This window comes from Aythya fuligula, chromosome 14 (genome assembly GCF_009819795.1).
Source record: "Aythya fuligula isolate bAytFul2 chromosome 14, bAytFul2.pri, whole genome shotgun sequence".
Lineage (NCBI taxonomy): Eukaryota > Metazoa > Chordata > Aves > Anseriformes > Anatidae > Aythya > Aythya fuligula.
This window is the reverse complement of record NC_045572.1, coordinates 10,110,802-10,182,890: the sequence shown is the minus strand read 5'-3', so window position 1 is coordinate 10,182,890 and position 72,089 is coordinate 10,110,802. Positions and strand designations below refer to the sequence as shown.

At 43.3% G+C, this 72,089-nt stretch overlaps 1 protein-coding gene across 1 annotated transcript; it reads right to left on the bottom strand.

Moving 5' to 3' along the window:
* Nucleotides 1–29,446: 29,446 nt before the first annotated feature.
* NSG2 (neuronal vesicle trafficking associated 2) lies at nucleotides 29,447–67,213 on the bottom strand. The gene is made up of 5 exons (XM_032196791.1): nucleotides 66,994–67,213; nucleotides 66,263–66,413; nucleotides 52,957–53,076; nucleotides 32,964–33,074; nucleotides 29,447–31,385 (listed from the first exon to the last, which is right to left on the bottom strand). The coding sequence occupies exons 2-5, from the start codon at nucleotides 66,389–66,391 to the stop codon at nucleotides 31,194–31,196; spliced, it is 552 nt and encodes a 183-aa protein (XP_032052682.1). The 5' UTR covers nucleotides 66,392–66,413; nucleotides 66,994–67,213; the 3' UTR covers nucleotides 29,447–31,193.
* Between the last annotated feature and the right edge of the window lie 4,876 nt (nucleotides 67,214–72,089).

Below are 72,089 nucleotides of genomic sequence, written 5' to 3'. Positions count from 1 at the left end.
GGGGCTACCTGTGCAGATGGCTTTTTGAACTCTGCAGAGGTGAGAGCTTGTTTATGTCCCTGTAACCAGAGTGAATTAGTGGAGTTTAATTTCAGAGCTACTCCTTTTGTGTCCACCTCTTACTAACCTTTAATTATGCCTTCATGCTCACTCTTGCAGGCTCTGTAATTGACCACAAATTTAGTTCTATGGCCCAAATCAAAGGCAAAGGCACATAACTGTATTAAGGTCAATTATCTTGTGCTACAGTTCTCCTGCAAAGTGAGCTGTTTCTGGTAAACCCTATTATTAAAAAGGCAGTTATTCAATGCTAAAGTTGCTTTAGTTGTGCTTTTTCTTCAAAGCAGCACTAACAGGTCATCAGCGTCACAGAGGGTTGCAGCATTGGAGACAAACAATAAGGGAACCAAATCTCTTTGCATGCCTGTGATCAGGGTCTGAAGTTCATTAAAAAGGAACTGCCGATGGTGGACTATGGTTTTATCTGCCTCATAGCCAGCTCTTCTGGAGGGCCTAACATCTGAATCTATCAAAGCTTTACCATATTAATTAAGCCATCTAATACCCTGTTGAATTAGTAGGCATTAAAAAAATTAATAATAAAAAAAAAAAAGGAGCCTTCAGAGTTCAGTTTGTCTAAAGCCAGTCTGAACATCAGTGGCAAAAGATCATACCACTCAGAGAGGGGAAAAGCCTATGAGAACATTGGGTCACTTCCCTCTTAATGCAGGACTATTCTTAAAGAATAATAGGCTGAATTGAATGCAGTAGAGGTTTTAAAATCTCATTTTAAAAGAAATTAAGACTGTTAGGGTGATTTTAGCATGGTGCTAACTGGGAAATCAATCTGTACCCTTGTTTTATATCTAGAAAACGCCAGAGAAATAAAACATCTATATAAATGTGGGGAACCGTGTCGGGTAGAGTAATTAGGGAACTTCTTGATCTGTGAAAGACAAATTCTACCTTCTGTATAACAGTACAGATTTCAACAGCTAGCAGGGGACTTCTGAGTTGCATGGTGTTTTCACAGCTGAATTTCACAAGGAATAGCCAAGCTGAAATAGATCCCTGTATTGAAAAAAAAAAGATCAAAACCCTCAGAGCTGATGTTTTCATCCCCAATAACAAAAGCCACAATCAGCGGGAAGTTTTGTACACACCTGACTTTGGGTGAACGCATGGTCAGGTACACACTGGAGTCAGGCATGAGCTGGTGTTCCCAGGTGAATTGGGATCAATTACCATTTCACACCTATTATAGATATTCTTCATCTCTGTAGTCTTTTCAAATAGGTAGCTGGTGCTGGAGTTACAGATGCTTCCGCTGTTTGTTAAAAGTCATTGCTGTGCGTGGCCAAGCAGCACTGATTATATATCAGCTAGAAACACCTGCAAGGTACAACTGCATTTCCCATCACACAACGTTTTGCTGGGCTATGAAATATCACTTTGATTTTTTTAATAAACATCACACATATGGAAAAACATACACATGGAAAATGTCGCTGTTTTCATTTACACGGTATAATGCAGTGACTTTTAAGAGAGAGATAAAGGAATTGTTCCACTGTGTCAAAACTGAACTTAGTAATGGAATCAGAAAATAATCGCAATTTAAGAGAGAAATGCTTCAAATTCCAGGAATAAAGGGCACCTTCTTATGAGCGGAAGGTCTATGAATAATCCATTATCTGGAATCTGCAGAGGATTCAATAGGAAAGCCATTGTTACATTTCTCTTATACTTGCTGGAATTCAATTTCATTTTGTATTCTTCTTTGACGTTAAAATATTGATGTTTACATCACGACTACACCTAGATGCCAAAACTGGTAATGGGAAGACAGTGGAATGCAGCTAACATGAAAATTAGGAGAAAAATCTCTTCTGGGAGATTTATGGCTCTCAGTTGTTTTGTGGTGTGAGGTGGCTTGTACTGCTTTGAAAAGGAGTCTTATATTTTTACAGCTCATGTTGGAAAGTATTTTCGGATTTCAGACCCTGACTAAAACAGCTTGGCACTTTCTTTTTAATTTCCTTACAGTCAGTGTTTTTGGCCAGGATAGTCCTTTAATCTACAGTGCTAGAAAGTGTTATCATTCTGCCAAACCTGAAATAATCCAATTTCTGTATGATGTGCATCAAACCTCCCAGCCTGCCAGCTGCGGCTGGGAGGCCGAGGCGCACCGCAGGCAGGATGTGGCCCCTTGTTACCAGCATTGTCCCCAGGCACATCACTCAGCAAAGAGGAAAAAGCCCCAGAGGACCTACTGCGCTTCATGGGCACACAGCACCTGGGTGGACACTTCATAACCCCAAACCTAGGCAGTGGTGAGAATACTGAATATCAGTTTGTCTCATCTTGATTTAAAGCCAGCTTTTCCTGACTCTTTTGATCACTTGTTCCAATGATGAAGTGCCTTTGCCATTTAAAAAAAATATATATGTATATAAATCATTTCATTTCTGATTTAATCTTTGTTGAATTCAACTTCCAGCAATTTAATGTCTTTGTCTGTTAGAATAAAGAACCCTCTTGTATCAAATATTCTCCCTGTGCAGGTACTCACAAACTGTGATTAAATTGTCTCTTAATCTTCTTTCCAATAAGTCTAATTGAACACCAGAGCATCAGTTGAATCTCCCCAAAAGGACCACCTCTTGGTAACTGATTTTCCAAAGCCACAGGAACCAATGAAGTGCTCCAGTTCCTTGCTCCCTCTATTTCTTCTACCTCTATTAATATATATACATATATATATAATAAGAAAAAAAAAAAAAAAAAAAAGTGTGGCAAAAAATCAGTGTTCTGTCTTCTTAGATAAAGCTCATTTCCAAAGCAGGTTGATGACATGACAAATCAAAGTATTAAAAGTCTTCCATGGTGACAAGGTGCTTTTGGCACTGAATTCAAAATGAATCTGAGCAATAAAAGAAATGGAATAAATTCTGAGATACATGGAGAGGGGATATCCTCCATTATATCTTAGAAGAGGTATTAAATGGTACATGGTTATCTATTATCACCTTCACAAATTACAATTGCTTTTCCCTCTTTATGGCCATTTTAAGGGCTGCTGTTTCCCCCAGGTAGCAGCAGGTGAGTTCCCTGCCAGGTGCTCCCTGTCCTCACCACCAACCGATGCTCCAAAACCAGGCAGGGGATCCCACTGAGGATGTTCCCATGCCTGCCCTGGCTGCTGACCCTGTCCCCACTATCCCCACCTCTACTGGGATCCCTTCACTTGGCTGCGTTGCAAGAGAAAAAAAAAATTAAAAGTTTATTTTTTTTTTAATTAAATTAACAACTATGCTCATGTGGCAAAATTAAGAGCCCTATTAGGTAGCATGCAGCAGGGAAGGCTAGGGTGTGCTGTCAGCCACCACAGCTGCTAGGAGCGAGGGGCAACAGAGCACCCAACAACATGGGACCTGCTTTCTCCTGCCTGCACCCACCTGCTGCCCTGTGACTTCATTACCTGAAGGCAGGTGAAGCACCTGGGCACCGACAGGTGAGGAACATGGCAGAAAGGAGCGACGCCCCACAGGACACCCCCTTCCCGGGGCAATGCTGATGTACATCACAGCCAGAGCCCTCACTCAGTGCTGTAGCTCCGAGCTTTGTAATGTGACAGGAGCTAACGGCTGGGGATTTGTGTTCCCTTTCCTTGTACAGAGTCAAGGACAAGGAGGTACTTTCTTCTTTTCCCCTGTGAGATCTTCACAAAACTCTTTCCTTTTCTGTTCTCACTGTAAGCAGTGCCAGACCATCAAAGACCAGATATTCCTGCCTCTGTGTAATCCCAGGTTAAGTGCACAATATGATCTAAGGGTACATACACAGCTATTCCTCACAATGCAGCAAGAGCTCTTATTCCCAAGACAGCTAACAAAGCTCAGCATACTATGGTTTCCAAAATAATCTAAACCTGTCAGACATTTTCTTGGCACCATAGAAACAGGGGAGTCTGACCAGCAGCCTGCTGACCTGTTCCGCTGATAATCAACCCCACATCATGCTGTTAATAAAGATCACAGGTATCAATGCCATGGGAAAGTTCCCAGCAGAGTTTGAGGGTCACAAGCTCACCATGCATGAATTTGGGTGGTGCAGATGTCCTCCTCTCCTGCAAGGAGGCTTTTACTTTTTCAAGTTTTAATTTTAAGAACTCTTACCCAAGCCCAGTGCCATACAAGAGATGATTTAACCAGAAAACCAGGGCTGTCCCTCCAATGTTGCCTTGTGCCATGATCAGCAGTGCTGTGAAACACCACCAGAGACAAACACGTGAGAAACACAGAAAATGAGCAATGGTGAGCTAAAGCCTGGATGCCAGTTTTGCCATTCCTTGCACTGCCTTTGTCTGTCATCTTGGCAAGGCATCAAAAGCAGCAATGTTAATGTATATACAGAATTGCACCCTCTCTTACGTGCCATTCGCATATATGTCTGATCCGAACATGTTCAGCTGAGAATCTGCTTCTCTGCGAGTCTGTGCGCATATATCCTCCTGCTTTAACCACGGGTAGGATCTGAAATAGGATCTGTGTGACAGTTCCGAACAGATGGAAAATGCGAATGTCAATGTCTCAATTATTAAGCTTCTGTGTTTTCCCAGTGATTGCTGCTATGCTCTAAGGAGCTAAGTACACGCAGTAAGCCTCTTGCCTAGACTTCCAGGTGTTGCTGGATTTTTAGCTCTGCAGAGCATTGCTGAGAGCAGCCGAGCCATTATAGTTAGTGGTGGCGTCTCTTTGACATCTTAACTCCTTCCTAAATCTCTGACATAAACACATCCCCAAACAAATGTCTCTTGCTTTTCCACTACCGTTTTTATGTACTGCCAGAGGGCATGCTATGGGTCATTGCCAAAACAAAACATTAATTGTGAGTAGATGTTTTCAGTGCAAAAGCCTAAATGGAAAAAGAACGTACACTTGGTTAGCAGTGGGAGTCTGTGGAACTGCAAGTCTCTGGATCTTGAGTCCATGCTGCCCTAGGTGGCTCCAGGGAGAAAATTCACAGCTGTGCACATACAGAGCAAGGAAGGTAATCTTATAATCTGGTTATATCTGGGGCTTAGGTGCTAAGGAAGTGCTTGCATTACTGCAGTTGCCATTGAAATTCTGGAGTCCTTGGTGCATATGTACAGCAAACGCAGACAACGTCAGTGAAAGTCCTCTTTAAAGTTAGGCTTGTGCTTAACTGGGGTTACACTGGAATAACATCCATAAACATTCAAAAAAACAAATGTGCATTGTTCTTAATAACTTAGGAATGTTAAGAATAAATTTCGGGACCATATGGTCACTGCACAGTGGTTTCTTTTTTTTTTTTTTCTTTCTTTTTTTTCTGGCTAATATGTTTCTGCTTTCCCATTCATCTTATTAACAAACCCAGTGGAATCAATCACTGTTTACAGCAGCTTAGTGTATAGTTCCTTGGACAAAGGACTAGAAACTTAGTACACTACCATATATCAGCTATTTCCCATATTCTGTCAGCCTAAAAAAGACCCTGCAAAGTGTTGCTGTTGATGGCCAGTAAAGTTGTTACCAGCTTCTTGGTGTGTTACAACCTCTAAACTGGCCATGCTGTGCCTCACTGGGCTGTTGGACCTGGCAAGAGGCTGTTATGGCCCCACCACTCAGCCTCAGCTAAAGGGATATTGATTATTTATACCCCAGCTGCCTACGAGAGAAGAGCAGCATTCCCAGGAACATGGCTGAAGCAGGGCCAGCTCATGGCTGTTTCACACAGAGATTCTCCTTCAGGAAATGAGTATTCGAATCTGTTGTTCTTAAGGGAAGTACTTAATCACATGCTTAGCTCTAAACAAGCTTACGTGGTTTGGTGGATTTTTGGACTGAGAGGTAAAGAATGTGGGAGGAAAGAAAACAAAGTAGACCAAAAGAATAGAAGAGAAAGCAAAGAGAAAACTGAAGTTAAATATGTACAAGAAATGCAGAGCTGCAAAACGCATTAGGAGAAATAGAGAAATTAAATTACGTATTAAATTGGGAGGCAGAAAAGGAGAATTCAGAAGTAGCTGAAGGAAAATCAGAGCAGCACAGACCAAAAACAAACCAACCCCCCAAAAGTTTGGAGATAAAAATCAAAGCCCTTATACCCCCGTCTTAAAAATGAGTTAATATTTCAGTGAGTCAGAATAAATTACTTTTATTCTACAGACTAATTTATGTTTTCCTGATATGTAACTGAAAATGTTTATTATTAATAATATTAATATTATTTAGAGTAGCTGGTTTGGGGAGGAGTACTAACAAACCAGATCTGACGGTGAGCCCCAGCCCCAGCCATCACACCCCTGCAGCATGGTGTGGGGAGGTGCTCAGCCACCCTGGGCATTTGCAGCAGCAGCGAGGTGCTGATTCTTGGTGCTTCTCAATACTGCATTCAGAGAGAGCCGAGCAGCCTCTCTGCTGCTCCTGTTTGTGCAGTCCTTGCTCGGCGAACTGAAGATGGGTGTTAAAAAATCCAGCCCAAGAGCAGGAAAGCATGTTCTGTAACATGCTGCTGTGCTCTGCGCTAGAGCTTATGCCATGCTGCAAAGCAATAGTGTACATCCTTTGTGCATACCCAGAGTGAACAGTAAATATAGTAACAGTGTTCTTATGCAATATGTTAAAATATATTTCCAGGGTGGTGTGTGTGTGTGCTGTGGAGTAGTGGAAGTCGCACAGGGCTGTATCAAAGTTGGAGCAGAGGCCGACACCTATCACCTGTGAGACCCCAAATTGCCTTCGCAGCAGCATCTCACCTCATCAAGATACACTTCTGGTGGCAAACTCAAGAGCAGGGAGAGAAGAGCTGTCTTTGCCCCTGCTGACTGCAGATAGTGCAGGAGGGAAGAAGGCAGTTATCCTAGGACAACAAAGTGCCTTATTACGGTCTTAAATGTATTCTGCTCTATCACACACCTTGCTGCTCAGCAATGCTTCACTGCAGGGAACTGCTGAGCTTTAGGACTCAAATCCTCACCCGCAGCAAGTGCACCTGCTATTGATGCTTATTTGTAAGTCATGATGCCAGAAAGAGTTACTGAAGTTAGGAGGAAAATAAGCTCTCAAATCCTTTGCCATTCCCTGCCCTGCTGGGTCTCCTAAATACATTTGGGCCTCCAAGGCTAGCTTCGTGCTGGGGTTTGTCTCCTCAGGCAAACAAGAAAACACAGAAGGCAGCAGCTTTGGCTGCAAGGGACTGAGCCCAGGCTGATTGGCAGATCCCCCATTACCCAGAGCAGAAGGCAGTTCTGCAGGAAACTGCAGGTAAAACCAAAACATGCCGCACAGCGTGAGCCACCTGCTGAGGAGGAGCTGAATGTGGCGAGGGGATGTGCAAACCCCCAGGAGCAGAAAGAGGATCCTGTTTTGGGAGCAAGCCTCCAGCTAGCAGCAGCAGGAGTGTGAGCAGAGACAGCTCCCTGCAGACAGTGGGTTATGGATGAGCCCCCAGGTGCCAGGCTGAAGGCTGGGGAATGTGGGTGGGGGAACAGTGGGGGAGCTGAATATCTCCAGTTATCAGGCAGGGAGCCTTGGCAGGCTGCAATGCCACGGGGAGTGAGCTGCCCACAACCTAGCAGGGACCTAGCGAGGAGCCCAAGAGCACGGTGCAGAGCCAGACACCTTAGTTTCTGTATGTCCCCTAATCTTCCAGTGCCATGCATGGTCTAAGCACTAAAACACAGCCAGGAAAGCAGCAAATCCAAGGAATGAGGAACTGTCTCCCAAAAGATCTTTCTGGAGCACTCTCCCATCTCCGAGCACCAGCCAAGGCAGACAAACTCCCAGGCACACTGTTTGCCCCAGGGAAGGAGCACAGAAGAACAAACCTGCCTCTAAACCTTGCCAGTCCATGGCCAAGAATTTAATTTTGTGCCATCTTTTTTTTCATCTAGCCCATACCTTGCTCCCTCAGGAGACTGCTGATTTCTTTCCTCATTGAAAATAATCCCAATCAACTTGCTTGGATGGTTCAACCCCTTGGCTGGCCCAGATGCCTTATTGCTTCTGCCAAAATACTGTTGTAGTCTAAAATTCACAGTTTTATGACAGAAGACTCCTGATGATACAGAAGATTTTGATCAGTGAACAAGAGCAATAAGGAAATAAGGAAAGGGCCTGCCAACGGGAATGTGTCTGGTGGCTTGCAAGCCAGAGGAGCACCTGTCATTTGTTGTCTCTTTTTTGTTTATCTCACTTTTTTTTTTCTCTCTATTTTTTTTTTTTTTTTTTTTTTTTTTTTACCCCAGAGAACCTGTGCTGTGAAGATTATGTTCTCCAGGTAAAATGGAAAGTCATGTCCAGGGGCATCTCCTTTCCAGTCTTGGGGCTTTGGAATCATCCTTCCACAGCTGCTAAGAAATAGAATCATGGAATCATAGAATGGCTCTGGTTGGAAAGGACCTTAAAGATCACCTGGTTCCAACCCCCCTGCCATGAACAGGGTCAAGTCCCACCAGATCAGGTTGTCCAGGGTCTCATCCAGCCTGATCTTGAACACTTCCAGGGATGGGGCATCCACAACCTCTCTAGGCAACCTGTTCCAGTGCCTCAGCATCCTTTACATTACCATTAACATTACCATTCTGACTCGGGCTTCAGGTTTTGCTGGAACATGGGAAAGCAAAGGGATACACCAAAAATTGATATCTGTGGGGCAAGGAACATGTGTGACCTTTGCATTTGTCACAGCAGCTTAGAGAAGAGGGTTCTCACTTTGCTTCGTAACTGCTGCAATACCCTTCAGAAGTGGTTAATGCATTCCACCAGCACATGAAAGAATAATTGGATCGCTACTTTCTTAAGCTGTATGTAACCAACCATATCAAGTTTATCACTAAATGTCACAGTTTATCATAATCTAATCACCAGAGAGCAAGAAAAATGAGCATACTTGTCTCCATCAATAAACAAGTGATTATTCAGACAATAACTGGGTTTATTTTCTTCATTTCTGTAAATGTTTGAAGTCTTATTAAGATGCTCTGGAGAAAGGATTATTTATGTTGGCATCTGGACAGTACAGTGGTAGGAGGTTTAGAAAAGCTATAGAGAGATGTTCAGTTAGGAGTGATCCTAAAAGACTTAATGATTTTCATTCTGCAGAAGGAAATTGGGACAACAGATTATTTGTCAGATTAAAAATGCACGGCCTGTTCCATCTTGTAGCAGGCAGGCTTGCTGCACAATAGCATCACTGGAAAGCCAATAACAAAGAAAGAGCCGACATTTCTGTTTTGGTTTTTATTTTTAAGGTAACATTGCTGTTCTCCTGCCAATTGGCCCTTCTTCCGTGTCCCATTTTTGGAAATTATGCAGCTTCAGATACTGACATGTTACCAAAGAAAACCAGTCCACTGACAGCAGTAAGAGCTGTTTAGATCAGCATCAGCAAAATAAAAAATAGAAACACAAAATCTGGCCCCAAGTCTCTAGCATGTTCCAACATGAGGGAATTTACAGCTTGTCCCCAGGGGGACGACAAAGTGCATCTCTGATGGCTGAGCAAATCTAACACCACATGACACCTGCGCACCCACGCCTGCCAGGAGACAGGTGTGTGCTGTAGTATTTCATACAAACAGATGTCCTCAGCGAAAGCACCGAGTTGCCTGAGCCTTGTATGAGAAAATAGAGATGTCAGGAAAGGAAAACAATTTCCTCTGTGATCCATTTGCCCTTGAGCCTATTCCTCATGCCTCCAGACGTGAGAGCGAACATCTGACCACCACTCTGGCAGAAGCAGTGGGGCTGTAAGGCTGAAGTGTATGAGGAAGAGCTGGAAAATATTTTTGTGATGAAAAAAAGCAGTACATCAGCTTGAGTGGATGATAAGAGAGAAGGGCTTTTTTTCTCCTCACTCAAGTGGGAATATCAGTGGCAGCAGTCTAGGGAAACTTCACCCAATTCGGCTACCAGAGCCCAATGGGTGCCTGCAGCAGTCCTGGTTAATGACCTCCCTGCAGACAGCTGCAAGTCTGAGAGAATCCCCCCTCGGTCTCCTTAATACATGAGGGACATCCCACAAGACAGGAATTTCTGCATCTCTCCTACCTCAGGAGCACATTCAGGCTGAAATCCCTGAGCAGGGACCCAGGAGACCTTCACAAATTCTTCTCACTCTTGCCCTGACCTTTAAAGCTGCCGCATAGCTTCAGATGTGAGTTGCCCAGGCTTAATGATGGGGAAGAGCCAAAACGCCTTTTCTCTGTCCCTGCTCTGTTTTATCACGTTGCACAAGATTGAAGTACCTAGCAGCAATAAATCTGGATCTTTTCAATGCTGCTGTAACATCAGCAGCAAGAAGTCAGCCTGATGGATTTCCTCCTAAGGTCTCCAGTGACTTTCTATAACTCTGGGGCCAGCCTGGCTCTACTGGAGGCACTGAGCAAGGGCTTGTGCTAGAAAATAAGCAGGAACAGTTCTCCTTGTAAAAGGATTAAATGAGAACTAAGGAAAATTGAAATCTGGGGCTTGATCAAGATTGGCACATCATGACTTGAGTCTATAGCTGCTAGAGTATTCATTTGAAAAAGTCCTTTAACCCCTTTAAAACATTCATGTTAAGGCTTCTTTTGACCTGACATTTCTGTAATACATCACTGCAAAATATTGTATTAACAGATGCTGGCAGTTCCTGGCATCCTGGTGACCCAAATGCTGCTTTTGTATGACTGTGGCCAGCAAATGGCAAGTGCTCTGGGTGACTTCACCCTGCTGTTGGGAAGGTGGAAATAGGGACAGCAAGAGGCACTGAAACAGGGGACAAGAGGCAGGGGACGAGCTGCTGGAGGTGCCATTTAGGGGAAGTGAGAGTTGAATTCCAGTCAGTGAAATTCAATTTGGGTGACAAATGGACATCAGAAATACAGTTAGATGAGTGCCCTTGCTGCCTGTAGCTGCCAGGCAGCTACAGGTGCACAGGACCCCTCAGCATCCCTCAAACACCTCCAGCAGAACCACACTTTCCAACCCATGGCTGTTCTTCTACAAGCCGAGCTCTCAGCCAGCTACTTTGCCACTTTTTTAACTGAATGATGGTGACTAGCCCAAGATGCCAAGGAGAGCTCCACTCTGCCCAGCCCTCTACGTGCTCGTAACAAGCAGCAGAGCCAGCATTGCAGGACATCTGGCCTGGACAGGCAGCCCACAGACTGAGAGGATTCCCTCCAAATTCCTAAGTCCTTCATGCAAAATTAGCTGAATATACATTTGAGCTGCCTAGTGAGCAATGCTTTTAAAAAAGGCAGACAGTGCTTTCTTACCTTTTTCATTTACTGTTTACAACCATTTTCCTCCACATTTACAAACTACTTCAAAAGCTTTCTTGGAAGTTATACACTCCAGGGTCTTGGATGTGACACAAACCAAGCAATCAAAAAGGGAGGGGGGAAAGGAGTGTAAAAAAAAATAGAAAAATCACTCATAGGTTAATAAGGTTTCAGATGGCAGAGCAAAACAATAGCTCAGAGCTGCTATGTGAGAAACTCTAAGCCTACTTATTTCTGTTCTCTCACTTCTTATTTTAAAGCATCACAGTTGAATTAGCCTTGGCAGAATTTATGGCCCTTTGGTCTGCTGGGTTCTCTGAGTCTTTAATGTCCCAAGTGGTCCTATGATCTGTTAATTACCTTATTGCATGCAGAGCTCTGTAGGGCTATTTCTCTACATGAATTTGTTGTCAGGATGAAATTAGTTCTGGGGACCCCTCTCTGTGTGATGTTGAGTGTCCTCAGCCCTGCACAGGGACTCTAAGTTCCTCTGCTCCTAGCAGGAGGCGTTCAGCCCTGTGCAGGATGAGACGGTGTGTGAAGAAAATGATCAAAGTGGCCCAGCAATAAATCCATGCTCTCATCGTTAACTGTCCTGAAAGTTGCAGGGGAATGGTTTACATTTTTCATTTTGTATTCCAAGCGCTGTGACGAATTTTGATGTTCCCTCTCTTTATAAGGACTGTTCTGGTGCTTGGCTCAGAAGGTACCAACTGAATTGAGGTGGTAAAAGATCATCCTGCTTCTTCCTAATCCAGAGGAATCATCATGAGCAAGAGGAGGTTTTGAATGAATGGTATTTCAGTAATGGATGGCACAATTCAAAGACAATGGGTGAAAAGGCATTGCAGCAAACATTTCAGTCAGGTCTGAGTTTTCCTCATTCATCCCTACCTTGCAGAAATACCAGTTGATTGGAGGCACTCACTTTCACATCCCCTGAACCCAATGCCACAGTTTGCTTTTCTTCAGCCCAAGCTATTTCCCATTACCTTCTGAAATAACAAGTTTCTGCTTCTGCAAGAAGCAAAGACCCCCAGGCTGAAATCAGCAGCCTTAGGCTGCAAGTACAGCATCCACCAATGCACAGCTGACAGCCAAACTGAAACAGATCTTGCAGGAAAATCACACTTACAGGCAGTCGAGTAAAGCCATGCATTAGGAAACACTGTTATTTCACGACCAGGACAGTGTCCTGTAGGGACAAGGTAGGGAAACATTCTACCAGCTCTCATTTCTGCTTGACCCCAAGCCTGCCTCTTCTCATAGCCTTACATCTCTTCCCCTCCTTTGCCTTATATCTATTGAACACGGCTAGAGCTGTTTCTTGCTGGGGGCTACCTTGCTGCATGAAACACTGGATGGGATGCCCCCATGGTCCCCACTACTTAGAGAAGATCACAACTGCATCCTCCACCCTGAGCATCTTGCTCCCCAGTCCCTTCCAAAACAAAGAAACCTGGACTCCTTCTGGCATCTGTCAGAGGCAGAGGACAGCAATGGTCTCCCCTCCATCCTTGAGGGTGATGGTGCAGTGCCTCATGTCTGGTCCCACTCTGCTTTCCAGACTGCAGAGCAGGACCCCAGGTTCTGTGCAGGGGGATGCTCCACCTCACATGGCACAGGGCAGCAGCTCGGGACTTCACTCTGCTGCAGACATCATGCCCCGTCCTTGGCTTCCCCAGCTAGCCAGCAGCCCCAGCTCCCCTTCTGGGTTAGGGATCTGCTTCAGCTCTGGATTAAATGTGTGTTCAGTTCAGGCACAGGGGTAAGAATGCACTGTGAGGTTTTGCTGAGCCTGAAAGAGGAGGCCTTTAAAAAGCTGCAGTATTTAGGCCACAGGAAAAAACAAAACAAAACAAAACAAATGAACAAACAAAAATAACAACCTATAAATCAGAGAGAAAAGGGGATTATGAATAGGAATCAAACTAAGCTGTCATTTCTTCACATGTCTTACTCCTTCAGCAAGCCATCCCTGAAACCTCCCTGGCTGTTTGTGCTGGACAGCTCAGTTTGACTGTTTTCACACTTTATATATATGTGAATATAGATTATTATTATAAATTATTATAATAAATTATTATTATAAAAAATAATTTTGTGGTTTTCTGGCACAACATCTGGGTGCAGTGGAATAGGGACATTACAAAGCAGTGGGGCTGTTTTTCTGCACCACTGAGCAAACACCACTGTCACCAGTAGGGCAGTGCCCAAGTGTGCCCTTGATAAGCAGAACTCGTTTGTACTCTCCCCAGCAAGCAGCAGTCATTACCAATCACAATTATTAAGCTAACTCGATTTCCAGAGAGACATCCAACTAAACAGACCAGCTTCTTAAAGCTGTGCAAATTGTCTCTCAGTGCCTGCAGATAGGGAAATGCAGTGCCCATGTTGCTGCTCACCACCTGTCCTAAGGCAGCTGGGTCAGAGCAAGCTGCTCCGGTGGGGCCATGCCTTTTCCCCTCCATGTTGTCTCCTTGCCATAGCAGATCACTCCCGGTGCATTACCATAGTGATGGGCTCTCACTGAAAGGGAGGTAAATTATACCAAGAATAGAAATGGGTAGGATTTTTTCTTGACTTTCCTTGTGGGAAATAACAACCACAGCAGCATTCATAATAGCAATATTTGTGCAAAGTTAAATACGAGATTCAGTGCTGCTACATGCAAAGGAAGAGTATTTAATTCTAAAAGGGCCTATTTTGCATTTCTTTTAATAGTGGATCTGGAATTACAGGGCTGATGTGAGTTTTATGGCTAAAACTGCAGACGTTTTCTTTTTAAATTCCAAAAAAAAATATAGAGAAAGAGTATTGAGATGAAGCAAGTGGGGGTATTCTGAGGTATTAAGACCTTCATGAATGTGATGGAGGATAGGATCACTTAACAGGGTATTAAGAGACAGTGAGAGAATTGATTTCTGTAATAATTTAGAAGCTCTTCAAAAGGAAAACAACTGTGAAGTAAAATAAAATGTAGTATTAAAGAAGAAAAATGATGGGGTTAAAATGTTAGTTAAACTCAGTTCAGCTATACATACAAGTTGACAAGGGAAGAAGCATATATACGATATTTAAATGCAATAGTAAACTGGACAGGGTAAACAGAGGGATTAGGAAGAAATTAGCAATGTTTAAAATCACAGCTGTGAAGTTACACATGTACAAAGATATGTTTTATGCTGATGGGAAGGTCAGGGTGTGCAGGTGTTGCAGAATAGGACCATATAATGTGATGGTAAGCAATGCAAGACATTGGCATGAGACTGACTGGTTCTCTAATATCACAGCTAAATGAGGACTATATTGTAATTGAGGCAGTCATTAGATAGATAATGGTAAGAAATACATAATTAAAGAATTGGGGCAAAAAAAAGGTGGTGATAGTTGTCTTTGAAAAGATCATGTTAGAAAAGAATGTGGCAAATGAGAGTCTTGTCAAAGCTGGATTAAAAGGAGATACTACAAGTATAGTCATGTCAGCACCAATATGCAAAAGAAAAGATAAAAGGTAGAAAGATGTAATCCTGAATGTGCAGCCATGCTGCAGGGTGTATCAGTTGTATTACAGGAGGATGTACAAGGGAAGCCAGAGGTAGGGATGAAGCACAATGTGACAATAGCAGCACTGAACACTGGACAGTCTGCCACTATGAGATACATATTCCAGTGCGAGCCTGACAAAATGATAGGGGAATAAGAAGATAAGAATAATGGAATTTCTTTTTCATTGCTTTTCTTAAAGTATTTCCTAAAGGTCTGGCAAGTTTAGCTTAAGCATAAGTATGATCATGCTTCACTGTGGTCTTTGCCACTCAGTGCGTGTATTTCATTGGAAACAGAATATATATATATATATATATATATATATATATATATATATATATATAAATCTGCAGCTCTGAATGTAACCTGGTAAGGACTGTAAAAAAGATGGGAAGTCTAAAAATTGTACCACTTATTCACAGAGGCCTGGGATCTGTAGGAGGAGGCATCACAACTGAGAAACTGGATCTACCAAGCCCTTCTGTGAGCTATATTGACAGCAGTGTCTGAAATTTAGAAGAAAAGCATTTGAAGGGATCTTGTGGCTTGCCCTACCGTTGTGTATCCCATAAAAGTCAATGACTGGTAATAACAATGTCATCATGGTTATGTCATGGTAATGTCACAGACTGAAAAGGGAATGTCAGGACCAGCATCACTGGAGGATCTCTCATCCCAAGCATGTTGCCACACTACATATTTACAGCCATTCCTTTTGCCTCTAGCCAAGCTATTAGACTCAGGCTTCAATATCATGAGAATCCGTGCTCAACAATTCATATTTTGCTGGCTGGTACAATTTACTGCAGCCTTACCCTCAAAGCCACATTTAGCAGCCTATGCGAGGTGCACTAACATCTGATTTGTAAACAAAAGGGCAGTGATAGTGCATCCTTTGTTTGGATTATAAATATCAGCCAAGTGCTTTGGGGGTCAGGGCTTCCCATTGCACACTCTATTTTGAAAAGGACTCTGTTAAATTATATATGTGCTTGTACAAAAATGGCAGGCTTTTGCAGCAAGCTGGGTTAATAAAGAGGTATACTGTACACTCCAAAAACAGAGTACATCACCTTGTCTTGCAGAGTCACCAAAAGCCAAAGGTAGGACTGCATGGGTCAGGATTCTTCCTGGGGGGTGGGATCACTTCTTTTGCTCCCACATCCACACACAACAGAGGCACTTGGTTCCCTATAGCAAACCTCTGCATTTGACTCACACTGTTTGAAGGATGAAAGGGAGGATCTGGTATATTTTCCCTTCCATCCTCCCTGATCAAGCACAATATCACCGTAGCCCAGTGTGGCTTTTGGGGGGTGATCCCACCAGATGCCAACAGGCTGGGGGACAACCTCCTCAGACAAGGTCACCTCCCCCAGAGGGACAGACAGAGTATGGCAGGAAGCTTCATGCTGTCCTAGGCAAGCCGTCGAGGTGACCTCTGTCAACTCTGGCCGGCACCCTGGTCAGAGCAGCACATCTCTGTGTTCCCACCAGCTGCTGGGAGCTGCTGCAGAACCTAACTGGGAGAGATGGTGGTCCAAAGGTGTAGGGAGCCTCCCGCCATGAAAAGCAGCACAAATGCTTTTTAATATCCTGTGTGTGTGTATCACCCTGATTAACAGCTGGGGGACATTAATGCTGATAAGGTCTGCATGGCAGTGCTGGCTGGAACAAAGGCAAAACCAAAATCTTTCTCTTATTCATAAGCTCCCTACCCAGGGATGGAAGTGCCAAACTTCCCTGTACTGGGAAAGAGGGGAATGATCATATGAAGAGGAGTGTCACCAAAACATCCTCCATTTCCAGCTCTTCCTCTGACTTTGTCCTTCCCAGCACCACCTCCTCCTCACACACACTCTCTAACATAATCTCCAGATGAAAAACAAACAAACAAACAAACAAATAAACAGTTTTTCTTAACAAAAGCAGTAAGTCGGTCTGAGACCGCACCCCCTGACTTGCCATGGTACCAAAGTTTGGGAAGAGAAGACTCCATATGCTGGGAAATCTTCTCTGGGGAGCAGAGGAGATGACGGTTGGTTTGACACTCCCATGGTTGTAGCCAGAAGACCAAGGTCAAAGGAAACATGTAATGAATCAGGTCTCATCAGCAGTCCTTTAACTACACCTCCCCTCTGCAGTGCCACGGATTCAATCTTGAACATTAGTGCAATTAAGGTGGGATAAAAGTGTTTACTCTGGTACCTTGTACGTTTTGACAAAATGTAGGTGCTGACAGTGAAGAATAAAAAACTTTAATGAACAGCTGAAATAGTTGTTCTTTATTCTGTGTCTCCCTAAATTAAATCATTTCTTTCAGTTTGCTTAGCTCCTGAGTAGGAAAATTGCTGAAAATGGACAAGACTATTAAAGAGAGTTATAGCTGGCATAAACAGACCATTGAGGAGAGAAATGATAGAACTGTATTGGAAAAATAGATCTTGGTGCAGCCCAGCAACTGCCTGGGTTTACGTCGTAATTTCCAAAACCTGCAGGTGACTGCAGGAATACAGACAGAGTAAAAAATCAGGGGTGTGAATTATTAAAAAGCAGAGGGACAGACCTTCCATTAATAAGAACTGGTGCGGTTCTAAGCGTCTCTGGAACATATAGAGAACTGTAAGTGCATTTAGCTAGACAATTTCGAAGGTAGTAAAACGATGAAACAAAAAGCTGTCTCATTCTAATTTGGGATGAGTATAGTATTCAGTAGTGGTGAAGCTGGGATTAAATCATTCTGACTGATACAACAACAAGATGAAAATTCCCTTAAGCCAGTCTGCTCCACCATATATATTTTTTGTTGTACCAAAGCCAGTTTGAAAACTATTTTAGAAGGCTAAAAATATATTGTTGGTGCTATTTACTGCTAAACCCTAAAGCAAGGTTTCTTGGCATTGAACAGGACTCAGAGACAAGCATTTGAAACACCTGAATTACTTTAAAAATAGCTGTTCTATATCTGCAAGTTACCTAAGTAAACATCTGGGGCTTTCCAGTCAATGGGAGATGTGTTGCCTGTCTCAGCACCTCCAGGAACATGCTCAGAGTCAGCAGCCACGGCAGTGGGTACCTGGCAGGGTGGGAGGTGACTGACAGCTCCTCAGGGAGCTGAGACCTTCCCCCAGCGATGGAGCTACAGAGGTCTTTCTCCAAAGAGTCCAGTTCCCAAGTGGCATCAAGTCTAAACGTGATGGTTCAAGTTTTCCAAAAACGTGGATGCCTACTTTGAAACTGAGAATAGATGTGGGATAACTGCCCGCAAATATAGTGGGATTTCTTGAAGAAAATTCACTATTTCTCAGTTCACCAGTTATCATCATGAATACCCAGAATAGTCCCAGCCACAGCAGAGGGGATGCACACCTTCTCCAGCCAGCTTAGGGACTCGGGGGTGCCATCGATGATCCCACAGGCACAAGGCAGCAAGCTGCTGCCAGCGGGGCTTGCCTTTTACACATTGGAAAGGAAACCCTGGGAACTGCCAGCCTGAATTCAAATTAGGAGCTGACTGGTGGACACTGTAAGGGCTAGCACCAAAAATCCCCAGGCATCAGCACTTCTCTCCTTCCTACATGCCTTGGCAGTCTGCACCCACCCGTTTTCCATTATGACAATTTGGAGGCAGGGTTGGTTTAGGATACATTTGCTAGCCTGGGCACGCTCTATATTCCGGGGGATCAGACATTTACATCCTCTTATTTCTCCGTAGAGCCATTTGTCAGCAGGTGCTTGCACTTATCCTGGGTTATATAGTATCAGGTCTTTTTTTATAGTACAGACCCATTACAATGATAATTAATCCGATAATGCCTATATGTCTGCTGTTATCTCAGAGAAACCTGCAGCCAGAGCAGTAAGCCATTAGCACACCTCACCATTCATTGTCTTACAGCAATGATGAAACTCCCCTAAACTTCACTAACTCCTTCCAGCCAGACTCCACAGTTGGCACAAGATTATAGCCAGTATTTTAATTTTTTTAATGTGGTTTTTCAATTGTGGAATCTAACCTCATTCTTACAGCTGGTGGTAGTATTCCTAGTGCAAGTGGACTGGGTCGTGGGCTGGAAGATAAGTGAGAGAGAGTTTGGCTTTTTAGTGAAAGCAGAGAGTATGGGTGAAGAGAGTGTGGTCTCCAGCCCTTACCAAGTGCATGAACTGAAGCAAAGCATCAGGCAGCCTGCCTGGGCAGGGGAACACGGGGAAATGCATCATAATTTATGTGGTCTCAACCAGCAGCCTCACAGGCTAATTTCAAATCTCACAGAATTAAAAATGTGAAGTTGGACCTTAAAGGCAGCCTTAGGTGAGATCCTTCACTAGATCACGCCTTGTCTTCAGCAGAGAAGAGCAGTGAGCCTGGGCCTGGCAGCAGGAAAGCCCCAGGGCAGCTCAGCCTGCAGGAGCCAGCCGCGGGGTGTGAGCTTGTGTTTTCTCATCCCTCTGTGTCTGAAGGAATTGGTGACCAGGAGGCCTTCTGTTTGGGTTTGAAACATGCTATTTTCCTTGCTTTCTTTGTGCTCTTAAAACAGGGAAAGGAAATAAAGAACAGACTTTAGAACAGAAGCAAGAGGAGGGCAATGCCGAAGTGATTTCTGCTGAAGCCCATGAAGCTGTGCTGTACAGGGAGGGAAAAAAAAAATCAGAGCAGCATTTCATCTCAATGACAATGCTCTTCTTTCCAGTGGAAGCTGAATCTAATGACAGTCCAGAGAAATAAAATGGAGATTTTGTATCTCCTGCTCGCAGCAGCTAACAGCGCAGTGTGGGGATGCTCTGCAGCCCAACGGGTCCTACACATTACAAAGGGGCCCCAGGAGTGAGGAGCAGCAGCCCCTATGGGCCCCACAAGCCTCTCACCTCAAGGCATCATTCCTCCATCAACTGACAAAGAACGTGGCATCAGGTGCTGGCCCCAAAATGATGGTGACAGTTTTCATTTCTTGCAGCAGGCAGCTCCCAGCACAAAGTGAGTCGCAGGCAGAGGCAATCAGGGATCCCAGACCCACAGCCAAACCACACCGACTTTCTCTCATCTTTCCGCCCAATTATGTGATGCAAAATGCTCTCTCTGAAAGTAATTAGGTTGTCTTGTTTAGTCCCTGCACGAGTGATTACAGAGAGGCTCTTGCTCCTGCAAGTGCTGGAATTACTCACAGCAGACGCAGCCCGGATAAAAGCTGCCTTGCTGGGGCCTCAAGAGCTTGTTTGTCCTCTTCAGTTTTGGGCACGCACTAAAGCCTGGGGCTAGCGGCCCTCGGGTGCACTGCACTGCCCACTCTGCAGGGCACAGCTCTGCCTCGGCAGCTCTGAATGAGCAGAAGACAACAGCTGCCTTTCAGTAACAAAAAAGGGGGGGAAAAAACCAACAGGCTAGCACTGCCTATATTCTCATGGGAGCAAGTGAATCTGATTTAAAAAGCCACGTGGACAAAGGTGGTCAGATCACCAGCACTGCTGGCAGGGCTCAGGTGCTGCTTCCTCTCTCTGGGTCACATTTTGGGGCTCTGCTGTGGTGCCACCTCCAATGCCTGGCTCTGGGCTCAGGTGTTCATGCCCAGTCCATGCAGAGGGTGAGCCCTTCCTGCAGGCAGAAGCCAAGCGAAGGAGGGCTGAGAACAAACCTATAGGTAAATGTAAGCACAGCTGGTCCTGATGGGCAGGGGGAACCAAGCCATGCCCCACTGGCAGCCAGCAGGGCCCTCAGGCTGCGTCCCTGCACAGGGCTGTGCACTCTCTGCTCTGTAACATCGCTGGTACCTCACTTACGTCTGGCACATCCTGACACCTGTACCGCTGAAATTTAAAGCTCCATACCACCCTGTCTGCTCTCTAGCCATTCTCCTATTCTCGCTCTATTCCCAAAACTTCAGTCGCTCTCCTGCATTTGTCTGTCTTGTGCCAATTTTAGAGAGTTCCCAAAGGAACACTTTTATTATCGTGGCAGATTAGATGCAGATTTAAATGCTCTCAGCTGAGTTTGTCATTCAGAGTCCCAGAACAGGCTGTTTTCCACCACGGGGCTGTGCATTTTGCTTGTATGGCTCTCCCAGAGGGCCTGATTGCAGAGAGCCGGCACAGAGTTTTGGGGCTGAATTTGGTGCCTTTCCTTCATAGACACACAGACTTTAAAGGGAAGGAGGGGAAAATCTATTTAATGAGCTAGATGATGCATGGCTGGGTTGTGATGCTTGGTGGTAAAGCAGGAATGTGTGCTCTGCCCCACACATTTCCATACAGGTCTAGGATGCCATGGGACTTGCAGCGCTTCTCGACTCCCACACTGCTGAAACCAGCAGCAAAGCTCAGCAAATGCTGCGTGCACAGTGCCCTAGCTGCTAGTGACACATCTCTAATAAAGACCTCTCTCACAGAGACTTGGACAGAAAGGATTAAATAACCCGAGGAACAAATGGGAAGTCAATAGATACTGGAAGTACAGAGGAGCTGCCGAGTGCTCCTGACTTCCAGCTGGGAGATGAAAAGCTCCGGGAGCCTCTGATGTTCTTTGAATGACTTTTTTCTGTGTGCAGCTTGGGCACAGCTCCTGGCTGCTGCTGCTTTTTGGGGTAACACGTGTGGCCTGGCCGTGCACAGGGTCTGGGGATGTCCCCACCAGCAGTGCCGGAGCCCTGGGATGTCCCACGGGGGCTGACCCCATGTCCAGCCTCTGCCCAGCTGCTGCGCTGCTGGCAGGAGCCCTCACTGGTGCGGGGATACAGCAGCTTAGGAGTAGGGGAACCTGCAGAAATAAAGTGAAAACCTCCCGATGGATAGATTCAGTATTCAGAAGAAACCAGTCTAGGGGAAATGCGCTGTCTGTTCTACCCTATCTTTGTGCAAAAGCTTAGAAAAAAGGTGTTTGATCTTAGCTTACAGAGGACTTTGTTGTCTCTTTGTAGGTTACATGGTGCTTCCTAAAAACCTGCAGCTTCTTAATTCCTTGTTACTTCCCAGAGGCGCACACTGACATTACACAAAGCCCACAGCAATGTCTTCCAGTGTTTCAGTCCTTGACATATGGCTCACCACCATGAACAAATCCTCCTTCTGAAGCCCTGCACAATTCATCCATTTCCCTCACATGGGAAGCTGGGTAAGGTGCCCAAGCAGTGCTGCAGTGGGACTGTCCCCATGACAGCCAGCACTGTGTGGTGGGCATGCAGCCTGCCCTAGTACAAGAAACAACCCAGAATTTCCCCACGACCACCACCATCCCCGAAAGAAAAAGAAGAAGAAGGATAAATTAATTGCTCCATTTAGCATCTGCCTCTCTTTGGCCTGGTGGGAGGAAGAAGAAATGTTTCCCATTTATTTATCTTTTCTTTTTAAAACCCAGTTGTTTTCCACCTTGTTTTGCACCAGAATCAACATGGTCTGTGGCTGCATTAATTATATTCTCGATGTTTAAAATGTGTCATCAGGCTGCAACCTGCTCACCATTCCCTGCAACCCCAACCAGTTAGTGGGAGGCTGTCTCATCCAGTGCCATTCATTTATTTATTTTAATAAACAAGAGCTAATTGTTACAGATAACTTTGTTCTGTGATTTTAATTGGGTCGAAGATTAGCCACTGCTAGTGGGGTGATAAGCAAGGAGAACAGTACTGGATACACTTTGCTTCCTGAGCTGACATTTCAGTTCACTGCTTGCCCACAGACACATCCGAAGTCAGGTATTCAGGGCTTATTCTTCCTGCAGAGTTTATTTTCTCCTTGTAGTACTTGACCACCAGAATGACTGCTGTGCAGAAGAGGACTCACACAGATGAACCCTTGCTGAGGCTCCCTGGATAAGCCAGAAATTGCAGGTGCTGGGTGCAGCTCACAGCGCACGTCTGCTGGGTGGTTGGAGGGTCCCTCGGACAGCTGTAAGACCCTGAGCTAGCCTAGGACTTCCAGGTCTCATTTTATGAAGCAATAATGCATATGTGGGGCCCTCAGAAAGCAGCATAGGGCCCATTTCTTGAAGGGTGATGGCATTTTAATGATAGTAAATCCACCTTGAATCAGAATTAGTTCTAGCAGGTGGATTATGGCAGTATGTATGTTCCTTAAAGGGGTAATAATAGTAATGGCAGGAGGTGTTTTCTTGAATGATTTAAACTTATGGGTTATCAGAGTTTAATCTTCTTGCTTGTATGTGGATTTTTGTGGGGAGTACTTGTGTATATCCAGCTAGACAGAGAGGCAGAGATGTAGATAGGTGTATGCATGCCATTCACACACGTCGGCAGAGACACCAGGTAGCAGCCTGGGTATGCCCTTTCATACTTCATTTCCTTCTGTCAGACTCTGACGGCATGCTTGAACCCTTCCAGTCCTGCTGCATTTTTAATGGGCCTCATAATAACTTTTCACAGAAGCAACCAGTGATACCTCCTAAATGTCAGCTGTTGCAGGAACCTGAATGTTTTATTTCCTTCTACTCTCTGTACTCTCCTGACCTTTCTTGTGCTCCCTCTGTCAGGCAGGTTATTAATACGGGTTTGTGCAAAAATCAACAGCTTTTCCATCATACACATGCCAAAATACTACTGGAAATAGAAGGGCTGAAGAGGGGGCCAGGCATCCCTTCCTTATAGACAGTCAGCACTTTGCCACACAGATTGAATGCAGCAAGGGAAAAGCAGCAAAACCGTTGTGCTTCATGCGAAACAGAGTAGATTTTTCTCCCCTTCTTTGCTTATTTTGAGAAGGTTAAAGTAACAAGTCTTACTCATTATTAAAATAAATAAATAAATAAATAAATAAATAAATTGTCAGTTTTTTTTTTTTTTTTTTTTTTTAAGCAATATCAAGACATGGAAATAAGCAAATAATGGGGTATGCAGCAATCCGGGGTGACAGCCCATGGAGCATGTACAGATTGATATTTGTGCAACCCAAAGACTTCAATACATTAATTCCTCATCTGAAACTCTCCGTGATTATGCCAATTGATCAAAACCACCATCAAAATACCTTCTCAGGGGATAAGATGGAGTGAAGAGTGATGCTGCATTCTCAAAGGGGAGGTGACCGCGACACCTCCCTGCACTGAGGCTGGGCCAGCTCCTGCTGAGCAGTGCCAGAGCCTGCAGGAGCCCGCTGCTGCTGCTGCTGCCCCTTCTTCAACAGAAATCACAAACCCACTGCTCTTGCCCTGTTATTCTATTCTAGACCTTCAGCCTGAGGATCAGATTGAGAAAAATGGCTCCTGTGAAAAAACCCTTACTCGCAGCATCAAACCAAAACTCGACTCAAACGAGCTCGTGCTACCTGCGACCTCTTCTTAGGCATTCTGCTAGATCTTCTGACAGCTCGTGAGCTTGTGTTTGAAACACTGGTCCTGCTTAAATGCATGGAGCCATCTCTATCTCCCCATCATGCCATGAGTGTTTGCTTGCATCCTCCTTTTGTTATAGGATCACGGATACAACCATGGCTCCTCCACAGTAACAGCTGAGACTCTGCAAACCAAACTGGCACCTACAATAGGTTTCTTGGTGCAGGGTGGGGCCGCAACCTGGTGTGATGTGGGCTCAGTCACATCCTGCTGTGTCTAGGGGAGCTGGAGAATACTGGTGAGCCATGGAGAAGTTCAGGTTCCCCTTCGTTTACAAATTTCTGAAAAGAAATCTTAAAAAAAAAAAAAAAAAAAGGTGGGGGTCACCTTTAGGTATTTTCATTCCTATCTCTATCATTTAAAAATTCCCTTCACCTTTCTTTTTATTTTTTGATCTTACTCCACCACCACAAAACAATTTCTTTTCTTCTTTCGGGCAGGGAGGAGTTGTCTTTCCAGTGAGGCAAAACTCCATAATTCACACAGTAATTCTGTGTGCTGCTATTAAAATAGCCACATCTTCCCAGTGGATTAAGCTGTCTTACTCACCAGACTAGCCAGTCCAGACCTATGCCAAATGCTATATTTACATTTCCAAACTAGAATCTGTTTCTAATACATTTTTATGGGGAGTTTTGACCCTTTATATTTATTGTTAATGAGCTTTCATCTCTGTAATAGCCTTTCATCCCAAAGGATCCTGAAGAGTAATTGTAATAACCTGGCATACAAAATATACACAGAAATCAATTTACCCGCCATTGAAATGTAGCCACGGCTGGAGGGGTTGGGAGCAAGAGAGTGTTCAGCAGAAACTGGCGCAGTGCTGTGGTGCTGCTTCTATCTGAGTGACAGGGCGAGCTAATTACCTGCTCTGGCTGTTGGCCAGCCGAGCAGGGTTCACCCATAGGCTTCCAAGGCAGCTTGCTGAGAGCTCAGGAGCTTGGGTTTTGGGGTTATCTGAAGGCCATCTCTAGGTGTGCACTCATCCAGCAGGGAGGAAGGTACTGGTGAAGCCCCCAGCACTGGAACAAGCAGAGATCTGGTGCCACCAGAGCTTTCAAGCAGTGTTTGGTGAGATGCTGGTATTGCTGCTGGGCATCGTTCCTTTTGCCACAGCACACAGTACCTCCCATGGCCTGGCACCCCGCTGCTGCTCAAAGCACACTCCTACACAGCTGCACTTGGTGCTGTACAAATGGAGATGAACGCTGAGGATGTACTGCCCCAGGGCACCACCACCAGCCCAGGAGAGCTTTCACGAGGCTGAAGGACATCCAAAAAGCAAGCTCAGAACCCGCTGACTCTAAAGGAGACCCAGGCTTGCTGTCACTTCCCTCCCCATGTAGCATGAGCTCTGGTCTTTTTAACCCCCAGGCCTGTTGGAGTCTCCTTTACCATTTGCAAATGTTGGTCTACAACAAGCACGTTGATGGAGAAGGGCAGTGGAGAGGTAAATAAAGTCACCAATTCCCAGTTCCCTCGGGGAGGCCTCAGCACAAGATTCATCTAAAACACCACTGCCCGTGAGGTGTAAATACTTTATAAATGGCTAGCTCAGCTTTCAGCATTTTCGTTGCTGCTCATACCCTATGCTATCAGCAAGGAACACTGTGGGGTGTCTCATTTCCCACCCATGCCCCTGTGCTCATAAGGGGCTGTCAGCAGCAGCAAGGGAGGTGATACACAGCCACAGCAGCCGGCTCCTGCCGCGGGCTCAGGCAATTCCGTCAGGTCAGAGCAGAGCAGGGCACCAGCCGTGCCAGGATCAACTGTGTAACCTGCTGTTAAGAGGCTTTTCCATTTCCTCCTGCTCTGCTTTTAGCATCCATAGTCTGCCTACTGCAGGACAAAAGCCTCTTCAGCACTGATCCTGTTCAGCCTTTCCTGGTGAAGAGTGGTTCAGACATAATGCCACTGCGTTTGTCACCTTCCTGTACTTCAGCTTGCTGCAGATTATTTTCCATGATGGAGCAACCCCAAATTGATCAAATGACTTGCCAGCCACCCTCCTGAGTAAAGTAAGAGTCTCAATCAAAAGGATTTTTACTTTTTTTTTTTTGCCCCAGAAGGGCACCAGCCTAGGTCAGAAGGGTACCTGAGAGACCTTACTTTGCTGGGCAGTCACCCGGTGCTCCCAGTGGGATCCCAGTACTGCACAGCATTTTTTAAAAAGCAGACAAGGCAAAAGAGACGGCAGGAAAGGGCCTCCCTTCCCCCATCTTCTCCCGTAAGTCATCCTCTTGGCCTATTTTACAGGAACTGGAAATCTATTAGAGCAATAGCTTAATCCGGTTTGACTGTAATAATTAGGGTGCTTTAAAAAAACCCTGACTAATCGTATAAAATGTGATTGTAGACAGTTCAGTGCACGACCCTTACACTTATCACTTGAGGTATTATTACAAACCAGAAACAGCTGGCAAGCACAGAGGAGGAGGATAAAGGGGAAAAAAATGCACACACGAAAGGACACGAACTGTTCCTTTTCTGATCGCAGAGTGAGGCACTGTCAGCACCTTGGGCTGTCTGTCTAACGCAGATCCACAGTGTGAAGTCACCTCCAAGAACCTGATAGACGCTTGTGTTTTTGGAAGGGGTACCCCACCAGCCAGCAGGGTCCTGAGCCCACCCCTGTCTTTCTGACACTGTTTTTCCAGGCAGTCCAAGAGGATTTGCTGTAGTGGTGGAGTTATTCCCCGCGGGGTATGCTGCAGTCAGCAGATGTTCATAGCAACAATGGGCAGCTTTTCCAAAACAAGACGATCTGTATTAGTCAAGCAGGATATAATGCTTTAGGGTCATCAGGTTACAATAGAAAAGCAACGCTGACTTCCATGTCTTAGCTGGTAGCAATCCCTTTTTCTCTTGCTCTCAATCTTTCTCAGGCTCAAACAGCCACAATTTCTTCCTTCCCCTCCTGAGCATGGGCTGAGAGCAGCTGAATTCCCATGGTGGCATCCCCACACCTTTAGTTATGCTATTTTTTCCTACATGTTCTGCCAGTAATTCTACAGGATGGCAGCCTGCTCAGGATGCTGTTGTCTCTCCAGAGGAGCTCACTTGTGCTGACACATCTCGTTCATCTCTTCCTAGCACTCTGGTTAGGACAGAGTCCTGGCACCCGTCTCCTCTCTCAGAAGAGAAATCAGCTCTCCCACTCCCACTGACCCAAACATATATTTTGGTGGTCTCCATAAAATAAATAAAAAAAAGAAGCCTCCCACAAGCCAGATACAACCAGGGAACATCTATAGAGAAGACTCTACAGGATGTTTTGAGGAACTGAGTTCACTGCAGCAATCTGCTATAAGGGAGGGGATTGCCCAAATGAATCAGGAGATGACTTGACTTGGCCACCACATAAATGTTGGGAGAAGCACAGCAAAGGCTCTCCCTAGTTTGCTCCATTAAGAGCTGAGATGGAGCCCCAGCCCAGGCAGTAGTTTGCAAAAACATGGCTCTGTAGAGTCAGTCAGGAGCTTCAGACTTCACAGAGAGATGACAGCCAGATGAGGTTGCACTATCACCAATAGGCAACTTTAATCAGCACTGAAAACACATGATCAACCCTGAAGGAGGCTTTTAAAGACTGAAATAAGTAAAAGATGTGCTATGATTTCAATTTAACATCTCTCTGTCTCAGTTACTGTGATTAAAATCCATGGTTGATCTTGGAAGCTCTACAGCAGATTGTACAAAAACCATAATAACATTTGCAGTCATGGAACTTGCAGCTGGAGTTGTTTGTTTTCTTTCGCTCTCCCATGAGTCTTCCTTGTTTTTTTTTCGTTTTTTTTTTTTCACTTTGCTCCATATAGATTTTGATCTTTATTAAATAGAAATAGCTATCCCCACTGACTCACTTATCTAATAATAGCTAGACCCTTTTAATTCAAATGATTTGATTCCTTTGAGTGTTTTTTTTTTATTATTATTTTTATTAAAGTAAACATACGGTTAGGGTATTACTGGGAGAGTGGCAATAGAAATACCACGGTCAAATTATCTTGTGACTCAATTCTGCAGAGCACACTGAATCCTTTTTAATACATTTCACAAGTACTCAGTAGTGACCTCTAACACCAGAGTGGTTTCTCTCCTGCAGTAGCTCAATTTCACAACTCTGAATACACTTTTTTTTTTTTTTAAAGGAAAGCCATCCAAAGATTTTTATAAAACATTCTTTAGCCCTTGGGAATGAGTCAATTTAATGCCAGGGTATCATTCCATTTCAAAGAGCTGAAGGATTTGAGGAAACACAATCTGCTTTCTGAACAATGTGAGATGAATACAGTTGTGGTTTCATTAGAAACCAAGCTGCAGAGTTTGGATACAGAGCTCAACTTTTCCGAAGTTCAGCAGCAGCTCTTGGTTTGTCAGCTGTACTTTCCTGCAACGTTCTTTTTGTGTCAGCCCTCCTTTCTAAGCCTGCTCCAGCAGGACAGGACAAGTGCCTCAGGAGTAGATAACAAAGGAGACATTGCTGCTAGCCAAAATTTCTATCAGTCACTGGCCTTAAAATAGGAGGGGAGGAGAGGTCCCTCCATAAAGCCAAGAATCACCAATCGAAAGCATTAGCCCTTATTTTCAGCAGTTTTATCACTGTGTTTGAGAGGATGCTGGAGAAAAGATTGAAGTTGCTCTTAAACCAAGATTATGCCTTGGCTGCATCCTCACTCTGAGGCCATCAGAACCCATCTGGTCTTTTTTCGAGGTCACAGGACAGTCCAGAAAAGTGCCCTGTTCCAGAAGGACCCATGGAGAACCATTTTTGCAACCATTACATTTCTTCTCTGTCACCCCCTACACTGCCACATTTCCAAGCGAGTGCTGGCATTGTGATAGGAATAACACAGAATAGCACATCATGGTGCAAGCTGAAGAGAAGTATTTTTTTGCCTAGTTTTCTTGTTAAAACTTTAGGGAAAAGCAAAATAGGCTTCTAATAGAGTCATGGATCCAGGAGTTGTGGTCATGCAACACGCTCTGTGCTCTGCGGGCTTTGAAGATCAGCTTGGTTTTAAGTACAATTTTTCTGTTTCCAATTAAAAACCGGGCAGGAATGCACAGAATAACCCCCAGTGATTAAAGCAGAAAACAGCAAGCTCTGAAAATGCCTCCTGAAAGCCAGAGCCATCCCATGCCCCACGCAAAGGCGCAGTCTCTGCTGCAGCCACGTTCTGCAGCTCCTGACACTCACCCGCCACCGCCGCCACCGCCACGTCCCGGCACGTCGCCAAAGAAACCTGCCCAAGCCACAGAGACACTCGGTCACATCTAGCTTTATTTTAATCCCGTCAGAAAAGTTCAAGAATTACACCAAAAAATACTTCAGTCTCTGCTACCTACTGACAAAAAATACACCACAAAATTATAAACTGTTCAGTGGTTTGCTGGAGTTCTGATTTTTGGTGGAGGGAGTGGTTTGTACATTTTGGGTGAGAAATGAATTTACAGGTGGAAGGAGAAGGAAGGGTAGGAAATCAGACAATGGCATTTGGCACTACATTTTTAGCTATGCTATACAGTTATTTATCATGATGCCTGTAAGGACTGAGGAGTTCTGCCCTCATTTACACCCTCTAGTGTCTATGTATGCAAAATGAAGGACAAAACTGCCCAATGCAGGGGAAGAAGGGGTCAGTTCCTAATTTCCATCCCAGTCTAGCCACAAATCTGAAAAAGCAGCCTTAGTAACACGTGAATCTTGCCCTCCATGTGCGCTCTGATCCTGCTGCTCAGCCTTTCCCTGCCTGCATTACTGAGCAGCAGAACCACTTTGCAGCAATGGGCCAAGCAGAGGCTCTAAAAAACAGAGAATCCTTTTTTATTATTATTTTTTAATCCCATCCGTCTGTTCTAGTTGTACATGCCATTTGTGAGGAGAGGATGTTTCACACTGGCTAGGATTGGACTAAGCTTGGGGTCTAGTCTGTGTATGCAAGCAGGGGTTTGATGGGACCCTTGTACTGAGAGTACACTATGGCCACCCCTCTCTAATTATCTGGAATGAAACTCTATATTGACATATCTGAAGATGAAGGAGGGAAGCTGGAGCATCCCGTTTCGTGGGTGAGAGGAAAATTAGGGGCCGAGAAGTTAGAAGTTTAATATTGTTTTATACTATCACCACTCTTGAAAGGCTATTACAATGGCATTTCTTTGTCTCGTGGTGACCCTCTGAGGGAGGCCTCATGTAACTTACCAAAAGTCATGCAGGAAAGCCAAGCCAGAAGCAGAAATGAAGCCCTCATCTCCTGACTCCTAGCTCTGTGCTCAGAAGTATGCCCATGATTTCTCTACAGCAGCTTCCATCCTGCTCCAAATCCACATTCCAGCCAGGGTTTCAGCCTCAGATCCCAGCCAAGATCACCAGCACAGTGCAGCTCTCTACAAATACCGAGATCTGCCTGGATTTGCTTAGGCCACTGTGCAGGGCTGCGTGCCTATGTCTTTGCATGTGTGTATGTTTGAGGGAGGAGGGGATGCTTGCATTTATCAGTAAATGCACATTGATACTAGATTTGATTTGACAGCAAAATATCCCCCCTTTGGCAAGCTAAACAACACTGCAGTGTCTAACAGGTTCTCTCTATCCTGTATCTCAAAAGGATTTTCAGCATGTTAAGTCTGTGCCACAGCTATCCAGCAACAATGAAACTTTGTGGGATTCTCTTTGCTGCTTTTATCCTCTCTGGCTGTTTACCTAATTTGCTTTTTTTGTTTTTTAATTTCTTTTTCTAACAAATAGTTAAGCAATGATTTAAAAATATTTTTACATCGTAAGGTACAGTCAACATCAAACATGCCTTTGTACAAGAGCTCGACTCGGTTACAAATCAACAAGAACAATGCACGAAAAGAAATATCCATTAAGATGACTCCCGCACTTGGGTTCTATTTATTCCCACCGTGCTGCTAGCACAGCACCCTCTCTCAACTAGAGCAATGCAGTATAGACATGGTGTTGTCCCCCCACCCTCCCACTTTGCCCATCACCACTTGTTAACTTTAATGACCTTCTGTCTTGGCAGCCTTGGCTTCATGGTTTACTGACCCTGAAGACAGCCAAGGCGATACAGCCCGGGAGCTGGTCTGCTTGGCCATGCTGTAGTGGCTGATGACAGTGTAGAACCTGCCCCGGGAGTTGGAATCCTGTGCGGAGTAGTACGCGTCCAGAGAGGCCGGGATGCACCGCTTATGCTGAAAAAGGGGAGAAAGCAAGAGAAGTAAAGCAGGGTCCCACCAGCCTGAGGTTCTCCCTTTAAAAATCTCTGGGTTAGGTGTTTGCATGTATGATGTTTGAGTCATATGCTGCAGCGAGAGCATCTGCTGTGCAACCCCTACTGCCTTTCACCAGCCACATGGGAATGCACAAAGTTTAGACTCGGGCAGCAGCCTTCCAAACCTGTTGCTATTGGCAACCCTGATTGCAGGCTGATTTCATTGCTGGATTGGAAATGAGGACTGTAAAATAAAGATCTGAGGGGTTTGGTACGTTACTGGCACATACAGAGATCAAGGCCCCTTGCTGGAGTCCTAGCAGAGTACACGGGGCAGCTCCTACCCTGTGCTGGACTGAAAGCTCTGTCAAGTGAAGTCTAGAATTAATCCTCATCCAGGCAGCGGACAGGCAGAGTTCTGCTATGTTACTGTATGTCATCCCTGACCTGTAGGACAGCCACCTTGGATGGGAATGGTAGGAAGCACAGCCCAGCTGGCCAGCCCTTGTCAGAGCTTCTTGTCCGTGCAGACACTGCCAATGCATCTCCTCTGTGCTACTGAGGTCACTTGTGTGCTAAGAACTGTACAAATAAAATAATTCATTTTGAAACAGCTGTAAAAGAGCAATGAAATAGTAAAAATGCCGGACAGGTTGGTATTCACCAGATTCAAAGTAGCACCAATGACATAAAGGGCCTCAGGTATGATTATTATTAAATGATGAGACTCCTCAACTCCCACATCAATGTGACTAGCTGAAATCTGAGTTCAAAGCTTTTTATCTTTTCAGAAGTTCAGGTTTGGATCTGTTTCTGAAATTCATGTCTGAGTCCCAACTTCACTTTTATATAACTTAAAAGAATAATTCACAATGACAAACACAGAAACATACTGACTCTATTTTCCAGCTCACAGAATAACCTCAGTGTGGTCAAGACTCCTACATGTTTATGAGTTTATTTGCAGCAAAGAGTCATTGAACTGTTTTGCAAAGTTTATTTTTAATTTTTAAAATTTTTTTCTTTTTAAATCTCAACAGAGTAGGCAAATAGTTCTCTGCAAATATTTGATATAAAACCACAGGGCAGTGGTTTTTTAGCAAGTAGGTTACATGGTTTCGTTCTTGATGGACCTCAAAAGCACACCAAAAAAATGAACCCCATAGGCAAATTTGGATTTCTTTCACAAAGGACACATGTGCCAGCACTCTGGGAGTTTGCTTTGCATTAAAATGTACAACAGTAAACCTCAGTCGCTTAAATGTGTGGGAAGAAAGTGCAGGATTCCAGCTGCAATAAATCCATTCACAAATATGAGGGATTGTTCCTGAACATCTGTCTGTAGTGTTCACCAAATGCTAATCCCAACAATTACAGTGTAACAGTAGCTGATGGAGGCAGATGCAAGTCCAAATTTCCCATAACACTTTTCCCATTTCAACACATTCTTGCCAAATGTTCTGTTTGGCCTGGTCAAAAAAGCAGACTAGACTGTAACCATGTAGTCAATTAGAGTATATCATTATCTCAGGCAATTCATCCATCTGAAGTTTCTTACCTTATAAACAAATCCATCTGGGCAACTGTGGTCGTAAGTAAAGGCTTTGTATACCACAAGAAACACTATGCAGGCAAGGAATGCAAGAGCCAGGCTTATGAGAATAGTGACCTACAAAAGAGGGATAATGTTACTCTACATATGTTAAAATGGCATATGAGCAACCTCATAATTAAATGACTTATAGTAACATCCATCCTAACAGACTGCAGTCTTCACTCCACTGTGCAGTACTTAACTAAGCATGGTAATTGAATGAATGCTAGATCTAATAGCCCCGAATTGTCACATCATTTCTATCCCCCTAGAGACCTTCGGAAGTGCACGTTCCTGTGTTTAACCCATTGCAATAGATTCTCCTAAGGCATTTGGTCTTCTCCGAGACTTTGTGTTCCCATGCTCTCAACCGAGACCTCTGCTGGCCCAGCAGGATTCACCAGCAGCCAGAGACTCCACATTTAGTGTCTGATCTGTGCAATAAGCTGCTTTGCAGCCATGGCAAGAAATGTTTTTCTGATAGCAGATGTAGGTAGGAAGAATGAAGCCTCTGTCGAACATGACCCTTTGTGCTTTCTGAGTGATGCTTTAAGGCTAAATTGCACCTCAAGTAGCTTGCAGAAGGGAATCCTTCTCAATCTATCAAAGTTGTAAAGGGAGAACAGTCAGCCACTGACAAAGGCCAACATGTACGTCCCACCATATATCCAAGAGCAGGCAGGCAGGCATCGTGACTGCAGTCTCTGTAAGCATTCCAGATGTCAGTGTTGGAGTTACTGGACACAAACAGGCCCAAATACTCCCTTTTCTCATTCCCAAGTAGGCTGCACCATTCTGTTTCTTTGCTGCAGCTCTCTTCTTCCAGCTCTTCCAGGTCCCATTTAGATTGTTCATTTAACAACAAGTTTGCTATCCCCATTCAGATGTCTGGATTGAAGCCCTGACCCTTGGTTGTAGCTGTGCTAAAACTTGTGTCCTCCCTAAGGACTGAGCAAGAGTCCCAAATGCACTCTCGTTCCTCTAGGAAGAGGTTCAAGTTCATAATTATCCCATCAGAGAAGCTGCACTTGGGTGTATATTTTAGTTTAAACACCTGGATAAGCACCAGCCCCACCTCCATTCTTTCCTTCCTCAAAGCTTTCTTGGCCCCAGCTGGTAATTCATCAAATGCCATGTAAAAGGCTCTGGACTTTTACTGCTTAAATTACAGCAACCCATCCTGTTGAGTCTGCTGTCTCACACTGATCTGGATTGGCATGAAAAAATCATAATCCCTGGGGCTTCAGTGTTACCATGCAAACTGGGGCTCATAATCAAATGAACTCACTTACTGAGATGATGAGGGTGGGAACAGCAATAGAGGATCACTTAAGACTGCTGCACAGCCAGCAGCGTGGGCAGGGAGCAGAGGCAGCTCAGCAGCTTCCCCCGGCTCGCAGGCACTGCACACCAGCAGCCAGGATCGTACAGGAGGTTTGCCTGCACTGAGAAGGTGCCGCAGTGTCCCTGTGTCTGTGAGCCTGTGCGAGACCTTGCGCTGAGGAAATTCCCACAGCAAAATACTGAGGTCAGGCATGGGTTTACAGGATGGACGGGGATTAATGAGGCTTTTGCCTACCCCAGCGTCAATCTGTTTGCTCCCGAACCCCACTTTTGCACCACAGCACCAGGAGCCGAGCCCAGGGCTGCAAATTCTCCCCGGTCACATTAAAACCATTCCACTTGGAGAACCACAATGGCTGGACGAGGAAAGGACTGCCTGCTTACCACTGGCTAACACCCCTGCCTGCAGGCATGTTCCCACCGTACCATGTATCTGCTTATCCTCATAACCAAAACAGACCTCCAAAGTACGCCCTCTCCCCAGTATCACAGCTGCATCCTCCTGTATGAAAGACAATCATTATCACCCACTTCCCTAGCAAGGAAAAGACACACGTTTTTCATTTATATCTAGATATTCAGCTATTGGTCCCCCCATCTTTTTGTTGTTACCATTATGTCACAATTATCTTTATTTTCTTGTACACAGGTGTCCATGGAAATTCAATAGTAGGTACAGGCAGAAGCTGTATGGAAGATTGATTGGTAATGCTAGAAAGTGGGGAAATTCAGAGATAATTCCTACAGTGTAGTGACTAAGCTTGTTAGGAACAGCAGGTAATAAATAATAAGCTGGACACATCTTAGAATTCATTAGTATAGTATAATATATAACAATATTATATATATAACAACAGTATTATATAACATATCAATAAAATATATTAATTGTTTAATACTAGTTCACAGAATTTTGCTCAAATTCTCTCCTTTGGTCATTGATATAGCTGTAATTCTGAGAACCTGTAAGATATGCAGTCCCTGCACAGACTCAAAGGGGCCGCTGTAATTGCTTGCAGTGCAGGAAGGGACTTCTCTCCCTCATCCATCCTGCAGAGATTCACTCCCAGGTGAGATGTATTCCTAAGCATGTAGCACATTGGGACTATTACTTAGAGAAGCTAAATCAGCCCTAGCCAATGCTTGAAGATCCAGAACTACAATTTTGGTGTCTCTTTTAAGAAAAAAAAAAAAAAAGAAAGAATGAAATTAAATCTTCATGTATGATGTCAAATCTGACCCAACACATACAGTTCAAAACTCAGGAGAGAGAAGTATGAAGATTATATCCAGAAGGAGAAATTCATAAATTCATTGTTAAGTCAGAATATTTTAGAATAAAAGTGTAAAAGGGTAAGATGACTAGGTAAGACTGGGACTAATGGGCTTTTCCAGTGGTGACCAGTTCACTGCAGCCCTGACTCTCCTTTTAGAATGACTGCTCATATTAACCTCCTCCTTGGGGTCTAATCTGCTGCAAAATGGGTCAATTAAGCAAAAGGCAGCTGTAGAGGGAGAAGCACTTACTGCTGGATGCCATCAGAGAACACGTGTAAGAGAGTCCTGGTGTGCTGAAGAGGTAGCTGGTAAAAAAGTACAGCTGTAATAATTTCACTAGTCTGACCAAGAAAATAAGGGCTCCACCTCCTCTCCAGCAAAGCATGTTTGCAGGCAAGCTAAATGTAAATATTTCAGACCAGTTTTTTTGTAGCCCATGTGTTCCCAACCCGGGGAAGCCATGTCCTTTCTCACAGGGCTTGAGAGGAAGAAACCTCAGGTTGATTCAAAGGAGATGGAAACAGAATTTTCCATGATTTCTGCCCCCAAGAGAAGTCATACTACACCTGAAAGAAATGAAAAAATGGCACTTTGAAGAAGTATACTCAAAAGGAGAGACTTCCTGGATTATGTATGCCAACACTCTACCTTATTCAACAGCAGAGCCACAAAAAAGACCCCTCTCCAGAAAGACCCAGCTCTGGCAGGCCAATGTGGAAGAGCATTTCCCTCTGTAGAATTAAACGCCCATCAGTTCTTCTCCATTTAAAAGAGGAGCATGGTAGGCCTAGTACCTCCTCTCATAACAGTTTAAGTAGTAACACAAAGATGACAATGACACAAGTTTCCTTTGAGGTTAGTTTGAAGGCACAAAAGCAAGACATACATCTTGGTCTACCAAAGCCAGTGTTTAGAGGGCGGTCCTGGCTACAAATTCAGCAAGTAAGAAATGCTCAGCTCTCTAGTTTGGTTGGTCTGCTGTAATTACAATGTACAGTGAATGAAGAAATCTTGCTTAGGTTAACCTGGAGGAACAAACTTATGCTCACATCAAAGGAAGAGACAAAGTGCACTAAAATTATACCAAATACCACCCAGGAATGCATAGGGCATAACTCAGTGAGAAGGTACCTCTTCTTTCTGAGAAATAAGACGATGCTCATCCTCTGTCTTTCTTTAGAAAATACAGCCCTCATCACAAGGGCTAGCAAGAGATAAACACGTGCAGGATGCACCCTGTGCACACAGTTCCTCCTGCCCTAATGTCTGCATGGCACCTTCCTCCTCCTCCTCTGCATCACAGTTTCCTCAAGAATGGGGCTGACTGCACCTAAAGATGATGTGAAAGGGGAATATCCCTTCAGCTGTGGGATGTCTCCCTCACTCAGAACGAATCTGTCTGCCTTCCCCGTGAGCTGCCACCAAAGTGGCTTTAAAGGCTTCTCATTCTGAGCCAGATAAAACGGCCAAGTTTTTCCTTTAGCCTTGAAAAATGGAAAGAACTGAGCTGTCTGGAGCAAGAACGGATGTCCCTTTTTTTTTTGTTAAATCCCCTGTACACGCACAGCCTATGGAAATGGCCATTAGTAATGTGATTTGACTGGTTCCTTTCCTCTTGTCTGCCCACTGAGCGCCTAAAAATAATAAATTCCCCTCTGCTCTGGCGCTCTGTTCCAGCAAAATGCTGACACCCAATTCATTACCTCCCGGGAGCAGGTCCCTTCCGCTGAGCTTTCCCCTCCCTCCCGGGTGTAATTGAGCCCATTCTCACCTCCCTCCTGCCGCTTCATGCACTTGCAAAATTACAGCGTGACACAATATTACACATGATGATACATAGTGTAAAATTGCTCTAGGATGAAATGTCATGTAAGATGTTAAAACCCAGAGGAAAGGGAAGGGGAAAAAAAAAAAAAAACCACCCCCAGATATTTCACCAAGCCAGAGCTAAGATCCACCTCTATTCCAGGGAATACAAAGCTTCGTTAGCATTCAAACACCAAAGAATCACAGGGCTGCAATACCTAATAAACCTCCACTTTTTTTTTTTTTTTTTTTTTTTTTTTATGAATAACATGAACCTTGGCAGTCTCTAAGCAATATAAACACTCACAGAGGGGAAATAAAATTTAGTGAGCAGATAAAACCTAGAAGTGCCGCAGGCATGAATCTGTCACGTGTGACTGCTCGAGTGGGTAGCTGGAGGGGGGGATTTGCCCACCCTCTTCCCAAAGTCATATACAGCTCCCAAAGGTTCCCTTAGGAAGGGAGTGCTGCAGAGAGAACATCACTACCACACCGAGGAACTCCGCATCCACCACAAAACGTGGAAAAAGGCTTGATCTAAGGCCCCTGACTTCAGTGAAGGATGATTTCATTTACCCATCAAGAAGAGCGCACTTAGCTTGGCTCTTCCTCATCCTTCCTATAGGTGAAGTACATACTGCATTTTCACAACAGCACAGATTAAAAAGAAAAAAAACAACACACATTCTCATCAAGCAACAGGGCATGGTTGCCACAAGGTTTTGCTCCAGTGAGATGATAAATTGCAATGGTGTTAGCAGTGTTCCTGTCAACCTGGCTTTTCGTACTGCCCATTGAAGTGTCCCTCCTGTTCTCTTTGATTTCAGTGACTGCCCATTATTACTTTTTGCCTCAGAAATTCCCTTTTTCCCTCTCTAGCTGCAGTGAAAAAGCCTCAGTTAAAAGCAAACCAGAGAACAATGCCACATCCAAGCAGCAGGGCATTCCTTAATAGCCACTTCCCTTCTACATTTTTTTTTATTGTTTTCCAAGTTTTTATTTTTCTTAGCCAAAAAAAAAACAAACATTCTATTCTGTGGCCTTAGTTTGCACAGGGGATGCACCCTTAACTCTCTATGGGAATCAACAAGACCAGAGAGCAGCAGGTCCCTCCAAAACCCAAGCCTTAAGGGCTTTGACTTGCACCGGCGGTTTGCCAGCCCTACTGGTGACCTGCTGAGCCACCGAGCCTGCAGAGAGCCGCACGCTGGCACTGGGCTGGTACTGACTGCCACACAGACCAGCGAGGAGCCTTAGAGTCCTGGGAAATCTACATCCTCTGGAAATACCTGGGAAAAAATAAAAAAAATAAAAAAAAAAAGGAAGCAGAGAAAGGCAGATCCTGAGCTGAGGCTGATGGGGATACTACTGCATAGAGCAGATATTCATAAGGAACATTTTTCAGGCAGTGCAGGTGGGGGAAGGGGCTGTCAACAGATGGCAGCTCCCTCAAATTTATGCACTGTTTGAACTGAGTTGACAAATATTTTTTTTCCCAGTGGGGACTGGATGCAGACTGCTCTCTGTTAGTATTCAGCATCCAACCTGTGCTGGTGAGTTGCGGGGGCGTAGGTTTTTTTTCCACATAAGCCACATATTACTTGCATTACCAGCTAGAGGAATATAACTTATAATCATGGCTCTGGTGTCAGGGCTTCTCAATCCACCTTTATATTTATTTATTTATTTTTCACAGGCTCTGCTAGTCGTGCTACACCCTGTGAGGACTCAGCATAAAGATAGTAAAAAAAAAATAAACAATGAAAAATTGGGTAGGGAGAGAAAAGAATGTGGGTACTCAAATGCAAGCCATCTCACAATGAGACACAGAAAATGATGTTCTACAAAACTGTCCTATTGAAGAAGGAAAGGTCTGTTTTTTTCTAATCAAAAACACAGTCATAATTAATCTAAAATATTTGCTCTGTGCAATATGGTCAACAGAGGGAGCTCAGTAAGGTTCCAGAAAGATTAGTTATTTATATGGAGATCCTCCACGTGGCTTAAGGAACAGCCCTACCAAATTCTCAGATTTGTTAAATTGAATCAGTCACTCAGACCTAGACCCACAAAAGCAGCCGAATGTCTAAATCTCCTTTGTTTTCCTACATTACAGTAGTATTTCAGCACCATCTGTAGGTGTCTTCAGAGGGGTAAGAAATGGTCCATTCTGGGCTTTCATGCCTTGCTCTGACATTTCTTGTTCTGGGTCACTAAGCTGGGTTTCCAACTCAGAAGGGCAGCTCGTCTAGTACAACCCTGCAATTCCAATGCTCCAACACTAAGGCTCAGTCCTATCACAGCTCATACTCAGGCAGCAGCCTTGTCATCCGCTGTCTGAAATCCATGTTGAAGATCACTGTGCTGCCATTTCTCTGGGGGGAAAACGGTTGCACCGAGTCCAGCTTTGGAGGAACTCAGCAAGAACCTCCTGCTGTTTGTGAACCAGGCACAAGCCTCAGGTGCCCAGGTGTTTAAATCCATCCTCCATTCGTCACAAAAATGGAGCAGAATGCAAACAGACAACATGATCTCTATCAATCTGTCTGAAGAAAGCCACAGGATGTCTGTCCAGTACTCATGCAATTGGTGTATGATGTTAGCAAGCACTTAGGTATCATCAAACATGGTATCTGCTTTTTCTAAACCTGGCACATAGCTGTTTGACTCTGGATACCTTTCCCACTGCTCAGAGCACTCAATATACATGCTTATATATGCTCAAGACAGCAGCCAGGAAGATGCCACAGCCAGGAAAAGCGCCGCTATCTACAGAGGAACCGTCCAGACAAGCAGCGCCCAGAGAAGAGTTAATGCTCTCCGAGTGCACAGAGTGGTGTGCTACAGTCAAGAAGATCAGAGCTTAATTCCTGAGTAAAGACTATTTACCATGGAAAAATCCCTGGAAATTCTCCACTGTTTTCCTAATCTTATCAGCTGTGATGGAAATAGGGGACCTCAGGAGCCAGATGCCTCTGTCCATTCCTGCACTGCAGTCTCGCTCTTTGCAGTCAAGTTTGTCCGGAAACGATGCCACTGCAGATACCATGTCTGGTTCTCCAGGATACATTCATTGTTGCTGGGTATTGGGAAATTTCATGACCTTTAATAGGCAATTCAGCTGAATAAATTCTATTGTTTTTATTTTTTTTCTTTGTAAAGTAATTTTGCCTCCGAATGAAGCAAAATTTGTTGTAAACAAAAACAGCAGAAATTCCATCAAGATCATTTTCATACAAGGGTGTAAGAGCTATGCTTGGATAAGCTACAAGGCTCCTTCAGTAGTTTATGCTAATGCTGTTCCACCTGGAAACCTCTCAACCCATTGACAACCTAGTTAACAACCTAGAATAAAATCACAAAATCATCAATGAATTTGCCACTGGGCCGGTCCCAGAGCTCCTGTTGCTCAGTAGAAATTTTTGAGCTCTCACTACACTGTCATATGCTCATGATCTCATTATAACAATTTATGCCTGACAGTGAAAAATTTAGGAGAGCAACTTTTTTCCCTTCATTCCATAACTTCTTCCAGCCGATAATTAGATGCAAGATTGACAACATTAAATCTTGACATGAAAGCTACACCTAACGTGAAAGACTCTGGAGCACGTCCCAGCTCCAGATTCAGCTGTCTATCCTGGCTGTCTCCCACCTGTAAGTCTAGATGAAATCCAAATACGAACCATCCCAAAATCTGAATCCTGTAAGAAAAAACAAACATAGGCACAGAGGGAGCCACTAGATGACAGGTTACTCAAATGGACTGACCAGTGGGACAAGGACTCTGAAATATGCCCCAAGAAGAGCTGCTCCATTGTCTAGATTCAGCCAAGGCAGTGTAGGGCACTGCACCCCATTATACAGACTGATCTGCTCCGCCGGTAAAACTCATTTGGCTGAACTTCTTCAAAAATGGCATTTCAGTCTTGATTTATAACAACCTTTTTGTAGTAAGTCGCTGGTTTCGCTGATTTTCTGAGAACAGCTTAGCCTCTGAATTTTGAAAGGCTAAGAGAAAAAAAAAAAAAAAAGTGGCACAATCGGGTCTTCATATTTCCCTGGTGCTGTTCAAGAAGATGTAGGATTTGTCCTTCATTATAACAGCACAGCTTTATTCCAGATGGTGTCCAGATTCTCAAGTAGCCTTTAGGAGATGCTTTGTCAAGTACTTAAATCTTCAAAACTATGGGAAAATACTTCTTCGTGCTACATGGCTTTTTACATGAAGCTTAAAGGTTTGGCTTTGGGTTTTTACACCTGCATCTTAGAATTCATTATCATAAAACAATTTGGCCCCAATTCTCCGAAGACCACTGAACACCAGCCATGAAGATGTTACAATCTTGGGGTGCAAAACCATCTCACATCTGTTCCACTATTTTATAGGTTTTCTTTAGCCCACAGAGCCCAGCAACCAAAATCCAAAGGACTTACAAGAAAGGGACAAAGAAAAGAGAGGGTCATCTCTCCAACTACCCTAAGCTCCAAAGATGTCTGCTTGAAAAAGCATTAGTTATCTCTGAGCCAGTTTGCTATCTCCACCACGTCCCTTTTGGCTCTACCCATTTTTCCATACACCACTCCACCACATCCCCACCTGGGAATCTCGTCATGTTTGCAAATCTTTAAAAGAAGCATCTATCTGCTGAGATGGCTAGGTACCCACCAGCAATTCCTCTGCTCTGTGCCTTGTAAAGCTGTGAGTGCAGCATGAGTGTGGAACAAGAACACCATGTTTCTAAGCAATTTGTCAAATAATTAAATTATGTGCACAATAACTAGCTGGCTCAATTATATTAGCCAGTCTCCATCATGTAATATAATTTCTAGTGGCTGTTTAGGCACTAATAGCCTCAGATCTTTTTAACTGTGCCTGGTGCCAGCTGCGGTCTGCATGATTCCTTTCTGTGCCAAGTTAAACCCCTTGAATGGAAAATTCATGGCTCAGTTTACAAGCCCCTGTTCCTTATGGAAGCTCTGAAATGCCATTTTCAATGAGGATGCTTCAACTGTTGAATGTTAGTGAATTTCCAATTAGGTAAATAAAAAGCTCTGTTTGTTTTGCTTTTTCTTTTCTGCTGTTTACTGCCATTAAAAATGTTACATCTGTTACCTTAATGTAAGTTCATTGGAAGACAAACCAAACAAGGTTTTTTGCCTGCTAACAACAAGAACTTTCCAACATGTCCCATGTTACACGAAACACAGATTTTTATCATTCAAACTTGTTATGTTTGCAGAAGACTGCATGACTTCTTCATGAGCTGCAGTAGCGCAAACAAAGTCATATTTTAAGCTCTTTCTGTTAAAACATAAAGCCTTTCTCCTTACAGCAGGCTCCAAGCACAGTCCTTTATGCTCAGAACACACTGGTATATTGAGGTGCTTTACAATTGCTTTTGGGAACACCAAATAAATACATGGTCTTTTGGGCAGAACATAAAGGTGTTAAAATGTCTTTTTTCCCTCCTTCTACAAGATTTTTTTTTTTCCTTTTTCAACAACATGAGCCTTCCCTTCTCATTTGTATTTCTCTGATCCCTTCAGAAGAACATAACAGAGAAGCAAACACACAAAAATAAGTGGGGTGAACCACTGCTTGTAATGGTGCTTTTCTTCCCAAGCCCATGATCCTATTCACAAAATGGTACGCCATTTCATGGAAACATGATCTGAGCAATTCTGGAAGAGGCTTCCTTTCAGATTACCAGTTTGAGATTTTTTTTTTCCTTTTTTAATCCAGTTAATGGGATTGTAGTAGACAGCCACATCATCTCCACAGCTAGCCCCTCCTCAGTGACGTACTGCAATTTCCCATTGCATTGTGCAAAGTCCTGGCTGTGACATTTCCTCCGGTCATTGCAAGCAGAACATGACAATGGATACCTCAGCTCATCAAGAGCCCTTTTTAAATGCATTAACAGGAATACAAAATAAATCAAGTCATCAATAAAATGTCTCCTTGCCTACCCTTTGCCTGCCAAGACCCAACCTCTGAAGAGTCTCATGCATGCAAAATCTTCCCTTCTCCCTGCTTCCCTCCACTGGATTTGGCGCAGGGAAAGTACTAGGAGCTCAAGTAAAAACAGGTCCAGGGATTAGCACATGGCAACAGATCTGGGAAAAGTCGTCTGTGTTCCTTGTTCCACTACCAGCTTTCTGTGAGACCTAGCACACACTCAGGTCCAGCTCCAGTGCTTGCTGGAGTACCACTGGTACTCACAGACCCTCTACAAAATCCACCCAAAGCTGCAAGCATCTTTTCTTCCAAAAGCTTAGCATGCTCTGGGCCCCTGTCTTCAAAATCACCCAAGCACTGACACCATCCCAGACCTGAAAATTGGCCAGGCTCTAATGAAAACCCGAGGTCTGTTTCCTTTACAAAATATCCCTTTTGGGCAGGACAAAGAGGACAATTCTTGAAGCAAACCTTTCAGTATTGACGTATTAAGGCTAAGGCACAAAATGGTATTCCTCCAGGCACATTTTCCGGTGTATTTGCCTCTCCAATCTTTTTTCTGTATTTTGATTTTACGTGTGACACTACCATTTTCCACATTAGCCATCACGACAGGAGACTGGATTTAAAAATGCCTGAAACGGTTTAAGTTCTTTATACATCAGGGAACAAGATAACTTTCCCCTTCCGCTCCCCAGTCCCACGGAAGGTCAAGCTTGCACATATTGAAACACATTCATTCAGTGCACCCTTGTGGTTAAAAAAAAATCAATTGAAAGTTTGTTCCTTCAAAAAGGTCAAAATAATCACATGCACTTCAGCATCTATGTCTATCATCATGGGTCAGGAAATAAAGCTAATAATATGGCAGCATTCATGGTCCAGTACACCCATTTATCTTAAAAAACTTATTCCTATTATGTGGGTGCTTCAGACAAGGACAAAGTGAGGACTTGAAGAGCTAAGTGTTCCCTAGGTAACTTATGAATTAAAAGCCTTTCTATTCTAAATTAGAAATGTGAAGCTTTATTGCTGCAAATGACTTATAAAAGCTACTCTTTTAAAAACAAACAACAAAAATGAATAATCTTGCTGATTATGATCCCTTCAAAGGCATGAGGCCAGTTCCATTAACTGTGGATGTGGCCCAACAGGCTTAATACATCTGCAAGTACTAACAAGAGGGAGCTCAGGTCTGTTTAACATTCAATCAGCAGCCCATGCTGCTTTATAAATAGAGAGAATGAAAACATTACATGGAAAAAAATATATGAGTGAAGCATTTCACTTCCCTGATTATTTTTTTTTAGCATTCTGTGGTTTGGCTGCAACACTCCAAATGCACTTCACAACAGTCAATAAACTTTGCCTTGGATTCAGTCAGCTGAGATCTCTTCCGTCTCCATTCCATCCTCTTTTGCTACAATAGCCAAACTAGCGTTAAGCATCTTTCATTCCATTTCAAATGCTGACAAGAAAATTACCTAACAAATAGGGTTTACTGTGGGGCAGCAGAGATACCAGAAGGTACCATGGCATTGTGTTGTTGAAGACAAAGATGCAATGTAAGAAATCATTTGAATTAAATGGAAGCTGCAATTTCTTTTTGTAATTAGCAGAATTACTCCCTGCAGTCCCTTATGAAAATCTTTGTGATGCATTTTGTTCCAAAGCAAAGGGTCAGTTGAGGTTTCTCTTTCTTTTCTCTATAACTCCTTTTTTTCCTCCAATATAACACGGTTTAGAAAATCCAGATTCAGCAGGTCTACCTCACAAGCTTTTAGTCATGTGAATACTCTCTGTGACTTCCATTTTTAGACATTTTCTGCATAGCAATTAGCTTTTTTTTTTTCTTCTCTCCAAAAAATCAATTAAAGAAAAAAAAATAACCCTGAAAAATTCTCTTCAGCTGATTATTCTGTCAGTGCTCACAGGTGGCAAAAATAAAATATATTTCAGGTGTTTTTTCTAACTTTGCAAAAGAGCAAGCGTGTGTGCCTAACAAAGAATACAAAACAATAACATACATTAAGGAATGATCCATTTCATACAAAAAACATGTCTTTTTTTTTTTTTTCTTCTTCATTTTGTTGGTAGTTCCCAGCCTGGTCTTACAGAACACTCTAGTTAAATCAAAATATACTTGTCTTTTGTGTGTTTCAGAGGAAACTCTTCCTAGCTTTTCTTCAGACCTAACCTCTACCAGAAAGCTAGGTCTTAGCTAGAAACTTTCATAAAAATCTCAGACTTTTACCCAGACAGGAAAATGGAAAGCTTGCAGGGTTTATGGTACTATACCTAGAATGTGATCAGAAATATCTGTTTTCTAGCAACTGAGCCACAAATCCACACTCAGCTCATCCTCACAGCTCTGAATTGTCACTGATGATCACAAATGGCTCCATCAATCTATCTCCATGCAAGCTGTGAGGCCAGCTAGGACAGATATGACCTATCCTCTTCTCTTCCTATTACAGCCAGAGGAGGAGAAGAATGATTGCTGAGCTGAGGCAGAAAGATGATGAGCAACATTTCTCATTTCTTTTTATACACACAAGTGAGGGTCCGAATCCATGCAGGTGCTAGTTTGCATCAGGCAAAAGTAGACACAAGGCCAGGCAGTGGATTTGTGAATAACGAGAAACTGTGAGCCTCTGCATTGCAGTGAAAAATATTCAACCTCCAAAGCCACCCCAAAGCTCAAGCTCCAGAGATAAGTCACTCCATCACTGTCTGGAGAAGACTTCAGTGAAGTCTTCCACAAGCCCCTCTTTGAATACGAGGCTCAACAGGAACCCACTACAGCATCCCCTGGTGCCAGTGCAATAAGACCCCCAAATGCTACTGTTAGTGCTCATGTGCTCTCCTGTAACTGCCCCCTTTCCAATTTTCCTGCACTTTGTCCCTTGCTCTCCAGGATCACACAGCCCATCCGAGAGCTGCGCAGCCTGGAAAGATCTCAGCCACATTAGCAATTATCACTAAAGTGAGAAAAATCTCTGTGTGTTAGAGCATGTTCCCTCCCTCAAGCACCACTCACATTAGTCAGTGTAACGGGATCTTTCAGCAGCCACTCCGCATCTTCCCAACTACTGATTTGATGTGGCAGTCACCATGGTAACATTGTTTTGTTAGTATTAAAAAGCAGTAAGGAAAATTGTCCTGCTCACATTCAGAGAAGCCCTTTCTCCATGAGTTATTCCTGCCCTGTGGTAACTTAACAATTGAAGGAACCTTTAATTTTATTTAGCTATTGAATGGGCACGATGAAATGCCCCATGTTATTTTCCTGGGATTCATTCCTTTGCAGGTTAGAGGAAGAATTGTGAGCATAATGCAGTAGCCTACAAGTGGAAGCAGAACATCCTGTGGAGAAATCTGCAGGACCAGGCTGGAAAGGGAGTTTGGGAAACAGCAGGGGGAAGCAGAAAAAGAGGAATACAACATTTTCAGAGAGAGCAGCAGAGCAAGGAAGAATTATCATCTATCCATCTGCAATGATGATATGCCCTTTAAAACTAAGGGCAGGATGGGCAGGTAGATAAATATATGCATTCAGGGAAATGATGCATTTCTCAAAGCGATGCTCAAGGTGAAGTCATTTGGCAGAACATCTGCAGAGGCCGCACAGCAATTCTCTGCACCGCATTGTAAAAGACAGCTAGTGGTCAGGGCTCAGCAGATCCTACCTACAAAAATAAAGTGATCGAGACCTGCTCCTGCTCAGGAGTAAAACTCACCACCTTCCTCCACAGGCATACAAGCCCAGGACCTTTCTTTCCCTCTGAATTTCAGTGCTTGCCACATGAGGATCCTCCAGCTACAAGATGCAGCTGAATACCCTGGGGATTCAGTGGGTCACAATCTAGTGGTGCAAGCACAGAAAGCATCTTCCATTCCAGCAAAGCTGTTACCAACAGGAAATCAAGCCCTGGCCCTAGGCCAGAAAAATCTTTCTTAATTAGGAGCCAAGTGTTTCAGATACTGGCTTGTTTTTGATAAAGAACAGTTCTTGCATCACAGTTTTGTAGGGTGTGGCTGGAGACAAACAGATTTTGTTCTACATCTTTCACATTAGGTCAGAGGAAAATAATTGCTTCAGTATGAGTATTTCAATAACAGAAACATTTGAATGGGTTCCACTATATTTTAAGAACCTGATGAAAAGTCTGTTGAATCATTACATCCACTGGATATTGGATCTGTATGTGTTAGAGCAGTTTCAGGGTGGAGGGAGGGGAGAGGGTTGATCTAGAGATAAGAAATATATTGTCATTGCATACTCAACAGGAACAGATTACACAGTCAGTGACTCTGAAAATGAATCTTGCCAACTTGCAGCAAAAAGAGTGAAGTTTCCAGTCTTCTTCGGTGAAGCAGGCATCAATATTTGCAGCTGATTTTTTCCAGGTAGATAAATTGCTCACAAGAAAATGTCTTCTTAAATATCTCAGTTTCTCCCCCATACACCCACTACCAACTTGATCTGCTGAAGAAAGTACATGGTTTAATTATTCCAGCTCAGAGGGGCTGATAACTTGTTTTCTTTTAAAAAAAAAAAAAAAATCCATAAAAAGGAAAGACCTGTTGAAGACTTGATAAGTCATAGAACTATGGCAGGTAACTATCACCCAGCTAATGGTCATTAAAGCACTGTCTCCCTGAAAGGGCTGTACTGGATAACTCAGTGGCATTTAGCAATAACAGAGGTCAAACTGGTTACACATGAGCTTCACAAGTGCCATTTGCACAAACAAGCAGCTGGCAAGCAGTTGCATGTGTCAGCCCAATTCTCTGTGTTGTAAGCTCTAATAACCCCGTGCTGAAAGGCCCCTCGAGCCCAGACCTTGGTGCTACTAGGAGACAGATACATCTGGGCAAACCCAGGTTTAGCACAGGCCTACTGAGCCTCCAAAGGTCTGACTAGGTCAAGTGCAAAAATCCACCAGCAACCATTCTCCAGCTTGTTTCTCTAGAAAAGAGAAACCTTTTCATCAACATCTTCTAAAGCAGGATGTTGATGTCTTGAAGCCAAGCACCGCCTAAGTGACAGTCAAGGAAACGGGTAGAAACCCACTCCTCACCTCAGTGCTTCTGACTGGTTTCTGTGTTATCCTGACTGGTTGGAAGATAAAGGGAGTGACTGGAAACCTTGTCCTCCAGAAGTAACAAGACTTCTGATTCAATGGATGATCTGCTTCAAAACCAAAGGTGCATTTAATCTCATTTCAACACCAATAAAAAGAAATAACGGCTGAAACTCACTGAAATAATGTTACTTGCATGAGAGATTGTTCTCAAAACTGTAACGTAGGGTATCATTGGCAAAAAGAAGCAGTAAAACCTACCTCAACTGCATAGCTCTAGATGCACTGTTCCACAAAGGAACACAAGAGAGTCATCATATTTTCAGATCCTTTCTAGTCCACCTTGGTGTCACTACTGGACAGTAAAGCATGGCAAGATGCACTACCTTGAAAACATGCAAAATGGAAAGCAAACACCAGAAACTATTCCCCTTCAGACTGAGAAACCTTGGTATACATCATTACTGCAAAATAAGATCTTTGCAGTTCAAAAACTTCCTAGTGGGACATGCTCCAAAAGTATAAACAGTCTGGAGGAGGCAACATCTACAAATCACTGCCAGTCAGCTTAGAAAAGCTGTTGTCATTGCTTCTCTGTGGAGGAGTCAAACGATAAAAGAAATGTCTTTTATATATGGATGGCTCAACCACAACGCTATTTTAACATCATTTTCTTGTAACCCATTTACACACAACTATTTAAACATTTGTTATAAAGTATGTATGGGGTGACTCATCCAGCTGAAGAATAAGCCTAATTGGTCAAACTTCCAGGACACTGTGTGCTGAGCTATAGAGAATCATACGCTCATCTATTAGGAGATGTGACAAGTTGCAGAAGCTATCTAAAATTCTTGGAAGAGGTAGTGTGAAATAAGAACCGTTGCCTAGGGACAGTCTCTTCTTTACAATAATTAAAGAGCTCAGATTTGTACTGTTCTGGATGGATGAAAAATATGCATGCATAAGCTTAGATTCTGGCTTTGGCTTGCTCATGCTAGAAAGTTGTCTAATAATTTATTAGCCTCTTCAATAAAAGATATCCAAAAGGCAGAATAAAGGGCATCTGTGGATTTGACTGCCATGTTCGTAAGGTCCCCAGCTTTCCAAAGAGATCTAGCTCTTCTTTGAAAGCAGCTACAGCTCACAGAAAAAGAACTTGGGAAAAGTTTTTCCTTCTTCCTTGGGTATGTTCTCGTATCAAGTGACCAGAAGAGTGGAAAAAAAACAAAAAACGTACTTCATAGATTGAAACGGGAAAGATGTTAAGAATTGCTCCAAAGAGATACTGGTGGGTGGGCAGCACAGTCGTAAATATGGAGTCCCAGCAGCGTTTTGCTACACACACTTTTTAATGACAGAGATTTGCTTTACCATACTTTTGTTTGAACTGATGACAATTTTACCCTTTGGGTGAAAAAATAAACTACAAGACATCTCACTTTGTATTCTCCAAGATGCCAAAGTAGTGTAATTGCAGATAGAAGACGATTTCTTGGCTATTTCTTCTCTCTGTCGTATTTGTTTCCCCAGCATACAGATACCAGCTGCTGAGACACTCACTCTTCATACACAGGTTAGTAGAACTGTAGTATCAAAATGGTTCCGTATCAGAACCTTTGAATTTAAGCATTACTGTGGACTAACACTAGCTGTACATTCTGCAGAAGAACATTCATGCCCATACACGTTACTGGGTACAGAACTCACATATTTGGAGTGCACTAAGCTAAAAGCCTGGCTCGAGTATAAATGAACACTTTAATCAGAGCATTAGCAAGAAAGTGTGGATGATATTTCCAACACACCATATACTGGAAAGCTATACAAAGCAACAAGCCAGCAACAGAAAACACGATGATCTCATTTATATTATTTCTCAAGCTTGTAAAATTGTATCAAAACTGAGATAATAAAAGTTAAGTATTTACTGTGATTTCCTCTTACAAAAAACAAATGTATAATGATTTCATCAGTACCAGATAACAGCTCTGCTTATAACCAGAGGGCAGTATTTTTAATAATTTCACTAAAAATATGCACGGGTATAAAAACGTGGTGCAATAAAAAAAAGTACAAAAGGTAATGAAATATTACCTATTATCTCAGCTCATTTTTGTCAGGAAATAATACTACAAACTTAATACGATACATGGAAGCCTTATGAAAAGCAGGCAGGGAGAGGCTTATCATCTTATCCAGCATTAGGCTAGAGGCTGAGTGATTAATAAGTTGACATTGAAGAGCACAGAATGAAAATCATATGGACTTTAGGGAAAGGAAATAGCTTAAAAACAAAACTGTCATGCTGCCAGGCTGTATTAGAAGAGGCACAGCTCCCACAGCCATCCCCACCATGCAGCAAAGGGGATGGCAGTGCTTAAACCTCCAAATCTGTGCCAGTGCAGTGCATGCTGCTGGAGCCCCCCCGCTCCCCTGTGACTGCTGCTGTGTCAGTCCTCACATGGACAAAAACAATGGCAGAACAGTACAGAAAATAAGAGGGGAAGAAGGAAAAATATATCAAAAAGAGGAGTTTGAATGCAAGAGCAAGTTGGGGGGGGGGGGGAGGGGGATTGAAGAAAGGGAAAAATAAGAAACATAGAAGGAGATGATTAAAGGAAATTTATCCTTTGCAGTTGATGAGCTACATCTCTAACTTCTGTGCCTCCAGAGTACACAGTGTGTAAGGATGAGATTACAGGGCTAGAACTTTTAAATACCCAGTGATGCACTGTCATTTGCAATATCAACAATAATGTAATAATGTCATTTACTGTGGGTCACAACCCAACGCATCACTTCCTGGAGACTCTACATTTTACTGTTGTTTCTCAGGCACATTGTGTCTGGCTCTGATTTGTACGTTGTTCGTACTAGAAAATGTCTGTTGTGGTTTCCAAGCCAGGGATTTAAATTTGGCTAATTAGCTGTTTACTTTACTAGTGGTACCAGTGAAACATCACTATTGATGGTAAATAGGTACTATGCATGCAATAAGATCAGGGAAGAATTTAAAACAAAATCAGCATCATGTAAGCTCCTGCTAAGTAATTTAGATCAACATACATGATCCGCATTAAAAAAAAAAAGAAAAAAGAAAAAAGAAAAAAAAGCTACAAACTTTTATTTACAGACATCTTAAGAATAAATCATGGCTTTAAATATCCTGGTTGAAAGCAACAGAATTGTCTTTGTGAAATACATTAATGAGTTTCTGGAAAAAAAGGAAACAGTACCATTTTGTAGTATTTCAGAAAAGAGTAGCTGAAAATTTCTCCTTTCAATAAGTTGAACAAGACTCATCCTGAAGTTTGGGTCCTGAAGATTTGGGTCTTAAAGACTCATCTTCCAAGAAAGAAAGAACGATAACATTTTTTCCTGGATCACATTACAAAGTACTAGTTTTCTTCTAAGTTGTCAGAAACTAATTATAATAAACTTTTCCACGTCTTGCAAGATTAAGAACAACTGGGCCAAACTGAAGTTACTTGAGTCAATTATTCAGTTACTTGGGTCAATTCCTGGTTATTCTTGAGGATGATACCCTTCCGTAAAAATTTATAAACCTAATCCCAGCTTTTCAAGTCACAGGGCTATTAATTAGGCGCTGCCTAGTCTCTAGTTTTTCTACTTACATCATTGATATTCCCTCTGACTTTGGAAACGTGAAATCAGATCTTGCATTTTTTCAACTTACATGCTCTGTGGTTTAGTAAAAGTATCATCTTTTCAATGAAAAAGGAGAAAATACTAGCTGCTACATGTTTGGAGTCTAATTTTAGGAGGAACTGAGCCATTCTAATTTGCTGCAGTCAACAGGAACTGAGAGCACTCAATAATTCATGAGTTTCTTTCCATGTTTCAGTAGAGCCTGTTGAAAATTTCTCAAGGAACCACTTTTCATCAGAAAATTTCAATTCCTATGAACCAAAACTGCTTACAGAACAGGATATGCTTGGACACGTTCTAATATATCTTCTTTTATCCAGTTTGAAATGACTTTTCATCTATAATAAAATAATTATATAACAATAAAATATTTTAAATATTAAAAAGTTTGCTTGACTACACAAAAAAAAAAAAAGAATTTTTGAAAGATGTGAAAGATGACTAACTGTTTCCATCAATTTTCACTGCTTTTTTTTTTTTTTCTTTTTAAACACAAATATTTGAGAGGAAAAAAAGAGATTCAAACTTTTTTTCACTTCCATTTTGGGCTGGAAAACATTTTCATAACTTTTCCTGGGAGAAGAAAATCATTTCCTGCTGTATATCTTGTTATGAATGTATTTTCGTATCTGTTCAAAACAAAAACCAAGTAACATAAAAGAGCTTCATACTCATGCAGATAAATATCTCTTTGACCTTAGTGATGACTGGAGCGTTAAATTTGGTGTGTCTTTACCATCACTTTGATTCAGTTACTTTAAAATGAATGGCATTTGCATCAGAAGGCACCAAAATAACCATTTCTTACCTTTAGTCTTTCTGTTACACCATCAGTGAAACTGACTGTGAATTCAGCAATTTTGGGCACTCTGAGTTTTCCTTTGTTCTTCTGGTCAGGCTGATACTCTGTTCTTGTTTTCACAATTACCTGGAAAACATCAACACTTCTAAGGTTCCTGCACACAACAAGCACTTTTTTTTGTTATCTAAGCCCCTGCTTTTCTATTCTAACTTTCCCCTGAACCTACAGAGGTATCTTATAACCATAAATTAAGACAAACTCATCATACCCTCAGGAACTAAAAGAGACAGATAAACAGGCAAGCAGATAATACAGACCTAGGATAATGAGTTTATCACATTGAGTCTTAAAGTAGCTCACAGCAAAATGTTTAACACACACCTTTGTTTAAGGCTAGACATGCAATTTTTTGTATCACATTCAATGGGCAAAACATGTAGAATAACAAACAGCCCATCCATCAGAAGATCCTCACTTATTAAAAGCCCCATCCTAAAAAGTGCCACTGAAGCCAATTTAAATTTAGGCCATTTGGCCTCTCATTTATTCAGGCTCCAGTTTATTAATATTAATCTCATACTATTACCTTGGGTTTTTCTCAGGAGATCTCGGTGCCATTTGCTACTAATCCAGCTCCTACTAATCTTATAAAAGTGAGGCAGCTTACACCAATGGAAAAGCCTGTGAGTGGCTTTTAAAGGGTTTGGACAAATTACTAAAAATACATTTTCAATCTACATTGAGTATATATGTAAACTATTTTGGGTAAAACCCACCCACCATAAGCATGGAAAATATAACACTTAATACCAACTCCCAGATGGGACTAGCAAAAGGAATGTGTTCTGAAACTAATATCCCTTCTGAGGTGTGAGCGTGTCCATCCCATTATACATGAGAATCCTAAAGGACTACCCACCCATGAGCCTATGCAGGTAAACAGTGTGACAGCATGCTAGTATAGCTGCCCTGTCTAAATCTAGCTGTGAAATGGCAGAGAAGGCAAAACGGCCTTGTCCTCAGCACTGGCAATGAGCTGGAGCTCATCCCTGGAGAGTTGGGGTTGTGGCTGTGATTCCCAAATCAGCTGACGTCCACAAGACATACAACCGTTTGGTGTGACTTTCAAGGTTCAGAGAGGTTAAGCACAAAAGAACAGAAAGCACATTGAAAATCTCCATCCCAGGGCCAATACTTCCACTTTTTGGCCTCCCATTCTGAACTGCAAGACTATGCATTTGTCAGCTTTGCCAAGGTGAAAATAAAATACTCCAGGAGTTCATATGGGTGTGGCAAGACTGATCCTAAAGATCTTTGTTAGAAACAAAGTTTTGAATGTTTGTAGGAAGATTATAAAGTGATGTACAAGATTGAGTTATTGGCTAATGAAGAATTTATATCCAAATGAAGACAGTAAAGTCTGGCTTGGAGCAGAGAAAACCCTGAGTATTTAATTCTCCTGCACTTAATGCCATGTGAAAATCAGAGTGAGAGAAAATCAGCATGGAGTCATAAGCCAATTTTCTGGATTCAAATGCAAATCATTAAAGACTGATGAATATTTACATCCTTCAGTGAATCCCTCTCAATAACATTTATTACAGTAGTATTTGCAACATTAAGACTTCGGAAGAACAAGATAAAAAAACACTTAAACGTATTCATGTTAGCATTTTGGAACCTGGGATTTCTGATGACACAACACAGATGTTGGTATGTGACACATGGACAAGCTTTCTTCAGCAGGTTTGGGATGAAACCTAACACTACTAATACCCTACTAATGAACTGACTTCTACCATGCTCTAAAATGCAGCACACTTTGGACCAAATGAAACAAAGTTCCCTCTCCAAGCAGGACAAGCTCATCCAAGTTAGTGCTGACGTGAACAAATAACAACCTCGCTGTCTTGCTCAAAAGAAACCAGGTGTGCCAGGACTACACACAGCTGGGCCCTAGCTTTCCAGTCTCCTCGCTGGCCTCTTGTAAACCCAGTACAGTAAATTATAGTGTAAGCCATCAACACCTGCCAACCACAGTTCAGAAACTGCACTCATTTTGGTTTCAAAGTTACCAGCCACAATATCCAATTGTCACAAATCCATACCTCCTGCTTGATACACAAAGTTGACACCAATTAAATCTTTAAATATACATATGAGGGTTTTCCCGTGAGCTCTAACATTAGGTCTAACATTAGGAAGGACCATGAAACCAGAAAACAAAAGAAAAAAAAATCTAAGTCTTACTTGTTTCTATATATAGTTGACATTTTCTTCCACTCTTTGTCATTAAGCACGGCTTTCTTACTGGTATTTTTTAACTGTCATTTCATTCATTCAATATCCTACAAGTAGGACATTTGAAATGTGTCTCCATACATCCATGAGACTGAAAATAAACCCACCCAACTGTGCACAAGGCATCGCCTTCAAGTCCAGTAGCAACGTCTATCATATCTGTGAATAAATAAGATCAGTCCCCAGCCAGATGAGAAGCTACTTGAAACCCAATTCGCTGACTGTGCCAGCAGTGAAATGTCTGTGTGTAGAGCCACAGCCATCCTGCCGGTCAGTGTTTTGCAGAAAAATTTGCAGGCTTTAGTAGAGGAGCTAAGACATACCTTTGCTAAATGCCTTTTGGCATTGCAAAAGCTAAATAGCTGCTCTCTAAAAGTATCTTTGTCAGACACCTGCTGGAATTACTCAGCAGAAGAAAGACAGGGCAGTCAGTAAGGTCTCCTCTTTAAAGCAGAGCACGGAAATAAAATGACAAAGGACAAACAGAAAACTGAAAACCTGTAGTGTGAGGGTATCACTCAATATTGTGGCAGTAAGGATAAAAATGCAATTTTGCTGAGGGCACTGGGTGCACATTTAGAAGAAAAGACCTACCTCTTGTTCAGTCGCCTACAGCCTAAATAAATAAGCCTGAGTACAGATCCCACTTTTGCAGCAACATTCACCCCCTCCATCCAACAAGCTGCCATCAGGAAGCCCACGCAAAAGCTTCTGGAAATTGAGTTGTGTTCATCAAACTGTTTGTGCCTCCTGCACTAGTGAGAACACCCCAGCCTGGGCTACCTCGGCAGCATCCGGAAAGAGGAGCGAACACTGTCAGATGATACCCACACACAGACACACACACAAAGAATAACGAATCTCATAAAGAAATCTTTGCTATATTTTTAGCATCATTGTTGCTGTTTTGGTTATTTCTGTTTTCGCTTTCCAGCTTTCTGATTGGGGTTGTTAGGGTGGGCAAGGAGATTTGCCTTGCCCCTGTTCCCTGCCTTTGCTGCTTTTTTTTTTTTTTTTTTTTTTTTACCTTTTCTTTCCATTTTGTTACCAAGGAAAAAACAGGGGTAGTTCACTCTACCAGAAATTCTAACCAAATTGCTGTTGGATGTGATGTAACAAAAACCCCACTGCCTCCACAGCCAGCACACTGATCAGAGCTCATTTATCACCAGCTGCCCAAGAGCAGTTCCTTCAGAGACCAGGATCCTACTGTTCCTGTGCAAACAGGGTACATTCATCTCGCTCCATGGCAGGTTCCTTCAGAAAGGTACTGGCATTTATTACAAACCACAGCAATCACAATGATCCCGATTCCCTCTTCTTGTACCTTTTGCAGCTTTGCTGACTCCAGTACAGTTGTTCTTGATTGAAACCGGTGAAAAGGAGTATGAAATTGGGGTCCTGTGTAGGTTGCAATTCAAAGCAAACTGAAGTGGGAGAAATGGCCATCTCCTCATTCTCTCCTCTGCAATGCTGTTATGGTGGAAATGGACTGCAGTAAGGGGGTAAATACCAGAGCCAGCAGCACAGCATGGCTGTGCTCTGGCCTCATGTGTACAGACCATAAATGCAAACAATCAAATCAGTGTTTAAATGGCCAAGAAGTCTCTTGAATAATCTCAAAATAGACAATTAGCCTCCTTGCCATCCCTAACACAGCAACATCGCTCTACCTATTCCCTGCCCTTGCCTCCTTGAGATCTCACCTTCTCCTGCACACTCCCTAAGCCTTGCCTTAACTCATACTCCTCACAGTGAGGAGGGTCTGGCTGTTTTGGGTCACTATCCCCAACTCTGTGAGCTTACTGGGGCAGTGAATTATTATTATTTTTATTCATGTCACGAAATAACCTGCACACCTGCAAATGAATATTAAAAAGCAAGAACAGTCCCATCAATCAGCTTTTTGGATTAACTGAGACTTTGTGATTGCTGGATGAATACCCTTTGAACTTTTTTGGACACCTGTCAGCCTTTCCGTTCCTTTATCTAGGCCCTGATCCAGCACCAGCTTATGCCTAAGCTTCACTTAGTGGCTTGTGATTGTCCACCAGAGAGCAGACTCCCTGCCAGCTCAGTACAGCCCAGCTGCAGACCTTTGAAGACTGTACTGTGGATGGAGTTTAGATGAATACCATCTCAGGGGATCTCCCTGCAAATTAGGTTGCTGCTATAACCTGTTCTTAAATTTTTCACACTGTTTCCCAGAGACACTCCACCTTTAACTGCAGAGACACTGTATAGTTTTTGAGAGGGAAAATAAAGAGGACACAAATAAATTATGTGGGACTTTTTTCATTTTACACCTGAGATAAAACTGTTCTTTGAAAGTTGCTTCTCAGATGAAGTTTGCAGATTACAAGAACACAAGATGAGAGTAAAGGGCTTTCATGGAGCAGCAAAAAGACACTTCTAATTAGGAGAATCCACGCTCCTAGTCCTTGCAGCTTCCTCCCAAACTAAGTTTATATAGCAGTTGAACTTACCAAATTCCAATTCAGTGAAGCTTTTGAGCTTGCAAGTCATCTTATTAACATCAGCAGAATTAGTTGGATATTCAAAGTTAAGTGTGCATTTAAGTGTTTTGGCCAGATCAGAGCTTAAGCCTGCTTCAGTCACCTTCCCACAGCCAGTTATAATAAAAAGTCTTAGGGCTCCTCTGGTATTCTTCGGCGAGACCACTCAGAGCAGCATGGGCCCAGTATCCCCATGTTAGAGAAGGAAGAGCAAGGAAAAATAAATAAATAAATAAAAGCAGAGTAATGTGCTGAGTCACACCAGCAACTTGTGGCTGCTACTTACAGTGCATCCTCTTTGCTCAGGTTTTCATTAACTGAGCGGCAGTAATAGCTCCATATAAATAAAACATTCTTGGGATTAGGGGCTGGCAAGTGATATGGCTGGGTTGGGTTGAAAGTCAGATGCTCGATGGAAAATGGCAGCTCTCTGCAGAATTGTTGTCCTCAATCACTCTAGGTTAGCAGATGCGATTACACACTCCAACTCTTTAAAGGTTTTTACTGTCTATCTACTTTCTTGCATCTTCTTCATTCCAATCCCTCAAATGCCCTTCTACAAGACCTCAGTAGTGGTCTACACAGAAGCCTGTAAAAGTTATAAAATCCCAAACACGGGACAAGACATATCTATCATGCTGGTCCATACAAGCAAGATTTTTCTAATGATGCTGTTTGCTAATACATTTATTGAGTACTAAACTTAAATGTACTTACTATTCTAGGCTTAACACTAGTGACCACTGGAGCTAACAGGAAACCTTTCCTTTTCAAATAATGAATGCAGGACCAGACACCTTCTCTGTAGTGATACTTTGGAAAATTATAGGTATGCTGAGGTGAGAAACAACAGCTCAGAGGCTGCATATACCAGCAGGAAATCCATCACTGACAACCTTGAGAAAGTAAACAGTAGGAGAGTGCTGGGAAATCTAGAGATTTTTGGATGCTGAAAGAAAGAAAGGCAACTTTTCACCAAATGGACCACATTGAAAGCATTTGCTTTCAGGGAGAAGGAGCAGTGCAGACGTGAAATGTGACAAATGGAAAAATATCACATTAAGCATGGAAACTTAAAAAGGATTTTCCTGCAATGGGATGAAGTAAGTGTTTCAGAAAATGAACTGATATGAATTCTGAGTCTTGTCTCAGGCTGGCTAAATGTAACATCATTTATTGCCACTTTATATTTGCGTTTGAGCTCAATGGTTTTCCCTGAAGAAATGAGTAATAATATTTAACATAACTGGCATTGTGAAAACTTTAAATTATTCATCTGGAAAAGGACATGCAGCCCTGCTGTAATTCCCACTTCACTGCCACAGTGCATGTAATATATTGTGGTTCAGGTGCTGCAAAGTGCAGACCATAAAAATTTAAAATACTACTTCCCGGGATTATTAATAATGAAGAGTCTCTCACTCAGAGTGGCTTTCAGATTGACAGAAGAGATAAACAAAATGCGCTTCTCCTACCAAGGAGAAAGGTTTCTTCCAGGTTCAAAGCTGGCCTTTGTAGTCCCACAAAATGGTTGTAACACACCCATCACTTTCCGTTTGGATTAGTCATGCTCACTTTTAAGTGAAAATGAGACTCTCAGCTTCCAAAGACATGCCTTTCTTCATTCCTTGCAAAGAGAGAAGAGAAAATAAAGCTTCACACTGGCATTGACATCGTGGTTTCTTTTGCCATCATTACCCAACTGAGCATCAGTATCTGAAAAAGACCTTCGACCAAGTCCCAGCTGCAGCATGCTGTCCAGGTTACTGATGATAGCAAAATGGTGACCCCCAGCCTTGGCACTAAATCTGCTGTGACTGAGGCAGTTTCTATGCTTATGTGATTCATGCCAAGGAATGGCTAAAATTCACCACCTGCTCCCACACAAAAGTCTCCAGTGACCTCCGAGCTCTAATCCTCACATGCAGCCAGCCTCTAAGGGCAAATGAGCTGTGCACATTGCCAAGACCAGCTGAAGTTAAAATATTTAGCAGTAAGAGAGTGTAGGAAAAGAGATGGAAAAATCAGGTTTCAGAGCTTATAACAATCTCTTTCTTTACAGGCTTTGGATGAAACATTCATGGACCAGAGCAACTCCTTGTCTACTGCCTGTACCTCCTTCTGAGTCTTGCACTGGCTCCTGCTAGAAACAGGACACATCAGACTGGACAGATCAGTAATCAGGCTACCTGTGGCAGATTCCAAGATTTTAAGACAAATTTGGATAAGTTTTTGAAGACCTATAATTAAAACTACATCACATCCCATGGAAGAGGTGGCAGTGCTTCCCAATCTACAGGATGAACATATCTCAGCAGGCAGACTTCCCAGAGATTAATAAGAAAATTGGCATTTAGGATGTATGTACTGGTAGTCCCCAGGACACCCTACTCATTATTTGAATTCATGAAATGTCTGAAATATCAATGAACAAGAGGAGAAAAAAAGAAAGAAAAAAAAAAAAAAAAGGAAAAAGGATGTCCTGGGATCAAATCCATAGTCTCCATAGTCAATGAAGAAAGCCCCAGCCAGTGGAAACAATCTGCTTTTTGTATTTTTCCTGTATCAGCTCATCTAATGGGTGTTGTACTAGAAATGAGCTTCACAGAGGGTGGTAGAAAAAAGTGGTCTCTTGAATCAGTGCCAGGAGGATATTCCAGGCATAAGGAAAATCACAAAAGGACAAAGACAGCAAATATAATCAGCCCTGGCACCACCGATGAAAGGCAGCACAGAACGCAGAAGCTGCACTGGGAGCTGAAAGCAGCTGAGAAGGGAAAAGCGTAGCTCACAAACACAAAGACAGCTTGAAAATTATTCAGTTAAGTCTCACTACAAATCTCCAGGTGCCCATAACCAGCAGGAGCCCATGGGAGGCTGTGAAAGGGTGTAAAAACTGATTTTAGTAGGTTCAGCCAGGGAAGGGTACAGCAAAGCAGACAAAAGAATCAATCACACAGCAATAGTGATGGTAAATTGGCCAGGGTAAATTAGCAGAGCTCCATTGATTTCATCCAAATGACAGATTTACACTAATCAAGAATCCTTCCCAGACTTACTTCACAGACCAGTAAGCAACTGGGATGTGGGGTTAAGTCCACAGTCTTGCTGAAATAACTTCCACCTGCAGTAATGGCATTTCATGTTGAAATAAAGAATGGATTTCAACAGGCTTAGCCAAACAGCCATACCCAAACACGTTTCTCCTGTGTCCATTTCAGCTGTTTCTGCAGAATGTAGCTCTAAGAAACACAGAGCAGACATAACTGGGCTTAAGAGAGGCAATGGAGCTCACATAAACAGGCATGAGCTAGCTTTAAACCACCTAATTCAGGCTCTGGTAGCGCTGCAAGGAGAGAAATTTCTGCACAGGCTACACAAATCCTGAGCCGTTCCATACTCAGGAGCTGCAGCAGCAGCAGCGTGCTATCTGTATGCAAGTGAGGTAGCTGAATGCTACCCCGGGTGTCTGCGCAGGCTGCGAGCACACACTCGGGTTGCAGCACAGCCCTGCCAGGAGTGGACACAGGTAACCAGCGTTGTTCAGTATGTTAGGGCGAGGGCAAGGCCATCAGAAGAGCATCTGAAGAAGAGGAGCACCAACTGCCAAGAACCTCCAGCAGGGCTGTCTGAGACACGCAAACAAAATCAGAAAGGTTACCCCAAAAACACTGCGCTGTCAGGGTGAGCGTTGCTGCAAATATTTATTGTGGCTTAATGAGCAGAGGTGGTGTTTACATCCAAACATGCATTTAGAGGACAAATGTCACCGGAGAGGAAGGCTCAGACTTGGTATTTGTGGGGATTAGGCAGCATTTCCCGGGTGGATAAAGGAAAGGATGGGGCAGGACAGCTTGCCCATTCCTTCATAGTTGCAGTAAAAGAAAGAAAATTTATTTTATTCGTGCTTTCTTTTCCCTTTGTACCCTACTGCACCCCAAAACCTGCTCCAATCTGCCCTGGCTGCTTTTCCCTTTGTACCCTACTGCACCCCAAAACCTGCTCCAATCTGCCCTGGCTGCATGCATTGAGGCTGCCCGGAGCTGCAGCACACTGCTAGGGCAGAGGGCAGGCTGACAGCGATGTTTCAGGACAGAGCTGCAAGTAGTCCCCTAGGTACCAGAGCACTCATCCAGCGTACTATTAATTATGCCTACTCAGCTGGCCAGGACAAAACATTATTTTCTACTAAACCAAGAGGGACAGGCTGTGAGCTCAAGGGACACTCCTGATTTCCAGGATTTCTCGATTACACTGTATTAAAAAGCATGGTCTGGGGCACTCAGAGCAGGGTGCGGCCACAGACTATACGGAGGATGGGGTGGGAAAAGTATTTGAAGGGAGCATTTACATCTATTTTTTTTCTTTCTTGGGTTGATGGCAGGAATTTGTCACCAGAGAAATTATTTCTTAAGCCTCCAGATGCATTCAAAATAAAGAACAATGGACCACATGATAAGCCCTCTGCAGCTTTCCCCACAAAAGACATGCCGGATGTTTTTTTCAGCCCTGACAATAGCTTTCATGCACTTGTGTATTATGTAAAATTAAGATTTTTACTGCCAGAACAGAGGCATTTCCTGCTGGATTTTGCTGAAGCGAGCCTATGAGACCAAGGGGTCCCCAGTTGTTGGTCTCATTTAAAATTTCAGTGAAACAGTATGGTCTGTTAAAAGTTGTGTATTTTTTAGCATTATTATTGCAGACGCACATAACAATTACAGCTAAAGCACTTTGTCTACGCCCAGGAAAACAAGTGAACAGCTAGCCTTTTCTTCCCAGCTCCTGAAAGAAAAATACTTTTTTTTTTTTTTGAATACAAAAGAAATTAAATTCAGAAACATAAAAAGCCAGGTCAAGGGCTTGTCACCAGTGATTGTTATTATTCCTGCTACATGGGTGGATTTCAGCAAAACAGCCACACAAAAATGATTTAAGAGCATCTCTCTGCCTTCTCCCCATCAAGAGAAGGGGGGCAGCGGTGGGGACAGGACCAAGGGAAAAAAACTTGAGGCTTGAAGACAGTCAATAAATATAAATACACAGCAGGCTTAACACCCTAGGGGAGAAATTACCATCCTGGGTACATTTCTCCCCTTGCAGCCGTACAATCGCTGACAGATCCACCAGAATGTTGATGCTGCAGGAGGAATAACATGAGCCTTTGCAGGAGACATCCTCACTTCCAACAGTATCAAGGTGGATGTCAGAGGGAGCTGCAAAGCTCACAGCACTTCAAAAAACAAACCTATTAGTAAAGCATCCCCAAAAGGACAGCTAATACATTCATGAATTTAAGAATTTCGCCCCCTCACCAAATGATTTCCTATAATCAAGGAGCTGTCTGAAAAGAGATGGGCTTCAGGAATTACATCACATGAGCAAAAGCCTCATTTTGATAGCCTTTCTGTGTATCCTTTCTCTGAAAGTGGAGCTGAACAAAAAATGCCTTGAAAGAGATCAGCTATGGTGAAACACCTATAGAGGTCAATGTTGAGAGTCACTTAGAGGTATTCTCTAGTGATCCAGTTATAACAATAATAATAAAACAAAGAAAAAAATGGATAGTTTAAGCCCTTAAAAATTATTTTCAGTCTGCAGATTCCACGGGCTTTGTGGGTGGCTTTCAAGGAGAATCAAAGGCAAGTATGCTGAGAAACAACAGGTCTGGTTTTCTTCCACATGCATGCAGGTGTCTAAGACTCAATTGGAAAAAAAAAAAAAAAAGTTCCTATAAATGGACAGTGTTTGCAAACCTTTGCCATGCGAGATACATGCACCACTGCACACTGAGAACAGCAGTAGGGCTGCCCAGTACAGACCTAGCCGCCTCTTGAATCACAACCCAAAGCCTGTACCACTCCAAATTACCAGCCAAACTGAAGCTAGAGCAAATACACAGAGCCTTGCTCTCGTTTTGATGCACATTGGAGTGCCCCTGGACAATCCAGGTTAGATATGGGTTAAGAGCTCACAGTGTCTTAAATGACGATACCCTTTAATGGTCAAGATAAACCCAGAAAAGGGAGCATTTGAACAGGTTTTCTTTTCTCCTGCTCCCCCATTTTTCTTCTTCTAGATTTCAATCACAGGAAAATGCCAGGGTGCACCAGCTCTTTGTTGCAGTAGCATAGGCGTTGTGATTCCCTGATGGGAGCGTGGAGGCTGGGAGCATTGCCTCCTTGTGGTTAAAAGCAAGCAGCAATTGATTTGCATTTAGGAAAAAGAGAGCAAAGCCCTTCTGAGCTCATACACACAGACCCCCATACCAAACCGGTTTTGTCTCTGGGGATTTATGCGACATCCCGTGCAAGAGGCACAGAAAGTGCCCTGGCTTTTGTTTCCACTCTTACAAGCTGAAATCTACTGCTGGCAGGTTTGGGGAATACAAAGAAAAAAAAGTAAAATTGATTTTAGATATTTTTTTTAACCCTGCCTCCTGACATGAAGGCAAGTCCAAACAAAAATCCACTCTGAATGACTTGAAATCTATGTTTACTCTTCCTCAGGCTCACAGTCTTGCAGAATTCAGTTGCAGCTTTGCTTTACCAAGTACAAAGCTGAAGTTTCCCCCACCACTTAACCTTCACCCAAGCTCTTCACCTGAGGCCCCTCTCCTTATTAGCAGGTCTTTACTCTGCCCCAGGATGAACTCAGCCCAACAGAATCTGTTCTACAAAGAGCAAAAGAAACAGAATGTGAATTATTTTGCTTTTATCGTAAATAACCTCTCCATGTAACAAACCTTCTGTCGCCATTAACTCTAGGCTTACTGCACACAGGAGTTGAACCACAGCCTGCAGAAATCAATACCATTGACTGTAATGAGTTCTGAATCATGCTTAGCACTCCTGGAGAAACATCCCACACTTCCAGCAAAGAGAAATATGGATGTCAGTAGATGCATTGACAGTAATGTATGTTAATGAAGGTAATGTAACCTAACAACATGTGAATTATTGATGCAGGCATGTTTAAACAGGAAAATCAGCAAGGAATCACACTAGACCAATACACTCCAATGTTTGTTCACCAACAGGCAATTGGAACATGGTGGTCTTGAGAACACTCATTACCACCTTATTAGCTTGAAAGGATTTTTGTTAGGTTTTCCATGTCTCACCTGATACGCGAGCCAGTTACATTTCACATCATGTGTCAATGTGTGTGTGTGGTGTCAATAAGCCATTTGTCTAGGATCATACAAGTTATTTTCACACATCCATACCTTCCTCTGAGCTTCTCAGACATTTGTCATAAATCATATTGCTTTGCCCAAGTTATTTTGCTTAACCTTATTTATCAGAGTCACAGATACGGACCAGTTTATCCTCTCATTCACAACGATTCATGGAAGCGTAACTCCTGAATGCAGTGAAGTTGCTCCTGATTGCCATGAGGCCCATGGGGAATGAACCTAGGTCCTTTGTCTGGCACGGCTGGTTCCCAGGATGTCAAGGCAGTTGACTCAGCTCTATCTATCATAAAATAAACTCAGTTTGTCTATCTTGACAGTTTTATCACATCCATCATCATGTTCTCCTAATGTATTTAGAGAAACTTCATTTTGTACTACAGTAAAAACAGGATGTATGTTCAATAATCATCAGTGTTAATTTTACTATTATTCCATTATCCTGTGAGATCTAATCATTCTGTCTTGTACTTTCGGGTGAGTTGGCTCCATCTCTGTGGTATCTGGGAACTACACTGCAGACAGGCTTTGTTTTTGTAAGGACCGTTGTGGCATACAGATTTTCACGATCTCATCATGTCCTCACCGGGTTATTTTGATATGCACCGTCACTGCAATGCTATAGACAAAAGATTTCCAGCCACATCCTGCATCTAAAACACCCCAACCACCAAACCTCAGCCAATCGCTGAGGCACATTTCTGGACATCTTAGTGCTGCATTCAGTGCTGAGAGTGGGCAGGGGAGAAAGCTGTCCCCTGGCAGGAGCCAACTGGGGGAACAAAACCTGGGCTTGCTCCATCACCAGCCAGTGCATGGGGGAATTCAGTCGCTCTCTTCAGAGAAATCAGCATCGTGAATGCCCGAATGAGCTTTGCATAGCCACAGAGAAGAAAATAAACCTTAACTGAGATAATTAAAATAGCTGTTTATTTTGGAAGAGTTCTTGAATTACTTTCAATGCAAGCAACTAATCTTACTGATAATAATTATGCATTGTGAACTGCTCCTCAATTTCTCCAGCATTTATAAGAGAAACACACTAAGCCTTTTCCTGATGTATATACGAAGGAATATTTAGATATTTTTTGAGGAGGGAAGGAGCTGGGGGACAGTTGTGTGCTCAGTTGCCATGTACAAGCAGATAAATACACTAAGAAAGACACCCCCTTTTTATTTATTGTATAGACACTATGCCACAGCCCATATCATCAATGACCACTAATTGATAAGGACAGGGAAACCAAGGGGCACGTACATGTGCACAAGCATGCAGGGGTGCCATTGGATTTTGTTTTACCTTTTCCGGAGCCGGGAACTGCAGGTGATTTACTTCCAAAGGCGTGATCAAAGGAACTGTCTGAAAACCATCTTCGCCGGATGGTGGTTTGCTGTTCTTGTCGTTCAAATTACTCCCCAGCTTCACCATTCTCGGACCTTGCTTTCCAGACCTAAAACCAGCAAGACGATCGATGTCACAAGGGTAGCGGGAAGAGGATTTCTGCCTTGCCTTGCTCACTTTGCCTTGGTGGATTGGTTTCCTGGGTTTTATACCCAGGTTTCTAGCCGCACAGCATGCCACGCCAAGGCTGACTTCACACATGCATTTCTTCTCGCCTTACACAGCCACCCCACAAACACCCCTTAACCCCCCCATCCGCTGCAAGCCCCAGCACAGCATCACAACCGGCACCAGCACCACCAACAGCATCACCCACCGGTACCAGCACCACGACCAGCATCACCCACTAGCACCAGCACCCCAACCAGCACCACAAGCGGCACCAGCACCCCAACCAGCATCACCCACCGGCACCAGCACCACGACCAGCAGCACCCACCAGCACCCACCACCCCGGGGACCGGGCGCATCTCCCGGCCCCAGGTGCATTTCACCCCCCCCACACCTCCCCAAATTTTTTCCGGCCGCCTTGAAGGGGTCCCCCGGGGGTCTCCCCGCGATGTGGGGGTGCTGAGTGGAGGGGGGTGGGCTGCGGGGACCCCTCCCGCCTCCCCCCAGCCTTTACTTACTGCAAACCACGCGGTCACTGGCGGCGGCTCGGCCCGGGCGCTGCTGCGGGGCCGGGGGAGGGGAGGAGGGGGGGGGATCTCGGCGGGGAGGCGGGGCGGGCGGAAATTTTCGGGTAATTTATTCGATTCGCTGTAATTAAGGGCGGCCGCCGCGTGCCGACGGCGGTGCTGAAGGGACAGCGCTGCGCGGCGCTCGGCTCCGCAACGGCGACTGAGGGCGGGGCGGCTCCCCCCCCCCCCCCCAAACACCTCCCTCCCTTCCCTCACCCCCTGCTTCTCCTCCCCTCAGCCCCCCGCTTCTCCTCCCTTCCTCACTCCCCTCCTCCTCCTCCCGTCCTCGCCCCCTCCCCTTCTTTTCCCCTCAGCCCCCCCCCCCCCCCCCGCCGGGCGCGCACCCGCTGCGCGGCCTCGGGCACCCCCTGGCGTCCCCGCCGCGCACGGCCGCGCGCCCCGGCGCCCCCTGCGGGCACCAAAAAGGGGTCGGGAAGGGTTTTTGGGGGGGTCGCTGGGCCGAAGGGGTGGGGGTTGACGATCCATCCCTCTTGACCCAGTCCCCTTGCAGGGCGAGGCTGGAGCCTGATGGGTTTGTAAGCAGAGCGTTTGCCTCCCGGGCTGGCGGTTTGGCATCTTTTCGAGCCCTAAATATAGCCCTAAAAGGCGGGAGCTGTTCCCATAATAAAATGGTGAAAATGTGTTTAAAGCCAGGCTTGGCAGAGCAAGGCCTAGCGCTTGAGGCGCTGGCAGGAGCTCGCTCGTGGTGCTGCAGTTTTAGGGTAAGAAGGGTCCCGGGAAGGTAGGAGAGGTGGGACAGCTGAAACTATTCACTGCTACCATCCCCTGGCACGGTCCTTTAAAGAATCTGTCTTTGCCAGCTTTTAATGCTTGGGTTGGAATTTGTTCTGCCACATTTCTGTATAAGGCTGAACTTCCATAGAAAATCCCATCCGATGGAGTTTCCATTTTTAACAATAAGGTTCTGCCATGTGTGAGCATTTACTTGGAGTCACTCTTATTCAGCGTGTTATAATTTGTCAGCAGGTAGCTTTTCGATGTGCTCAGAAGCATCTGCTACATTTGACCACAGTGCAAGGTTTGGGGAGTTCATATCCATGCTGCTCTGAAAAAACGTCTTAAGCTCAGTAGCAGAATCCTCCCCAGATCCATCCGTTAGCCATGTTCAGCTCAACTCGACAAGATTTTCTCTGTAACTACAACTCCAGGCTGCTGCAGTCTGCCCAGAAACAGATACCTACAAAGAAAGCCAGCAGACTGCATCCCTAAGAGATGGGAGAATGTGCCTCTTAAGAGGAGCATAAACCCACTCACTAAAGACAATTGATTAAATTACTACATGTAATAACTTAGTATTGCAGTGTTACCAGAAATCAACCATCAATGCCCATCTGGACTAGGATCTGTGCAAATATATAGCAAGTTATAAACCCTGCAAAACCTGCCTTCTCATGCTCTGCACAGAGATGAATGCCACGTTGGTAGTTTGGCTCAGTTTGAGGACCTTCAAAATGCAGAGGTTGTAAGGAAATCTAAAAACACAAAATCCAAAAATCAAAAAAAAATCTTTTTTTTTTTAAAAAAAAAAAAGAAATTGCCCCTGTTTCAGCTTGTGCTCATTGCCCCTTGGCCTGCCCACAGTGAGAAGATTCTGGCTCTGATCTGAGCTGTCTCCAGTCTGAACAATCCTGCAATCCTGACTCTCTCTGCCTCTCCCCATATGGCAAATGCTCCAAGTGAAAAAATAAAAAAAAATAAATAATAATAAAAAAGCAATTGCAGCAACTCTTTCCCCAACTTTCAATATATTACAGATTATATCATATGATTTGACTATCCAAAGAGACTAACAGACTCCATTGTTATCTTTTCCTGAACATACACTTTTGAACTAATCTAGCTCCTCGCTCAGCAAAATGGCTATTTTCAATTGAGGAACTGGGAAATACTATTAAAAAAAAAAAAAAAAAAAAAAAAAAATAAACAACTGCATTGTAACTACATAGAAATTCCATAGTGGTCTTCTACCTTTATCTGGGAATTATAAAGTGCTATGAGAGTGCTTTGTTGAAAAGCAAAGCTTGCAAGTACCTTGTGTGATAATTAAGCCAAATCACTTTCATGAACATCAACATCAGGAATGCATATTCTGCTAGCCAAAATACAATCTTAGCAGTAAGTCGATAGATCCTCTTACTTAAGAGAATGTCTTAAGCAACACTTTCCACAAACACAGTCATGTTAAAGCTCCAGAATCACTTGTGCAAATCCATGGTAAGCATAGTTATACCATGAAAAATAAAGTTGCAAACATGGCACCAGCTTGTTCAGTATGTCGACTCACACAAATACACTGACATTGCAGACTGACTTGCAGAGTTTAATACATTAACCTTTGTTGGCTATAGCTGAATACTCTTCACAGTAACATAGCTAAGGAGCAATGAGGTGAGTCCCATACCTTCTTGTGCATTACTTCTGCTGTTAAATACAAATCTGTGAATCTACCGATAACTAAACAGAACTGAACCCTGCTGGGGATAGTCTGTATAAGCCAGAGAGCACAGAGCAATGCTGCCAGCACTTGAGCACTGGCAGTTAGAGCCACTTTGTCACTGGAAGGCTTTTAGTTGTGAGTACTAGCAGCGAGAACCTGCGATAAGTGAGCAGATGCGGCTTTTACCTTACGACTTTTCAGAACAGAAGCACATTTTAAGCAACGTCTCAATGGCACCATCTGAGAATTCTGGCAGCATGGCAGATGGAGATGTGCAGAGAGATACTGTCTCCCTCTAAGCTGTCATTGGCATTACATCCAGTAACTTTCCTTTATTTCCTCCATGAGACCAAACTAGCCCTGTAACCGTTTCGGGTCATATGCTCCATTTCAGTTTGCAAATACCTCTTTGCAAAATACCGGTTTCACAGACAGACACCAACTACCAGCAGCGAGTTTACAGAGCAGAATGCTTTATGGAAGAAAACGGATGCTTAAAGTTGCCAGCAAGATCCTAAAAGCAAACCTTCTCTGGAGACAGCATTAAAGCAAACCCAAGTGAATACAACAAAGCAACGAGTAACGTACAGCTTTTCTTATGGAGAGAATACAAACTCTGACATTTCCACCCACACAGAGCAGATCAGTGACTGGCAATAAGACAAAGCAGCAGTACGAGCAACATGAGACTCCAGAGGAGTAAACAATGTATTTCTCCTGTCAACAAAAATATATGCCTCTCCTTCTTCATTTAATAAGACTCACATGATGTATTATTTTCTATTTCCAGTTAAACAAATCAGAGTAGAATTACTTTTTACATTATCAGTTTACACTGAAGATTATTGGCTGTCTTTAAGAGGCTTGATATTTGTAACAGGGCTTGGGTATAACATTTCACTGTATTGTGAATTCTGCAAGTCGTAAACAAAATGTCACTCAAAATAGTCCAACTTCTACCCACTCCATGCCTGAACATATAAATCAACTGCACTTCAGTGTTCATGAATATTATTTTCCTTACTTGCTCCATGATCTACAAATTCCTTATGCCCATTACACCTCTTCATAAAACATATTTCCTGCACACCATGCACTTTCCCTATAGTGTTCTTGTACATTATTGTAAGTAACATATTATTTTTATCTCTTCTCACACATTGAAAAACTGACATTGGGCTCTCAATAAAAGTATTTGAAAGCATGTGGACAGGTGGTAGAAATTACTAAGAGGAGAAACTGCAGAACTTGAAAACACACAGTAAGGACAAAGTCTCAGGAAATCAGACCAGTTAAGGCAGGGTGAGCCTAGGAAGAACATCAGCCACTTCAGACTCATCTCATGAAAGATCGGGTTTGTCTCTCAGACATTCCCATTAATTCATTTCAAAATGAGTCTAATAGAATAGTGACAAGCAGTGAGGAGCACAGTTCAGGTGACAGTTCAAGCCAAACCCAGCCCTGATCTGAGCCTTCTAACTTAACAAATACCGTATGTCACAAATTCACATCTGTGTTTTCCTGTAAAAGACACCATGATGTGACAGAAAGCAACGTTTAGACAGAGCACATCAATACAGGAAGGAATCTCACCACATCCTCAACCTAAACCCAGAGTATGGAACTGTTCCCACTAAAATGCCTGCCTGCATGAGCCACAGACTTGTGGAAGTTAGAAAAGGGCAAGTTCTTGTGCCCTGCCCATGCTCTGAACTGCTCCTCACTGCACATCCCCTGCTGGTTTGCTCAGTCTGGAATGACAGAGCTGAGCGAGGAATGCATTTCTTTTCTTTGCTGTTGGAGATCACTCCACAGATAAATTAGTATCATAGCCAAGAATTTCTATCCTACATGGAGTTAAAGAAATTTAAAATACCAAGGGGTGTAAAAACTGATCATGTATATTTTAAGTTGGGGTTAACTACTTGTAGCCTTTGCTATGGAGGAGATCATCCATTATGTGAAATCACATCAGTGCTGCTGATGTCCTGTCACACACACATTAGGAACAAGAAAATAAGCATATAGCAGAACAGGAGGAAAAAAGGAAAAAAAAAAAAAAAAAAAAAAGAGAGAAAAAAAAAAGAAAGAAAAGCCATGTTAATCTATTATTCATTTCAAAATACAAGGGTTTACAAGAGTTTACAAAGATTCTGGAGGAGAGGAAGCATTTGTCAGTGCCTTAGTGAACCCTCCTGCACAGCTCTTTTAATCTGCCTCCATTCCTCATCTGTGCAGGAATGCCAGGCATGCAATAAATTTCACACATTCACAGCATGAACATGTTCTTATCATGATCTCTGGGAAGACTACACAAATCAGACATATACTCGTAAGCAGCCCAGCAATGTTTGCAATTCAGCAAAATCTCTTAGATGAGACGCACCTGTGAGTTCACAATTCGGAACAAGAAGAGATGCTCTCATTAATATACCCTGTACATGGAGCACAAAAGATGCAACGCAGCCTGTTCTAAGAGGGACCACAAACAACAGGACGTGAAAGTATGCAGCATCATCCAGCAGCTATTTGGCCTCTCTCTGCATCAAGGCGTACTCCCTTCTTGCTCAGGGGCCTCCATATCTTT

Excerpts from the sequence above, each read along its gene's own strand:
- NSG2 (XM_032196791.1), bottom strand. The coding sequence starts at position 66,391 with ATGGTGAAGCTGGGGAGTAATTTGAACGACAAGAACAGCAAACCACCA. Across the intron at positions 53,077-66,262 it reads AGTTCCCGGCTCCGGAAAAG|GTAATTGTGAAAACAAGAAC; the intron begins GTAAAACAAAAT and ends GATGTTTTCCAG. Across the intron at positions 31,386-32,963 it reads CAGATGGATTTGTTTATAAG|CATAAGCGGTGCATCCCGGC; the intron begins GTAAGAAACTTC and ends CCCCTTTTTCAG.